General features: G+C 38.6%; 8 protein-coding genes, 3 long non-coding RNA genes and 3 pseudogenes across 12 annotated transcripts; 5 read left to right on the plus strand and 9 right to left on the minus strand.

Moving 5' to 3' along the window:
- Positions 1-717: 717 nt before the first annotated feature.
- On the plus strand, positions 718-4,651 carry LOC110228977 (annotated as a pseudogene).
- A 19,949-nt stretch (positions 4,652-24,600) lies between these two features.
- On the minus strand, positions 24,601-27,615 carry LOC9315000 (F-box/kelch-repeat protein At1g64840). The gene is made up of 4 exons (XM_021028367.1): positions 27,474-27,615; positions 26,533-27,332; positions 26,379-26,447; positions 24,601-26,151 (listed from the first exon to the last, which is right to left on the minus strand). The coding sequence occupies exons 3-4, from the start codon at positions 26,427-26,429 to the stop codon at positions 24,967-24,969; spliced, it is 1,236 nt and encodes a 411-aa protein (XP_020884026.1). The 5' UTR covers positions 26,430-26,447; positions 26,533-27,332; positions 27,474-27,615; the 3' UTR covers positions 24,601-24,966.
- A 2,257-nt stretch (positions 27,616-29,872) lies between these two features.
- On the minus strand, positions 29,873-31,792 carry LOC9316826 (F-box/kelch-repeat protein At1g64840). 2 transcript variants are annotated; one of them, XM_021028369.1, is made up of 3 exons: positions 31,706-31,792; positions 31,488-31,583; positions 29,873-31,264 (listed from the first exon to the last, which is right to left on the minus strand). In XM_021028369.1, the coding sequence occupies exons 2-3, from the start codon at positions 31,521-31,523 to the stop codon at positions 30,083-30,085; spliced, it is 1,218 nt and encodes a 405-aa protein (XP_020884028.1). In that variant the 5' UTR covers positions 31,524-31,583; positions 31,706-31,792; the 3' UTR covers positions 29,873-30,082. The 2 variants fall into 2 exon arrangements, with proteins under 2 accessions (XP_020884028.1, XP_020884027.1); XM_021028368.1 differs by lacking the exon at positions 31,706-31,792 and having other exon boundaries at positions 31,488-31,698.
- Positions 31,793-31,964: 172 nt separating this feature from the next.
- On the minus strand, positions 31,965-34,523 carry LOC9316827 (F-box/kelch-repeat protein At1g64840). The gene is made up of 5 exons (XM_021028366.1): positions 34,454-34,523; positions 34,036-34,127; positions 33,813-33,880; positions 33,580-33,663; positions 31,965-33,354 (listed from the first exon to the last, which is right to left on the minus strand). Exons 3-5 carry the CDS (start codon positions 33,846-33,848, stop codon positions 32,170-32,172), a joined length of 1,305 nt encoding a protein of 434 aa, XP_020884025.1. The 5' UTR covers positions 33,849-33,880; positions 34,036-34,127; positions 34,454-34,523; the 3' UTR covers positions 31,965-32,169.
- LOC9316828 lies at positions 34,357-35,873 on the minus strand (annotated as a pseudogene).
- A 3,063-nt stretch (positions 35,874-38,936) lies between these two features.
- LOC9315001 lies at positions 38,937-40,954 on the plus strand. The gene is made up of 3 exons (XR_002332301.1): positions 38,937-39,797; positions 40,293-40,471; positions 40,599-40,954. It is a non-coding gene; the product is annotated as an uncharacterized LOC9315001 (long non-coding RNA).
- A 525-nt stretch (positions 40,955-41,479) lies between these two features.
- Positions 41,480-42,541, plus strand: LOC9315002 (RING-H2 finger protein ATL78). The gene has a single exon (XM_002878889.2). The coding sequence runs from the start codon at positions 41,577-41,579 to the stop codon at positions 42,192-42,194; it is 618 nt and encodes a 205-aa protein (XP_002878935.1). The 5' UTR covers positions 41,480-41,576; the 3' UTR covers positions 42,195-42,541.
- A 189-nt stretch (positions 42,542-42,730) lies between these two features.
- Positions 42,731-44,803, minus strand: LOC110229092. The gene is made up of 3 exons (XM_021027969.1): positions 44,427-44,803; positions 43,330-44,360; positions 42,731-42,826 (listed from the first exon to the last, which is right to left on the minus strand). The coding sequence occupies exons 1-3, from the start codon at positions 44,698-44,700 to the stop codon at positions 42,731-42,733; spliced, it is 1,401 nt and encodes a 466-aa protein (XP_020883628.1). The 5' UTR covers positions 44,701-44,803.
- Positions 44,804-44,955: 152 nt separating this feature from the next.
- Positions 44,956-45,619, minus strand: LOC110228896. The gene is made up of 4 exons (XR_002332382.1): positions 45,527-45,619; positions 45,395-45,436; positions 45,228-45,305; positions 44,956-45,088 (listed from the first exon to the last, which is right to left on the minus strand). It is a non-coding gene; the product is annotated as an uncharacterized LOC110228896 (long non-coding RNA).
- A 365-nt stretch (positions 45,620-45,984) lies between these two features.
- On the minus strand, positions 45,985-49,731 carry LOC110229093 (annotated as a pseudogene).
- Positions 49,732-50,886: 1,155 nt separating this feature from the next.
- On the minus strand, positions 50,887-51,549 carry LOC110229094 (putative protein TPRXL). The gene has a single exon (XM_021027972.1). It carries the CDS (start codon positions 51,547-51,549, stop codon positions 50,887-50,889), a length of 663 nt encoding a protein of 220 aa, XP_020883631.1.
- A 2,077-nt stretch (positions 51,550-53,626) lies between these two features.
- On the plus strand, positions 53,627-54,368 carry LOC9315003. Its single transcript, XR_002332845.1, has 2 exons — positions 53,627-53,725; positions 53,802-54,368. It is a non-coding gene; the product is annotated as an uncharacterized LOC9315003 (long non-coding RNA).
- Positions 54,369-55,861: 1,493 nt separating this feature from the next.
- On the plus strand, positions 55,862-58,461 carry LOC9315004 (cytochrome P450 711A1). The gene is made up of 5 exons (XM_021029126.1): positions 55,862-56,243; positions 56,803-56,955; positions 57,023-57,770; positions 57,860-57,955; positions 58,053-58,461. The coding sequence occupies exons 1-5, from the start codon at positions 56,002-56,004 to the stop codon at positions 58,380-58,382; spliced, it is 1,569 nt and encodes a 522-aa protein (XP_020884785.1). The 5' UTR covers positions 55,862-56,001; the 3' UTR covers positions 58,383-58,461.
- Positions 58,430-60,359, minus strand: LOC9315005 (protein IQ-DOMAIN 1). Its single transcript, XM_002880716.2, has 5 exons — positions 60,104-60,359; positions 59,792-60,019; positions 59,485-59,712; positions 59,286-59,399; positions 58,430-59,210 (listed from the first exon to the last, which is right to left on the minus strand). The coding sequence occupies exons 1-5, from the start codon at positions 60,167-60,169 to the stop codon at positions 58,593-58,595; spliced, it is 1,254 nt and encodes a 417-aa protein (XP_002880762.1). The 5' UTR covers positions 60,170-60,359; the 3' UTR covers positions 58,430-58,592.
- Positions 60,360-62,987: the final 2,628 nt, after the last annotated feature.

The following is a 62,987-nucleotide window of genomic DNA, read 5'->3' on the forward strand; positions in this document are numbered from 1 at the left end:
GACCTAGCTAGACTGTCACTCGACCAGCTGACCTTCACTCCGTCCAGCTTAGGTGAGCTACCAATCAGCTGGTCCAGCTAGTCGAGCTGGTTAGCTCAACACTTCTAGCTCGTTTCAGCTTGTTAAGCACTTCGGAAGCCATTCTGTCCGCTTCCCTTAGACTTAGCCCGAGGTTTCCACACTTCCCTCGAACCAAGTCTTCCCCGGCAATCCTATTGAGGATCGCGGGTGTTACATCATGTCGAGGTGCAGTCACTTCGAATTCTCCTTATGGTGGTTACCACTTCGATTGTTCTTTTGACTCGTGGGTCCGATGGGCTTTATTCTTTATGGGCCGCTACCCTGACTACGTGGCAATCTTTGGTTGGTCCTGGACCTCTGGTGCGGGATCCGACACCAACAATTAGCCCCCCAAGTTCTTCGAAGTGCCATTTCAATTCGGAGGACTTTAAATGCTTAAATGACCAAAGATTGCGCTCGAAAATCTTTCTGATTTCCCTCCGAAAATCTCATCACTCCTTTAATTTCGGCACTAGCCATTTCTACTTGAGTGACATCTGTCATCATTATGACCGTATCTTAATTATTTACTATTAAAGCGGGAAACCTTTCCACTTCCCCCACGATTCCCAAGGCGGTTTCACCATTATCACTTAACCTCCGTGAGGTAACTTCTTTCATCATTACTTCTTTTACTTTTGCATTTTTAGCCGAAATTTTTCTCTTCTCTTTCTTCGCCGACTCTTTCTTTGCCGGATTTTAAATTCCTCATCTTCTCCGATGACTTCTGACTCCGAAAGACCCGAGTCTCCGTCATTCGACGATAGGCGCCCTAGTAATGACGAGTGCACTCGCCCTAATGATATTGCCGGTCCGCACTATAGATCCACTTGTACTCTTCAATCCCTCGAGCGATTGAGAGAGCTTTGTCGGATTCCGCCGGAAATTATGGCGGAAGCACAAATAGCTGCCCCCACAGAATCCCCAGAGAACCATCGCGATGGTTACTTCTGTGTGTACGAGATTTATTTCAAGGGTTGCGGATTAACCTTCCCGCTTCCCGAAGCCCTAGTTCGGTACTTGGCGGTTCTCGAAATCGCTCTTCCTCAATTGACCCCCAATCTTCTCCGAACCATACTTGGAATTATAACAGTAGCGGCGGAAGCCGGATACATTATAGGGGTCCCCGAGTTGAATGAACTTCTAAGCGTGAGAAGTTCATCGAAGAAGACAGGGTATTTCTCGGCATACCCTAATGCTAACAGGAACGTCATTTCGCATCTTCCAAACAAGGATGAAAATTGGCATCACCCTTGGTTCCTGATTAAGAAAACCCCTGCTTCGATTGGAAGTCTATCATATTTGCTTCCATCGAAGTGGTCCGCGAAACCTGGTAGAAATTAGGTCGCATACATTCCTCCAATTTTATTATTCCTATTGATTAAACTTGTTATTTTCACTTCGCAGCTTTCGTTGCTCCGACCTTACCAACTGAAGAGTTCATTGGCTTCTTCAAAATAATCCTCGAAGGGGAAACCCTTTGGAATTCTTTCACTCTCGATCGGTTCATAGAAGCCAATCGAAAACTCAGGATGAGCCCTCCCAACCATCTTCATCGTCTTCCGCCTCCTCCCTCAACCCAAGGAATGTCAGCTCGGGCTCTCACTGCCCAGCGAAAAGTGATCTCCAAGCCGATGGCTGAGGCTTGCGACGAGAACAAGGCGTTCCTTGCGACCGCCATTGACAAAAAAGACTATAGCAAAACCTTATTGGTTGACGACGGTAGCACCGAAGGAGCCAGATCCGTCGCCGTTTTCAGATTGACACCTCGACGTGAACGTCACGATGACCGTCCTCCCCGGAGGTTTCAATCTCCTAACCGTGATTCTCATCGTTCTTCCCGGGATGACTTTAGCAACAAACCGCTCAAGGATTTAATTCGCAAAAAGAGGGACAGGTCATTCCGCAGTGGTTCTTCTCCGCAAAGAGAGAAGTCAAGGGCCCGGACTGACCGTTCTCCTCGATCGCCCCCTCCTACTGAACCAATGGGTCCTCCCCGTCCTGTTGATATGTCTTCTTCTTTTCAACGTAGTGGTGAGAAGACAATCCTGGGTGCAGCTTCTCAGAAGGATAGTTCTGAGTCTCGAGATGATTCTCCGAAGACAAAGCCTGCTCTTGTTCCTCAGATCAAGTCGCTCTCAGGTATGACGATACACATGTATTCTTTTCATCATGTGGGGATCACATAGCGAACTATTCTTTCGCCTTTTACTTATTTTGAATTTCTAAGACCTTTCCTCTTTCGCTTTCGTAGCCATGGAGAAAGAAGGTAACGTTTTTCGGTGCTTCAAAACCCGGTCAGGTGCGATCCTGCCGGAATTCAACAAGTGGCGCTCTGCAATTCGTGAACGATACCTACTTCATGCTCATCATTTATCTCGGGTTAGTTCCGCTTCAATTTCTAACTTTACCGTCATTTTTCGAACTGATCCGTCATTCCGGGTTTATGTGTAATATCAGGCGAACGGCGAGCTCAATGACATAATTGAACATTACGAAGGGTTGGTCATTGGTCGGGAGAAAGAGATCGACACGTGGAAGGACAAGTTTTCTAATCTCGAGGTTGACCTCCGCTCTTCTACCGACTCCAAGCATGATTTGGAGGAGAAGGTTGATGGTCTTTCGTCCGAGCTTGCGAAGATAAAGGGGGAGCTACAGGACCAGTACAACCAAAATTTCAAACTCCAGGGCGAGCTTTCTGGTGTTCATGGTAGACTTCATGAATCCGAATCAACCGCCGACACCATGAACAACCAGCTTATTGAGCTCAACGCGAAGTACAGGGCGATTGCCAAATTGCGCGACTCCGAGTTAGCGAGGTCGGCATCAAAAGCCAGAAAGGAGGTTAAGGGACGCGGGATGGAGTTGATCCAAGGGGCCATCCGATTCATGCAGACCGAGAAAGCTAGATCAGATTTGGAATCAGACATCAAGGAGCACGAGAGCAACCTGATCTTGTTGGATCAAATCCATGATACAGATTTCTCCGAGGAGCAAGAGAGGACCGAACTATCGGCTAATCTTTCTGAAAAGCGGAGTCGCCTGGCAGCTCTTCCTACTTCGACCTTCAACCCGCAGGACTTCGAGGAATTCTTCACTGAATCGCCTCCTATAAGCGAATCGGGTCTAGACTGGGCAGGTAATGCTTGGCTCCTAACACTTACTACCTTTTTCTCACCTTACGTGTTTTTTTTTTTTAAAAAAGTTGACTGGAACTGTCCTTCCCAGGTTCAAGTGAGGCGGAGGATGTCGTCCCACTCGAAGTACCTGCGGCACCGGCGGTTACTCCGGAGGATGGTTGTAATATAGAGGGCGAACCAAGAGCTCCATCCGACCAAGCACCAGTCAAGGAGGTGAATGAAACTTTGGTTGCTTAGCCGGAGTCCGAGGTGGATATCACTCCGTAGTGGCTGCGTCCACTTTAAATTGGGGATTGTCCCATTTATTTTAAAACTTAATTTCGAACTTGTCTTTGCCTAAGGAGGCTTTATTATTTCTTTCGAACAAGATATTTGCCTGAGGAGGCTTTTAAACCTTTCTAGGTTATGACCCAAGGGGGTTTGGTTAAAATTATATGCGGGTTTGCAAAGTCCGCTTTTAACCTTTTGTGGCCTTGTGGTTATGCTTTTGAGATTTTTAGGCTGATCAGACCTTTCTCTTAAGAATGCGAGAACTGAGCTCGGCTTAAAGCGAGTTCCCCACTTCGGGTTTAGTCAACTCGATAAATTTATTGGGGTTGGGCCTTAGAAACCTTTTGTAGTTAATGCGACGGTTGCTCTTTCCCTTCTTATAAGTAAGGAAAACGGCTCGTCTTTAATGCAATAACTGCCTTTTCTCGATTTTCCAAAAATGGTTTAAACCACTCGGACACACTACCATTATTGGATTTATGGTTCCAAGACAAACCCTAAATCATTATAAATAAAGGCTTACCTACTTCTAAGCTTTATTTAAACACGATTTTAGAATCTTACTTGAGAAATATTTCAAGAATGGAAAGCGAAAAAGTAGCCCCCGTTGATCCCGGCAGCCCACTTTTTTTTCCGGCAATGGCTTTGAACCGGGCGGCGTTCTTTTCCCCCACGCCGTCTTTCACTTTCCTTCAAAGGAGAAGAAAGAGGCTTGCGATTTTATTGACAAGGTAAATATTTAAAGTTTTTGATTTAAAAACTTTTTGTTTCATCTTATTCATTCATCTTTATGCTAGGTTGCCGACAAGCACCGTCGCTTGTGTGAAGAGAGGCAACGGCTGGGCCTTAAAAGGCAAACACTTGAGGCTCGCATTGCTCGGGTGGAGAGGAAGATACGGGCCTTGGAAAGTGATCCCTTTCAATGGGAATGGCGGAACTTTGACTCTGTCGCTGAGATCCCGAAGATGCTTCGGATGTATCTCCGCGCTAAAGGAGTCCCGGGTCCCGTGAACGCCCCCGTCTGCGCCGTTCCATCTGACAGCGAAGAAGAAGACGAAGAGGAGGTCAGCACCTGTCGGAAACGCGTTCGGGATCATCCCGAAGTGGATGCCAAGAACAAGGCGTCCACTTCGAAGACTAAATTGGCGATGAAGGAGCCTATTCCTGAGCCTCTTCCATAAATGTTCTCTAACTTCTTCACTTATTTAAACTCGTAATGGGCTTCGGCCCCTTTTTATTTGTGGAAACATTTACAACTTTCCTTTCTTTTCAAATATTCTCGGAGATGCGTCTTTTAATGCAGGATCTGTTCGAGGTCATAAATATCTCCGCGAATCACTCCATTCCTTGGATAGAATCCGCAGCTTGCTAGGGATATGGGGTTCCTATAAATTATAGTTTCAATTTCCCTTTAATCCTCACCATTTTTTTTTGTAGGTATGGAGTTCAATCTTCGCTGTTCAGAATCTATGCCCGACTTCTCCAGAATCGGAATGATGAGCGAAGATGTTCCAAATGAGCCAAGCAGGCAGCCTCCTCCACCTCGCGGCTTCTTAAGATCTCAGGTCCGACCCCCATGTGCTTTGATCAGGGATCTCCCAATCAGAGACCAAGGGACAGCAATGGCGTTCATAGAGGCACTCGCACTTCAACACCGAAAGTTTATGTTGGAAAAGAGGAGACTCCGGAAAAGGATTAACCGGATGCAACGCAGGCTTACTACGGTGTCAAGAGATCTTCACATCCTTGAATCTCACCCCGGAGAGTGGATTGAGCTTGGAATATCTGACTTTGCTCGAATTTCGGACTGCATGATGCCAATCCTCGATCTTGCTGGTCAAGGAGTTGAAGTGTTCTGCTCATCGACAAGATTTTCATAGTCCGAAGTGTACGATGAGGGATATTTTGCCTTATTTGCTTGAATAAACGCTCTTTTTCCAATTTCTTGTATGTTCGCGTAGCCGAACTTTATTTACTTCGCTTGTTCGCACAGTCGAACCTTTTTCCTTTAATAAAGAAATAAAACAATTTTTTATTAATAGCTGAACTCGTTTCCGAGCTGCCTACGTACCCATCTCGGGATCAAGCCACACCGTAGTTCATGTATATAAACAATGCATGTAGCTTTAAACATAAAACTTCTTTAGGTTGATCACATTCCAAGGTCGCTTGACTGGATTGTCTACTAAGTCTTTCAACCTATAAACACCGTTCCGAACCACTTCGGTAATAATGTAAGGTCCTTCCCAATTAATACCGAGTTTACCGGCACCTTCTTCTTTTTTGTTGTCAAAGACGCGCCTTAATATATAATCTCCCACGAAGAAAGGCCTACTTTTAACCTTAGAATTGTAATACCGGGCTGCTGCCTGCTGGTAATTCTGGATCCGAATTAGAGCTTGATCACGCCTTTCATTTATGGTATCTAGTGAATCATTAAGCATTGCTGAATTTTCTTCCTCATTTAACGGTGCTTCTGTTCGGCGAAGTCCGGGCAAATTGAGTTCAGCTGGTACTACCGCCTCCATGCCATAAACCAAAGAGAATGGAGTTTCTCTTGTAGGTCACCTAGGGGTTGTACGATAGGCCCAAAAGACGGGTTGGAGTTCTTCATACCATCCTCCCTTTAGATGACTTAAGCGTTTCTTGAGATTGCTTAATATTGTCTTGTTCACGGCTTCAGCTTGACCGTTCCCTTGCGGATATCGTGGAGTATAATAACTAACTTTGATTCCCCAGTCCGCACAAAAGGCATCAAACTCGTGTGAAATGAATTATTGTCCATTATCAGTGACTATTTCGTATGGAACTCCATGTCGACATATAATGTTTTTCCAAATAAAGGTCTTCACCGCCGAATCCTTGATACCAACATACGCCTCAGCTTCAATCCATTTCGAAAAGTAGTCCGTAAGGACTAAAAGGTACTGTACACCTCGAGTTGATTTGTGCAATGGTCCAATGATGTCCATCGACCACCTCATAAACGGGTATGGGGCGGAAATGGAGGAGAATAATTCCGACGGTTGATGGATCAATGGTGCATGGAGTTGGCAGCGCTTGCATCTTTGGGCGAACTTAACACAATCTGTGATCATAGTGGGCCAATAATATCCCAATTTTTTAACTTTAAAAGCCATAGCTCTTCCTGATGAATGACTCCCACATAATCCTTCATGCACTTCGCTCATGACGATTTCGACTTCGGGTCCAAAAATGCATAATAGGTAAGGGTCACTGACACCTCGTCTATATAACGCATCCTTTGACAGACAAAATTTCGCACTAACGATTTTCATTTTCCTGGCCTGCCATTTATTCTTTGGGAGCTCACCTGTCATGATGTAGTGCTTTATTGGCTCCCTCCAGTCAGCCCCCCAGTCTTTAGCCGGAATTTGGTCAACTTTGTGAAATACTCGTGGCTCTGGCTCGGGATGTTCGTTTGGTTCAAAAACATCCTCCTCGATTAACGGTTCGGTTTCTAATATTGTTTCTGGAATCACATCTTCAGCTAAGACAACGGGTTCCTTGTTAGATGTATGTGATCCCCATGACTTCCTCCGTTTGTTTGGTGGCGGTTCGACCTCTGGTTCGCCACGGTCGCGTGCTGCTGCTCGAGACCTTGTAACGACGAGGGTTTCTTTGTTGTCTTGAATGCTTCGCTCCGAAATGCATTCCACTGGAATAACTCTTTTCAACTCAGGATCTGATGTTGACGCTAATGCGACAAGTGCATCCGCAGTTGTATTCTCTCCCCGAGGTATGCAGATTAATTCGAATTTCGAGAAATTTTTAGATAGATCCTTCACCACTTCGAGGTACGCTTCCATTCTTGAGTCTTTGGCTTCATAGTCTCCATTAAACTGGTTGACTACTAATTGTGAATCGCAATAAGCCAATATTTCCTTAGCTCCAACTCCTTGTGCTAATCGAAGTCCGGCAATCAGGGCTTCGTATTCTGCCTCGTTGTTGGAGGCATTGAATAACAACCGGAATGATTGTTCTAGAATTTTTGATGTTAGAGATTCCAACTTGATTCCCACTCCGGATCCTTGCTTTGTTGAAGACCCGTCTACGTGTAATTTCCAAGTTTGGTTCTCCGGTTGCTCTATCGTTCCAGGTATTGGTAACTCGGTTAAGAAATCTGCTAAAACCTGAGCTTTCATACTGATCCGGCTTTTGAATTCTATATCGTACTCGCTTAACTCCACCGCCCATTTCGCCAAACGTCCGGATTGACTTGGACTATGAAGTATTGTTCGGAGTGGTTGGTTGGTTAATACTTCAACCGGATGGGATTGAAAATATGGGCGCAGCTTCCGAGCCAAAGTTACCACCGCGAGTGCAAGTTTTTCCATCATTGTGTATCTTGTTTCCGGATCCGTCATTGACTTGCTTACGTAGTAAATTGGTTTCTGCTCCCCACGGTCTTCCCGAACCAAGACTCCACTAACCGCGTGACTTGAAACCGACACGTACAAATAAAGTTTTTCATCCACTTCCGGTTTGGACAGTATAGGTGGAGTGGATAAGTATGCCTTAAGCTGCCCAAAGGCTTCTTCGCACTTCTCATCCCAAAGGAATCCTTTGTTCCCTTTTAGAATTTGGTAGAAAGGTAACGATTTATCTGTTGATCTCGAGATAAAACGATTCAGAGCCGCAATCCGCCCAGTCAACCGTTGTACTTCTTTGAAGTTTCTTGGAGGTGGCATGTTTAGAAAGGCGTTAATTTGATTTGGATTGGCTTCAATCCCTCTTTCTGTCACGATATAGCCAAGAAATTCCCCGGATGGGACTCCAAATGTGCATTTCGCCGGGTTCAGCTTCATTTGATACTTATTGAGAATATCAAAGCATTCCTCTAAATGCTTAACGTGATCCTCTTTCTTTAACGATTTAACCAACATATCATCTATGTAGACTTCCATTGTTTTCCCGAGATGATTATGGAACATCTTGTTAACCAACCGTTGATATGTTGCTCCTGCATTTTTCAAACCAAAAGGCATTACCTTGTAACAATAGATACCTCTATCAGTGATAAACGACGTTTTTTCTTGGTCTTCGGGGTTCATCATTATTTGATTATAACCCGAGAATGCATCCATGAATGTTAACAGCTCGTTCCCAGCGGTGGACTCTACAAGTCGATCTATATGTGGGAGCGGGAAACTATCTTTGGGACATGCTTTATTGAGGTCTGTGAAGTCGATGCAAACCCTATCCTTCCCATTCTTTTTCTTGACAACGACAGTGTTTGCTACCCATTCCGGATATTGCACTTCTCTTATGGACCCTATCTTCAAAAGTTTATCCACTTCGTCATTTACTATTTTCGCTCGCTCCACTCCAAGCTTTCTTCTTTTTTGTTTCACCGGTTTGAAGCTTGGATCCACGTTTAGTTCATGACAAATTATACTTGGATTTATGCCAGGCATGTCCGCTGCTGACCATGCAAACGATGTTTTGTTTTTCCTTAAGAGTTCGATCAAAGCTTCTTTTATTTGGCCAGTCAAAGTTGCCCCAATTCGAATTTTCCAGTCCGGCTTGTCTTCTTCCAACACCACTTCGATTACTACATCATCTTTCTTTTGCCCGCTAGGAAATTTTGTTCTTAGTCCTTCTTTTGCGGGCTTCGTTAATTGCTATTGAATCTTCATACGGTGGCTAGCTAGATAACACGTCCGTGAAGCTTCTTGGTCTCCCCGAATTGTTTCTACTCCTCTTGACGTTGGAAATTTGATACATTGATGATATGTAGAGGGGACTGCTTTCATTTGATAAATCCAGGGAGTACCGAGGATGATGTTGTAAGCTGCGGGCTTATCGAAGACAACGAAGTCCACGATCTTCGATACTTTTTTGGCAAGGACCGGTAGCTTGATTGTCCCGAGAGACATGGCTGGTTCACTTGTGAATGCAACTAATGGAGACGGAGGCCCCACTATATCCGCCCGACTAATTCCCATTCTTTCTAGAGTACTTAAAAATATCAAATCGACCGAACTGCCTGTATCTATAAGGATCCTTGATACTTCGAAGTTGGCAACGTCAAGGGTAATGACTAGAGCATCGTCATGAGGTCTTTCGAGGTACCGTGTTTCTTCTTCATTAAATGATATTGATGCACCTTGAAAATCGACTTCTTCGCTTAAGCTTGCTTTGAGTAGGATATTTTGTCTATGTTTCTTGATGGAACTTATCGAATTTCCGCAAAATTTGGAACCTCCTAGAATAACATTGATCTTACCCTTAGAATTCCTTGGTTCTTCCTCGTTGGTTAACCTTGGTCTTTTAGAATTTTGATCTTTGGAACTTTCCTTTGCTTCGTGGTATTCCTTCACAAAATCTTTTATATCGAATTTGGAAAGATCTCCACTAGCCCAAAGCTCTGCGAGGTGTCTTTTAAGAACGCTGCAATCCTTGGTTAAATGTCCGGTTACTTTATGAATGTCGCAATATAGACTTTCATCACGGACCCAAGTGTTTGATCTTCCTTTCCCTTGGAATTGCTTTCCGACGGTACTGTTGAAGGGTTGCGACCCAAATTTCCTTGGTCCTTTGCTCTCCCTAGGCTCGAACTTCTTGGTAGGGACGGTGATTGCCGGCTTTTCTTGCTTATTTCTTTTGGCAAAATTTTCTTTCTCGTCCTCTACTTCCATCCAATTGTTTGCACGGAAGAGTGCATCTTGAATTGTGTCTGGCTTATGAAGTATTAAGTCTTCTTTAAACCTTGAATCATGTCGCAATCCTTTACGTAGGGCAGATAAAGCTGATTGCTGTGAGATTCTTGGGAGCTTTGACAACACTCCTTTGAACTTGGTGATGAAAACTCGAAGTGACTCATTTGATCCTTGCGATAAGTTCCAAAGATCGGCATCCGAAACGCTTTTATCCATAAGGATGGAATATTTCTTTAAGAAAACGGCTGATAGTTCGTCGAAATTGCTGATCGAACCCGGCTCTAATTGGGTGAACCACATTAGAGCTTGGCCACATAGATTTTCCGAAAAAAGCTTGCAGTAACCTGCGTCCTCATCAGCTTCATCCAATTCGACTCTCCCAGCATCGATCAGAAAAGCTGCGAGATAGCTTTTTGGATCCTCCAATCCGCTGTAAGGGTCCAACTTGAGTTTCCGGGAATCTTTGATCCTCAAACTTGCAATTCGCGAGATGAAAGGTGTTCGCCTAGCTTCTTCAATGACTCGATTGATGTCTGGCTCCGAACTTGTAGCTTGATGAAATTTTGATTTCATTTCTTTTAATTCCTGGCTAACCTTCCTCATAGTCTCGAACTGGTCGAGGTTCTCCTGCTCATATTGAGCTGCAAGTTGTTCTTCATCTCCGAGCTGTGTCTCTTCTTCCAACGTCTGAACTACATTATTAGTAGCACCGGGAGTTGTTTGTCCGCTGGTTTCATTTCGTGCAGCGGAACTTGGCGAGTTGAATATCCCTCTTTGGGTTCCCACAAGGTTTCCTGCACTTAAAGAGCGAACACGAGTTTGTATAGTATTGACGTTTTGACTAAGAGATACCTGGGATGTTTGCAACGTATCGACGGCCTTTTCCACATCCGAGAACTTTTGTGATATGTCCGACATGGTTTGCTGCATAGCTTTGAGGGTTTCGGCCAATGATGCCTCAACGGCGTCTCCTCCGGACATTGTTGCTTATCTCGGAAGTGTAATAAAGAAAAATCTGACCACTCAAGAATCCTATTTCCCCACAGACGGCGCCAAAATGTGGATGTCGGATTCACACACTCAAGTATTTTTATTAGTAGGAATAATTATTCTTGAGGGACAAGAAATAAGAACGTAAAAAGCTTATGAATTGCTAAAAATTGCTATCGTATTTCTTCCTGGAGAAAAAGATCCCCTTTACATGGCCATTGGCCTTTATATTTATACATAGAGAAACGACATTAAAATGAGTAATTAAGTACAATTATTCCTTCTTAAATGTGTCCGTTTTGATTCCTTGATTTTAATGCTCAACGTTTGAATTCGAGTTGACTCTGATCCTTATGGGCCTCGCCTTTCGGCCCAAATGTCCTTGGACTGACTTATTCATGACCTCGTCTCCGGACTCATGTCGAGGTGCAGTCACTTCGAATTCTCCTTATGGTGGTTACCACTTCGATTGTTCTTTTGACTCGTGGGTCCGATGGGCTTTATCCTTTATGGGCCGCTACCCTGACTACGTGGCAATCTTTGGTTGGTCCTGGACCTCTGGTGCGGGATCCGACACCAACACTGTTAAGATTTTATAAATCTTTAACTTGAGATATGTGTTGGAAACTGTAAATATATCAAATCATTGTGATAATTGCTTTTCCAAGTTCAATGCTAATGTCAGTAAATAAGTAATCATCATTTATAGAAGTTTTCGCGCTTTTTAAGACTCAAACGTGACATGGCTGATGTACCACAGATGAATTCGTGGTTTGGCCAAGTTATGACAGTGTCATGGCTGACTTAACGTAGATATAATTCGTGATTTTCACCATAATCATAACTGAGTTAAGGTCATCTTGTCGATAAATAATATAGACATCTCGGCCAAACCACGAATTAATCTGTGTTTCATGATCATTATGATACAGTCATGTAATTTACTCAGATTAATGAGATGTAATTAAATTTTTATATCCACTTTCCAAATAATGATCATGAAATAAGCCCATTGTTAAATTTTATTATAAAACAGCTGTAACTTGACCTTAACTCAGTTATGATTATAGTGAAAATCACGAATTATATCTACGTTAAGTCAGCCATGACACTGTCATAACTCGGCCAAACCACGAATTAATCTGTGTTTCATGATCATTATGAATACTTTCTCAAAAATGTGGTCATTTATGACTGATTCGACGACTTGCCGTCTGCGGGTGAATATGTCAGTAATTATTAATGGCGTCTCCCGAAAAACCACTTTATGTAATCTCGAAAATTAATATGTATAAATTAATGGGATGTTCGTAAGACAGCTGTAACTCAGCCAGTACTTGTATGTCTCGAACGACGTAGTTTTATTAGTATACATGACTATATTGATTTAGTGAGTTTCCAAACATCTAGAGTCATCAATTAGACATTTATCCCAAATAAACAATTAGGGTTCTTCGTCTGTCTCCGAATAACGAGAGAAGATGGAATTAAGCTCTGGATCGACGAGTAGCTTTGGGAGTAATTCTGGAGTTCGGAAACTGTGTGAATGTGGATTGCCGGCAAAGGTCTTCAAATCCAAAACGGATAAAAATCCAAATCGAAGGTTCTATGGGTGTCAGTTGTACAAGGAAGGTGGTAATGCTCACTGCAAATTCTTTAGGTGGCTCGACGAGGAGGTCATAGGGTGGCCGAAAAGGGTGTTGGCAGAAGCTCAATCTGTAATTAAAGAGAAGACTTAGAAGATTGAAGAACTTAATGCGACAATTTTGGAGCTTCGTGGTGATTTGGAGAGGCAAAACTTGGAGATATCATCAATTAATACAGAAGATGAGAAGATTTTGATTGAGCTTGGATTACAGAAAAGGATTGACGAAATGGAAACAATAGTTTATCGTCAACGCATCGTCATCAGGGGATTGACAGGATTGCTTGTATGTGTCGTATCAGCCATTGTCTTTTGTATTGTTAGTGATGTTTGAATTTTATTTGGCTTGTTAGTAATGCTTTTTGTTAGTGTTGTTTGAATTTGCCAAATGACCAATAATAACTCAGCCGAGTAAACGTAAATAACTCAGCCGTACAAAAGTAATTTACTCAGCCGTTAAATGTATAATAACTCAGCCGTGACATCAAAAATTACTCATAACTCAGCCGTGACATCAAAAATTACTCATAATATACAAGGGTTGGTGTTGCCGATTTGCGAAGATGATTACGTGCATTTCGTCGCAACCGATTCATATTCTGATAATGGTGATAGGGAGAACCAAACAGACGACGATGATGCAATGGATGACGATTTGTTTGAACATCTCGATAATGCCGATGAGCGTATTTTGGAACAGGAAGGGTTTGGATCCATACCGATCGTAAATGTGAAACCTGGATTAACAGAAAACGGTACTTACTATGGTTGTTTTTTTATCCTTTTTTTTAGGATACTTGATATTATTGTGTACGTGAGTGCTTCTTGTGTCAGGTTATTTTGATGATGGAGATCCGTTTTATACCTGTCAGAATTGCGGTGCTTATATGTGGTTTGGCGAGCGGATTAACAAGCGTGGAGCCAAAAATAGGCCTATATTTTCTACGTGTTGCATGAAGGGTAAAGTGGAGCTACCTAAACTAAAAAATCCTCCACCTGTGCTTATGTCGATGTTGTATGGCAAGGATGAGACAAGCAAAAATTTATGTGGTTTAATCAGAGCATACAATATGATGTTCTCATTCACGTCGCTTGGTGGTCAAATTGATAATTCCGTGAACTATGGGAATGCACCGTATGTGTTTCGCATGCATGGTCAAAATTATCATCGCATCGGTGAACTTTTGCATGGGCCTTCCAAAGGTCCTGTTTTCTCGCAGCTCTATATTCATGATACCGTAAACGAAGTCTCGAATAGGATGGGTGTTATGGGGTGAGTTGTTTATTGTAATATACTTTTTATATTATGTCTACGAATTAACTTCCGATTTTTGTTGTTTTAAATTGTTTTAGCGAAAAAGGACAGGGCAAGCAAATAAAGAAGAGTATCGTTAAGACCTTGAAGGATATGTTAGATGCCAACAACCCACACGTGATCGCGTTTAGATCAGCTAGAGATAGATTAGCAAAATGTAAAGATACCAGCGGCTTTATGTTGATTTTGAGGAATCATCGAGATAGCGACAGTGGAGTACAAAATATACCTACGACTGACGAGGTTGCTGGGCTTATCGTGGGAGATGTAAACCCTAAACCGCGTGATGTAGTGCTTCAGGCTAATTCTGGAGGGTTTCAGCGTATAAGTGAGTTGCACCCATCCTACCTCCCTCTACAGTATCCTTTGCTTTTTCCTTACGGCGAGGATGGATTTAGGTTAGGTATCGACATTGGGTTCATCGATAAAGGCGGGCTAAAAAGAACAAAGGTGACGATGAGAGAATTCTTTGCGTATCGCATTCAATCGAGGCGAGGTGAATGTCCAGGAGGTTATTTCAGCAGTTTCTTGTAGATGCGTATACGATGATCGAAAGCAACAGGCTTCGTTATCTGTTTTTTAACCAGAAAAATCTCCGCTGTGAAAGTTATTCGCAAATTCTTAAAGTTTCTAAGAAAGGCAAGAAAAATCTTTCCAAAGAAGGCAATAAAATCATAATACCAGCTTCTTTCACCGGAGGGCCTAGGTACAAGACGCAGCATTATCTTGATGCGATGGCTATTTGCAAGTATTATGGCTTTCCTTATCTATTTATTACTATAACTTGTAATCCTGCGTGGCCCGAAGTCACTAGATATCTGGAAAAATACAACTTAAAACCCGAGGATAGGCCCGACATCTGTTGTAGGGTTTTTAAGCTGAAACTCGATAATCTCATTCATGATCGTACCCATAACAAGAAGCTGGGAACTATCTCTTCTGGTAAGATTGACCAAACTTTTATAGCGATATTTGTGTGTCGCATATATTATGTGTTATTATTTTAGATATAGAATTTTAGAATCTTAAATTTTTATCCTCTCATTCTGTAATGTTTTGTATGTTTTACAGTTTTATACACGATTGAGTTCCAGAAAAGGGGTCTACCACACGCACATATGGTCCTCTTCCTAGCTCCAGGATCAAAACTGCCAACTACTGATGATATTGATAAACATATTAGTGCAGAAATTCCTGATCCAGAGTTAGAGCCGTTTTTGTATGAAGTTGTAGCAGATATGATGGTGCATGGTCCATGCGGAGTTGTTAATCCCAGCTGTCCGTGTATGCAAAAAGGCAGATGCACCAAATACTACCCTAGGCCTTACAGTGATCGGACTAAGATTGATGACGACGGGTATCCTATTTATAGACGCCGGGCGGATGGCAAAGTCATCGTGAAGCAAAAATTTAATGTTGATAATAGGTACATCGTTCCATATAACGCTTATTTATCGAAGAGGTATCGTGCTCATATTAATGTCGAGTGGTGCAATCAATTACGATCTATCAAATATCTCTTCAAGTATATCCACAAAGGACCCGATTACATCAGAGCAAAAATACAAAAAGATGGTCAAGAAGAGGAAGTCCATGACAAAATAAAGCAGTATTATACATGCAGGTGCCAAATGATATTAATTATTTATAAAATGTTATGTTATCGTCTTAGACTAAATACTATTGTTGGGAGTTTTGAAATTATTGTCTCCTTCTCATTATTTTCTATGTCGTTTCGTTTATAGATATATATCTGCATGCGAGGCCACTTGGAGAATATTAGCCTTTGCTACACATTATCGGTCCACACCAGTAGAAAAACTTACATTCCATCTTCCTGGTGAAGAGGTTATTGTTTTCGATCCGAATGACTCTGTTGATGAGGTTATAAGTCGCAAATCTATTGGTCGTACAATGTTCTTGGCTTGGATGGAATGTAACAAAGTGTATCCAGAAGCCAGAAAATTGACATATGCGGATTTTCCATCTAAGTTTGTTTGGAAATGCAGAGAGCGTGTCTGGAAACCCCGAGTAAAAGGATTCTCGATAGGGAGGATTATGTATGTATCTCCTTCCCTTGGAAACAAGTATTATCTAAGGCTTCTGTTAAATTCTGTGACATGTCCTACGTCTTACGATGACATCAAAACAGTCAATTATCCTGAGTTTGTTGATGCTTGCAATGCAATGGGGTTGCTCGCAGACGACCGAATGTTTATAGATGCTATAAAAGAAGCGAGTTATTTCGTGAAAGGTTTACACTTGCAAAAATTATTTGTGATGATGATCCTCGCTGGAGATATAGTAAAACCTTTGCGAGTTTGGGAGGAGACTTGTGACCTACTGTCGGAAGGTATCTTATTTGAACGTAGAAAAGTGTCGAGAAATCCGGGTAGGTGGATCATCTCTACTTTTTATGAAATATATATACATCTGTCTTATTAATTGGATAGTAATAATATAATGTTTTTTTTTGGTTTTCAGCTTTGACGCTTTCTGATAAACAAATCAAAAATTACACGTTGGCGTCTATTGAACTCTTGCTGCGGGATTACGGGAAGACTCTGTCTTCTATCGAAGGATTTCCGCAACCTGATGATATATCTCTTGATACGAGCACAAATCGGCTGTTGTTGGATGAGCTTGGTTATAACCACGAAAAAGAAGCGGAAGATCATGTGAGACTTCTAGCGACGATAACAGATGAACAAAAAAAAGTTTACGATGAAGTGATGCATGCAGTTTTGGATAAAATAGGCGGTGTCTTTTTTCTATATGGATACGGGGGCACAGGCAAAACGTACGTCTGGATTATTTTATCGGCTGCTTTAAGGTCTATGGGACTTATTGTTCTTAATGTAGCGTCGAGCGGGATAGCCTCTTTGCTGATGCCTGGAGGTATAACTGCACATTCAAGATTTTCGATACCTCTAACGGCTGACGAATTTAGTATGTGTGCGATGAAACCATCATCCCATCTCGGTGAGTTGGTAAAACAGGCCAGCTTAATTATATGGGATGAGGCTCCTATGATGAGCAGACATTGTTTTGAGACGTTGGATCGTAGTATTCGCGATGTTATGAGTTGTCATACTGATCGGCCGTTCGGGGGTAAAACAATTGTCTTTGGAGGAGATTTTAGACAAATATTGCCAGTAATCAGTGGTGCAGGTAGAGAGGAAACCGTTTTGGCTACTATTAATTCGTCGTATATCTGGGAAAGTTGCAGACTGTTGAGGCTAACCAAGAACATGAGACTTTTAGATGGTAATTCGGATGGTGCTGCACAGGAACTCAGAGATTTTGCAAAATGGATTCTTGACATAGGAGATGGTACAATCAACGAGACAGATGATGGCGATGCTGATGTTGAGATTCCTGATGATTTGCTAATTACTAATTGTGGTGAGCCTGTCAAAGCCATCATACATAGTGTTTATGGGTCAATGTTGGTCAAGGATAAGGAACTTTCTTTTTTCCAGAAAAGGGCTATTCTTACTCCGAGAAATATTGACGTGTGCGTGATCAACGACTATGCGCTATCAAACATGGAAGGTAAAAGTTTAATGTTGTTTATTATTTTAGTTTGGTAGTAGATTTAATGTTGCTTATTAGTTTAATTTTCATTCATGTTGCCGTCCCGGGGTTGTTAGGTGAAGAGAGAGTCTATCTTAGTTGCGATAGTATTGAATTATCTGATGCGACAAAAAAGATAAGATGGTTTATACACCAGAGTTTTTAAACAGCATCAAAGTCTCGGGATTGCCAAATCACAGGCTGGTATTGAAAGTCGGAGCTCCAATCATGGTTCTAAGAAATATTGATCCTAAGAATGGACTTTGTAATGGTACAAGATTACAAGTGACTCAGTTAGCGAATCAGGTTATAGAAGCTAAAATTATTACCGGTACGAGAGTTGGAGACATAGTTGTGATTCCTAAAATGTTCTTGAGTCCCACCGAGACGAAGTTTCCATTTAGAATGAAACGTTGTCAATTCCCGATTGATGTTGCTTTCGCAATGACGATTAATAAAAGTCAGGGTCAGACTTTGACTAATGTAGGTTTGTATCTACCTAGGCCTGTGTTTTCGCACGGACAATTATACGTTGCACTTTCGAGAGTCACATCCAGGAAAGGCCTCAAGATACTGATAACAGATGATAGGGGACAGCTTCAAAAGACTACTAAAAATGTTGTTTATCACGAAGTTTTCCAGAACATTCGTTAGTTTGTATTCTAGGGTTTTTCTCTCCTTTGACTAACTGTTTTGGGCTTTCAGTTGATGACAATTTTTTTGTTTTAAGTTTATTTTCTATTATGCATTCTGGGTATTAAATGGAAAGAAATTTGTTTGCGGATATTGCCATCTTTTAATAAAAATGTCAAATAAATAAAATGGAAAATGTCACGCAAAATGTTATTAATAAAAAAAAGGGTGTTGCGACGGTACGTGTCGTGACAAAGGAAAGAAATCGAACGTAAAAACTAAAGGGTTGTGCCGTTTCCCTGTCTAGGTTAGTTCCCTATATATACCGTAGTTGTTGAACGTTTTTGTGGGCAGAACATTGTTTTACTCCGCATAACGATTCTTTCGCACAGAAGCAGATATGTCTTCTCGGTTCACATCGTCTTCTATTGAACGTTACAACGATTTCTCTCGGTTGGACCCTGCAATAGTTGGATGGCATGTTCACGTTAAAGTTTTGCGCCACTTCCACACCGATGATTATATATCAAAGGGTGCGCTAGGGTTACTTCTGGTTGATGATAAGGTATCGGTTTGAAATAAGATTTGGCTTTCCTTTAGATATGTATTAGACTTTGTTGTTATGGATGCTCGCAGTTTCGCGATTTTTGTGATTTTGGTTTTGGCAATTTAGTTTCTAATTGTTGTTTCCTTGATCCGGTTCGTGTTCCATCAATAATTTATTATTTGGTTTTATGGATGCAGGGTAATCAGATCGAAGCGCTGATTTGTTTCCCGTTGACTGCTCATTATTCAACGTTTATTGAAGAAGATGAATTCTACACTATCATGAATTTTAGAGTTGTGGAGAATTCGGGAGTCACTAAACTAACAAGGAGCGACTTTAAGATAATGATCTATGAATGGTACTATCGTTAAAGAAGCATCTTTGTTTTCTCAAGATGACTATGTTGTCGCTACACCTTTTGGTGCTATTTTCAATGGATATCACGATGCTTCTTATCTCATAAGTAAGCTTAGTTTGTTATGCTTTCCAGAACATTATACGGTTTTAGTTATTTGTTTTGCCAATGTAGAAATAAATATATTTGCTTGTAGCTTTGGTTGGGCGGGTCATCGAGGCGAGTGATCTTACGAACGTGACTGATGAACCGGCTATCATAGGGGGATACAGATACTCATTCACCATTGAAGATCAAGAGTACGATTTATTTCATCCTTGGTTATTTGAAATTATAATGTAATATATTTATTGAAATTATCATATATAATATATTTATTGATTCATATACATTTTTATTTTGATAAATAAATAGGAAGAAGACCCTCAAATGTTTTGCATATGGAGAAGTGGCGATAGAGTGCTTTGATCGGTTTAGAGATGTGATTGGTGCGGATGCTACGTGTGTCCTGCGCTGGTGGAAAGTTTATCAACTCCTTGGTGGATGGAGTCACGTTCGTATCTACAGCCACCCCCCCCTACTCGAAGATTCTGGTCAAGAACAACGCCGATATCGTCGAGGACTATTGATAAATTAGTATTTATCATATTTAATACGTGCTTTATTTGTTTCTTTAAACTATGCAATGATGCGTTTTGGTTTTAAATTATGACATATGACTTATTTTTAATTATTATTAATAGAAACTCTCTTATTATGAAAGATGCACTTTGTTATGAATTGATAGCGTGATATATTTGGAAGATATTCACTTCCTATATTTTATGCAAAAAACCCATAAAAAATGGCAAATATGATAGATTTAACTAAACTTGGAGAATCTACAAAATATTGTCGTATATTCCGGAACTAATGTAAAATAATTGGGAAATTCGGATCTATATATATATATATATATATATATATATATATATCTCTTTTTATGCTTGGGTTCGGTGTTTATAACCACCAGGATCGATGGAATCGTTTAGATGTGATGGGTGGCCTTTTGACGTCATCACCTATAACAGAAATATGTTCACTATATCGTCTCTGAATCCGTTGATCCATGAATGGAGTATTTTTGTTAAGATTTTGCATGTTTGGCACGACCTCGACAATGTTAGTAATTCACTAAATCTTATTTTGGTGGATAATCAGGTTGGTAATTCTTCAAAATAAACGGTAATGTATTTTAACATGTTAAAGAAGTTTTGCATTGAGATGTTTAACTCAGGGTACGAAAATCCGGGCTGCCATTCGCGAAAGTTTGGTAACTAAGTTTTCGCCATTACTGATTGAGGATCTCTGGGTGACATTTCGAAACTTTTTGTTAACCCCTGATGTCGACTTGGTCAGAATAACTCCACATAGATTCAAGATTCAGTTCTCTCCTGATACGTCTGTTGAATATCTTAATTTCCTCGCATGTGATTATGATTGCTTTAGCTTTGGGAGGTTTCGTGATATTCGTACGGGTATAAGTAATCCATATATCTGTGTAGGTGAGATTATATTCGTTTATTTTTTGGTTAGGTTTTTCCTATAATTACACTAATCATTAGGCCCGATTGTTTTCTTTAGATTTGGTCGGGAGGGTCGATAATGTGAATGACATACAACTCGTGCACACCGTGGGCTCTTCGAAAGATATTGCTGTGGTTTATTTTGACCTGATTGATAAAGAGTATTGATTCTTAGTCTTATACAGATATATAATGTTGTTTTCTCTCATCGATATTGTCATAATAATGTCAATTGTGATATAAATTTGTAGGCTTACGCGTTTGAGTTTCAGACTGACCGGTGAATCCGCCGTTGAATTTCATAGACAGTGGAAAGATAACATCGATGATGTCGTCGTTTGTATCATCAGATTTGCTAAAATAGTGGCTACGTCTAATCGTATGTGGCATTGCACAAACGCTGGTTGTTCTAAAATTATGGTAGATCCTCCGCTGCCTGGTGTTGTAGAACTAAAAGAGTGGTTTGCGGACGATTGCAGGAGTCCTAGGACGGTCGCCAAAGAAGCTCGATTGACCTAATTTTGTATCGCTTTTTATTTTTCTTTTGGATGATTTATTTTTAATTTACGGACTACAAAGTCGGTATTTGTGATTGGTTTTAACATGTCGAAAGATTGTTAGACATTTCGCTTTTAGATAGTTTTGGTAATTTAGTCTGAAAGATGTTATATGATATTAATTAAAAACTCTGTTTGAGGTGACATACATAGCTTGTCATTGGTTATTGTTTTTTGTATTACTGATTCAAAAAAGTTGTTCGTGAAAATGCATCGTGTGGTTTCGGTTTCCGTCGTTAGGTAAAATGGAACTGTATTTGCGTGCCTAATAACTTACACCATTTGTATATATTGTTATTATGTTTTTGATAATAGAGTGATATATTTTTACCCCTAAATTTCGTTAGTATATATTTCAGTTTAACTATTGAGATTTAGATTCTTTTTTTCTAGACTTAATTTATTAATCTTATGGATAACTTCTATATCGTTTAGTCAATATTCGTTTTTGTTAATTTTCTGATTTAGTTTTTAATTTATATTTTCCATTTTTATGTTCTTTCCAAATAAGCGTTAGGTCTACATATACTAATCGCGCGTTTATTTCTCATTGGATTGTTTAGCCAAGTAATCGTTTGGTATGGGTTCTACAATGATACCTTTTACCTCTGATTCATGTGATGGTGGTTATTTTGATATTGCGTCTCTTAACCCTAACATGGGTGAGTGGTCTGTTTCGGTGAAGATTTTGAATTGTTGGTCTGTTTCGCGTGGCTCGGGCAGAGAGCTCAATATGATTTTGGGTGATAAGCATGTTAGTTTTTTAATAACTTACCTTCTATACATGTTTTCGATATTAAATTGAATTGATTTTTTCTTTAACATTTAATTTGCAGTTCACACAAATTCAAGCCGTTGTTCGTGATGAATTAATTGATAATTATCTGTCAAGATTGATAGTCGATGAGTGGGTGAGCATTAAAAATTTTGATGTATCACGGGTTAACAGCATCTTGAGACCAGTACCGCATAGATTCAAGATTGTGTTTCGGTCGGACACATTAGTGCAAAGTATTAATATGTGCTCCAGTACAACCTATTTCAATCTAACTGAGTTTGTGAGTATATTGAGTGGTATTGTTAACCCGAACATTTGCGTTGGTAAGCCTAAGTTATGTATTTATTTGCGATCAAGGTTCTGACTGTATTATTCACGTGTGTGTTTCATAGATGTTGTTGGCAAAGTTGTCAACGTGAGAGAGTTGGTTTTTGTTCCTTCCGTGGAACATTCTCAAGGAGGATATTTTGAGATGTACTTTGGTTTACGTGATACTGAGTAAGTCACTATTCTTTTAAAGATCTAAACAAGAATATAAAGTCTTACGACTTCTTCAAATCTTAAAATTAGGTGTATCCATCTAGAGTGTCGTTTGAAATGGTGCTTTGAACATTCATTATTAATTTTTTTTGAATAATTTTGTTAGGATAAATGAAAAAACAAAAATTTAGTACTACGTGATCGAACTGCAGGCATCACTGCTACAAACTCAAGATCAAGAACACTAGACGAAAAGGACTTTTTGGAAAATAAAGGCCAAAAATTGTTTATATTATGTATGTTCGCAAGAAAATGCTTCATGGGCCTGGGTTATGGGCCGATTTTGTTGCCAAGTCATCTCGATTTGCACTTTAAAACTTGGAGTAGATGTTCCACCCAGACCATGTTTGCGGGGGAGTATTAGAATCCACAACAAGCTCAAATATTGTGTCTCATAAGAAGCCCATTAATCCATGTAATTAGGATTCTCTAACAATATAGATTACTATATAATATGTGTAATGAATATCAATGTAGCTAACTTTTGGATCTACAACTTCGAGCATCTCTCTTCTTCCTATTTTATGATATCAATCTAAGAGTCAATTAGTTTGATGTATTAAACTTCAAGCCTAGTCCCTTCGGGGACATCCGATAAAATTGGAACGATACAGAGAAGATTAGCATGGCTCATGCGCAAGGATGACACGAAAAAAAAAAAAAAACTTCAAGCCTATTAAACTATTCTTATATACAAGCCTATTATAAGAAACAAGCCTAGTGAAGCCCACATGTTTAGGATATTAAGCAAGTAGAGTGTATAAATACTCTACCTATGAAAACTTCTATTGTAATTGTAACCTTGAGAGTTGCTTTTCATCTCGATGAAATATCAATTAACCAAGTCGCCTTGGTCCAGTGGTAAAGGAGAGAAAAGTCTCCGCCACCTGGGTTCGAGTAGCATTGGCCACCGGGGTTCGAATTCTAACATGGTTTCCCTGGACTCCAGGATTAGTCTTTGGGCCTACAAAGTCTTTAGGAACACCTGAGTTATCAAAAAAATATATATATATATATATATATATATATCAAGCAACTTCAAGCAACTCTCCTTTATCTTTATGAAATCTCAATCAAAATCCTTTTAGCTCATGGTTCATCATTTAAGCTTTGCTCTCTTTTAGTTAATTTGCACAGAATATGATATAGGAATTAGAGTATGGAGAAATGAAGAAATGATGTAAGAAGACTGGCACGTGTGGCACGTGAGGAGTAGTGAGCTGCAGTACACGTGGAAAGAAAAGATTGGAGCAAGTTGGCTAAAGGCCTTTAAAACAGTCATCGTCTCTCTTCTTCTTCATTATGCAAAATCTGAGAATAGTTTGTTTGTTACCTTTTTCTTCTTGTGTTGTTACAATGGTGGACTCATTGTTGGCTAGAGTTTCTTGTGAACTCAGCAGATGAGATTTGGATCCGCGTTTCATGAACGTTGATTCAATTTGTGTTACTTGTTCGATTGACTTTGAGTGAGATACAGTTTTCCTGCATCAGAATAAATCTCCAATGAACTAATTCAATTTATGTCTTTGTTTTCTATCTGGTTAGGCTCTCTAATAATGAGCATAAATACACTTGCTTTGAAATTACTCATAGTAAACACAACATTTCACCAAGCTCATAGTCATAGAGCTTTTCCGTACTAAGAGACGAATTTGGTGAACACTTGAGAGGTTTTAGGAAATAAAACCATGAGTCAATAAAATTAATATACGTATTTATTGTTAAGCTTTTTTCGCATAATTCAAAGGGATTGGTTTCAGAGGAAGACCGAAGACTTGTGCACTCTACAAGCTTTTTATTTGAACAATTTGTGACCATTAAAGTATTGACTAGTGCTTCTAACCTTTTTAGAATCATGAATTTCTCCACAAAGTGCAATTTCACAGAGACAAGTAGGGCCAAATACATGTGAAAACACGATTAACCATACCTAAACAATGTCCTCCTACTTGTGTTCACCAAAATATACATGAAGCTTATTTCATCTTTTGAGTACAGTTTTTCAAGCTTGTAGCCATCAAGGGTGCTTGGTACACCATTGTGCATTTGCTGCTGATTTTTCAATTGATTTTGGGACAAAAGCAGACATTGTTTGGAGAATTTTGGTTACACACAAGACTGTATCATAGCAAGAACACAACCAGACATGGTTTAAAGAGTTCATAAAACAACCATTTTTACAATTAACAACAAAGATTAAGCCTTGAAATTAAACCGAGTCTTTAATCAAGTCATAGGAAAAGTTTGTCATTTAATCTAATAAAAACAGAACCAACAGAAGTCTCAGGTACCATAAAGTAAGAATTCACGGTTTAGCGCTCAACCCGAAAAGCCACCACGGGAGGAGATTTGTTACGAATCATCACACGATACTCTCTTGAGAATCGCCAAAAGTTGAGGTCGTCTTCCACGTATCCTGTAGGCACACCATATTTACAGAAGTAAATTACATCACCTGGCCAATTAGTAAACAACATTGAGTTCCCACTCACACCACAACCATCGGGAAGCTCCTTAGCCGAGCAAGCGACATTTCCCTGCTCTCCAATAAAAAATACACGGTCTCCTATATCGCTGACCACAACCCATACACCAGCCTCCTCATCTAGCCTACTCACTCTGCATGTTAACCGGCTAAATTCTATTACTTCAGCATCTGGGAGGGTTGCCTCTACAAGAAAAAGTTCATCATTGCCAGATTGGACCAGATAATTTATTGAGCTTAGAGGCTGCAAGGGCATCAGGGGAGTCGCTTCCAGCGAATAAGGATCGATAACAAAAATGTCCCCGTTGAGAAAGAATGCATAAAATCTGCCTCTAAAAGTGACTATACCCGAGCAAGTAGCTATTGAGGTTTTCTCAAGACGCATCCATCTCCTTTCAGCACTTTTTAACACCAACAAATCATGAGAATAGCCGATAAGCACAACAAATCCTCCTCCTCCTTCCTCCTTGTTTAGCGGAAGAACAGCCACGCCTCTGAACCTGGTTGCCAATGAGTGAGGATCCCAACTGATCATTTTGTACTGATGGCCTAGAGATAGGATCTGGCAGTCTAGCATGTTCATTAAGGTTGGATCAGATCCTGGTATCTTCATTCTTACCGAACATTGAAGCGGGGATGGATGCTTCATATGATCCTCTGAGTTATCTCGGCCAATGTCTCCCAGATAATACATAGACGGTGATGTAGCAGGAGTTTTGACTCTAAAGAGGAACAAAGGGATCTTCTCCAGGGTGCACAAGTCTTTGCTTTCTGAAGGGAAATCAGCGAACGAGGGAAGAGAATAACTTGGGCGTAAAAGGCAACAAGGAAAGGGAAATGTGGATCGCCACGAGGTGCAAACAGAGCGAGCATGAACAACATCGAAACAGTAGTCCTCGTCCTCCAGATTCTTGGAGATAAGGTACAATAGTTCCTTCGGTAGAAGAGACCAGTCTGGCATAGACAATGTGTGTTCTTTCGTCACAGATAGAGAAGGCTGCGATTTCGAAACCTAAAACAAAAAAATATCATTCTACGGAAATTGTGTTAAGTATAGGACTGAAACATGAAGTGATAAGCTTTAACATGAACAGAGAAGATGTAATCGCATATCAATTTCATGTATATAAATCTGATAACAAACATTAAATTGGAGAATTGAATAAAAAACTTTGCCAAGTAGATTTTTATCAAACACCAAATTAAGAAAAACAAAACAGAGAGTAAAAGACTTCTTACACAATCTAGCAAAATGGATGATTGCTTCTGTTCCTTTGTAGGTTCTGCCATATTTGCTGATGTCAAAATCTGAAAGAAATAATTAAGCTTCTAGGTATTAGAACAGAGAATATTAATCGAATCATAGCAAAGGGAGAGAAAGAGTCCTCCTTACTCTTAACCCTAGGTCCCTGGATTAGAACCCTAAAGTCACAGAGAAGTTATAAATAAACAACATCAAAAACGTAACTGTCAGTTTCAATATGGGATAGTGGAACTGGGACGGTTCATCAATATGGGAGAGTTGGACGGTTTTATAAGCAGCCAGGTGAAGTGAAGTGAACACCCGTGCAACTCACGTGTTCAAGAGTACCATTGCATATATAGGATATCTATAATTCGTGAGAAAATTGGATATCCTGGTCCGATCCGAATTATAGGATTCAAAATCCAAGTGTAGGTAGAAATACAAACCAAAGAAGTTAAGCACAATCTGTTTAAAGATGTTTGGAAAGACAGAGATTTGATTTCGATCATTTTACATAACATGGAAGATCAACGATTACTTCTTTGCCAAAAACAAAAACAATGACCATAGTCTACTAAAAAAATATTAAAATCATTACACACTCAAAAAACAATGACCATAAGCATTTAGATAAAGCATCCATGGAGCTTTTAACCAGCATTCTTATAATTCAATAACATCAGAAACAGTTTTCATTTGATCTCTTGCATTACCTTGGAGCAGAACTTAAGAACAAAGCTTTTGTCTGCTTCCAAAACTAGCTCCAACATGATCGATTATCCTATCTTCACATCGCAAAACTCTTTCCAGCCTCCAACCAATCTCATTCTCTGACGGTCCTTTTCCAACCTCAGACTCGTAGACCATTTCACGCCATGTTTATCCAAGAAACTCATCTTCTTTGCATTTTGTATGCCATTTACCTTTGTGAAAGGTATTGGAAGAGTCTGAGAAAGATTCAAACAACGGAGACAAGGATTCAGAATTTATAAGGCTGTAAAAAGACAATGGCTCGGAGATGAAACTAAGAACATTTCTTAAATATCAATCATGGACAGAGTTTCAGAAGAGGCAAGAACACAACGTACCATATTGAATCTCACAACAACTAGGTCCCAACATTGTAACGTGGAAACACATATCTCTCTCTTGTCTGAAAACAACAATGTCAGAAGATCATGCGAGAGAGCGAACTCTTTCCAACCGTCAGTGAGTCTCTGTCCATCTATCTTCACTCACTACAAAAAAAGAGGTGTTTTGTGTCATTTATTTTGTATATTTACATTACTTATAAATGATGCAAATAAGTTTTGCATCACTTATAAAAGTGACTCTGAAAGTGGTGATGCAAATATTTTGAATCGGTTGCATCAAATATTTGCATCGATTATTATAATTGATGTTGTTTTGTATCATTTGCAAGAGACGATGTTAAATTTGCATCGGTTAATAAAAATGATGTAATTATTTGTTACGGTTATAGTAAGTGATGTTAAGATTAATATCATTTTTGATAACTGATACAAATAATTGTATCATTTGTAATAATCGATGTTAAATATTTCTATCAATTATAAATAATTGATGTTAAATTTAATATCAGTTTTCATGAACAAATATAGCAATGATATCATTTTCAATAAAATAATAATATATAAAATTAATATTAATAAAATAAAATTAAAAACAAAAACTTAATTTCATGGAAGAAAACACGTTTACACGTTTACAACTTTACATTGTTGAAAATTCAAAAACAAACTCTAAAACCATAAACTACTTTTGTTCCTTAATTAATTCTCAGAAATATCAATCTCGATCACATCCTTGAATTCATGCTGAAAAATCTTTTGGGTCTTTTTCATCAATGGTGCATCCCATGCATCTCTAAATCTTCTTCACGATCCTCACGGTCAGATCCTCATGGGCCTCATAATCCTAGCAACCTCAGTAACATCATCGTCCGTGTGCTTTATTTTCTTAACCGTCTTTCTGTTTCTTTCCGGGTCCTTCAACGCCTTGATGATAAAAGACTGGATCAAAACAGCACAAAATAAGTATGGAGATCAGCCTAAGATCAGCATAAAATCAAAGAGATAACAAAATAGAACTTCTAATTAATCTTTGAAAAGACACATATTTCTAAAGCCACAAACTCTTGTGGTCGTAGATTTATTCTATGAGTAGCTTTTAGCCTTTTACTTTTGTAAATTGAATGACCCAAACAAAATTTAGAACATTAAGTGACCTACAGTTTTGCGAAGAAGACGAGCCACCAAACCTCTGCTTCTTAAAGTAATCATCTTGGCGAGAAGAAGTTATTAACAAAAAAAATATATATCTTAGATATTTGTATTTGGCAAAGAAAGTGTAGATTTTGTAGATTAAAGAAGTTAAGATTCCGGAGAGATTTGTATTTTGATTTACTTAGTTTTGGTGAAAAGGAAAATAGATATTTTATTTCCAACTAAGATTTTAAACTGAGGAAACAAAAAAAGAGGCGGCCAATGAAAAAATTCAAAAAGAAAAGAGAATTTTTTTTTATGATCGTCTAAATTTTGTTTTGTGTAATTAAAGATTTAGTAATAAATAGAGGATGCATGATCAGTGGATGTTAAACCACAAAATTAGTTTTAACGTAATTAGTGTAAACTTATTAAAAATTATATCATTTTTCAAGTGATGTTAATATAAATTAAGAAATACATCGATTGTTTAAATGATGTGAATTTATAAATTTGTATCAATATGTAAAAATGATACAAATTGATCTAGATTTGTATCAATTTTAATGAATTGATGCCACATAAATTAACAATAGCATCAGTTACAACAATTGATGTTAAATTATATTTTTTGTATCAATTATTAATAAGTAACTCAAATTAGTATCGTTTAACTTTTTGATGCAATTTAAGTGATGCAACCTAGCCTTTTTTTTGTAGTGACTTCTCAAGTTATCTTTGACACGTCTGACCTCAGCTCCACCGTCTTCTGCTCATCTCTTCCTTCTCCATTCTTCAAGAAGAAGCCACAGGAATTGTCTGAAGCAACATGCATGCAAATACAAAACCAGAGCTTCTCAGAGAGACAAAGACAGATAAAGAAGAAAGGAGAAAAGAGCAAGGGAAAAAAAAAAAAAAAAAAAAAAAAAAAAAAAAAAAGAAAAGAGCAAGAGAATACCAAGTGACTGTAGAATCCAGGAAGAAGAGGCTTGAAGAAATGTTGCTTGGCCATTCTCAAAATCCCTAAATCTTTCACCTTCTAGTGGAAGAAAGAGTATAGGAAGCACAACATCTCATCAAGTTCAGAGTTATTTGATGAGGAGACTGTTTATATTGGTGAACTCTCCTTGGAACTCGAGAGCTTTGATTGATGATTATACAGTATTTTGTTATAGTCAAATCAGAAATAGATTATATTTACTGTTGTCTTCTTGGTTTCCGTATTTATTAATGGACTTGGTTTCAGAGTAAGACATGTGCACTATGAAATTCCACTTTGTATTAATTTAACAATCTGCTGCCATGAAAGTGGAATTTCACTGAGACGAGAAGGTATCCTGCAAAACAAAACATAGGACTACCTGAACAACTGTATTGACAAGGTGTGAACTAAATTATATTTATACTAGAATATCACTACAACATCAGAGATCACAAAACCAACAGATGTCTCAGTATCCAAAGTAAAGATTTTACGGCTTAGCGGTCTCAACCCGGAGAGCCACCACTGGAGATGTGCTGAGGATCGTCACGCATTTATCTCTTGAGTATCTCCAACAATTGAGGTCATCTTCCTCACGTCCTGTATGCACACCATATTTGTAGGAGTAAGTTACTTTGCGCCCATGGGTGAACACAATTGAGTTCCCAGTCAAACCACAACCATCAGGAAGCTCCTTAGCCGAGCAGCAGACATTTCCTAAATTTCCAATGACCAACAAACGGTCTCCTATTTCGCTAACCTCGACCCATTTACCAGCCTCCTCATCTAGCCTACTCAATCTTAATGTTAACCGATATAAGTATATTACACCAGTACGAGGGATGATTTTCTCCACCAGGAAAAGTTCATCATTGCCAGATGGAACCAGATCATTTACTGAACCACAGTCCAGAAGCGCCTCCGAGGGCATCAGGGGAGTTGCTTCCAGCGAGTAAGGATCGATAGCGAAGATGTCATGATTAGAAAAGGCTGCATAAAATCTGCCTCTAAAAGTGATTAAATCCGAGCATGAACCATATGAGGGTATCTCAAGCAGCATCCATCTCATTTCAATACTTCTTAACACCAACAAAGTCTTAGTGTAGTTGAGGAGCACAACGAATTCTTCTCCTCCTCCAAACTTGTTTAGCGGAAGAAAAGCTACGCCTTTGTAATATTTAGGATTGCAACCAATCATCCTATACTGATGGCCGAGAGAGAGTACCTGGCAGTCAAGCGTGTTAATCAAGGTAGGATCAGAATCTGGGATCTTCACTTTCACTGAACACTGAAGAGGAGATGGAAGCTCTATATGATCATCATCATCACGGCCTATTCCTCCCAGAAAATACTCAGAAGCATCAGCATGAGGAGCTCGGACTCTAAAGAGAAACAAAGGGATCTTCTCGAGGGTGCACAAGTCTTTGCTTTCGTAAGGAAACTTGGTTAACGATGGAAGAGAGTAACTTGGGCGTAATAGGGAAGCAGGAAAGGGAAATATGGATCGCCACAAGGTGCAAACAGAGCGAGCATGGACAACATCAAAACAGTAATCCTCTAGATGCTTGGAGATAAGGTTGAGTAGCTCTTCAGGGAGAAGAGACCAGTCTGGCATGGAAAATGTCTTCTCTTTCCTTACTGATGGAGGTGGAGACAGCTGCAATTTTGAAACCTAAAAAGAAAAATTACAAAATTTCTCTCAATTGATTCAAATCCTCTTTTCACCATACATAGACGAAACTACAAAAACCAGAATCTGCCAACAAACATTGAAAACAGAGAAGCAAATCAAATTTACCAACTTAAATTTAGTTTTTGCCCAAAAATAAAGCAAATTCATGGAGCAGAAAAAAAAAAAAAAAAAAAAAAAAAAAAAAAAAAAAAAGAGTTCTTACAGATGATGTCATCTTCTCTATTTCAGGCTCCGCCATGTTTTGCAGCGATTTCGAAAATGTCAAAGAACAAAATTGAAGCTTCTAGGGTTTAGGAAACTGAAAACAAACATGAACAAAGACTAAATCGGAATTGAAACAGAGAATCAAATCTAAATCCAGAATTCGATGAGAAAGTAGATTTTTTAAAAAATCATAGCAAGTGGAGAAAGATTCTGTACCGATTAGAAGAGAAGATGTAAGTTTGATTTGAGTCTTCTCAACGTTTCAAGCTCGAAGGCACACCTCAAGTAGGGGACACCTTCTGGCTTAAATGGAGGGTTATCAGGCAACAAAAAAACAAGAAAGAAACCCATAATCACATGCCTGAAATTATCCCACATCAGCAACCATAAGATGCATTTTGTTAAAATCATCTCAACAAGCTACTAACCATTAAAGTGGCATGGAACATCTTCTGCAGATTAAGTTTCATATGAGTTTGGGACGAAAGTTGACTTCTTTAGAAAGCCACACACTGACTTTGAGAATTCATGAGACAATCATTTCCATAGAGGCAACAAGTTTTAGAAATTAGAACTAGAATATCACCATAACATCACAGATACACAAGATCTTTACCTGAAGTCATAAGGAAATATATTTCTTTTATCTAATATATGTCTTAGGTATCCAAAGTAAGATTTTACGGCTTTTCGCGCGCAAATCGGAGGGCCACCATTGGAGATGTGTTGAGGATCGTCACACTAGTCTCTCTTGAGGATCTCCAAAAATTGAGGTCGTCTTCTGAGTTTCCTGTATCTACTCCATATTTATAGGAGTAAGTTTCATTGAATATTTCATTGGTGAACAACATTGAGTTCCCACTCACACCACAACCATCAGGAAGCTCCTTAGCTGAGCATGAGCTATTTCCCGGTTGTCCAATTAACAATACACGATCTCCCAAATCGGTGACCACGATCCATTCACCAGCCTCCTCATTTAGCCTACTCACTCTACATGCTAACTTGCAAAATTGTATTACACTACCACGAACGATGATTCTCTCAACCAGGAATAGTTCATCATTGCCAGAAGGAACAAGATAGTTCTGTGAGGTCAGACGCTCCGAGGGCATCAGGGGAGTTGCTTCCAGCGAATAAGGATCGATAACAAAAACATCCCCGTTAATAAAGACTGCATAAAATTTGCCTTTAAAAGTGACTATATGCTTGCAGTCAGCTCTTGAGGTTTTCTCAAGCCGCATCCACCTCATTTCAACACTTCTTAACACCAACAAATCATGAGAGTAGCCGATAAGCACAACAAATTCTTTTCCTCCGTCCTTGTTTAGTGGAAGAAAAGCTACACCTCTGAAACTTGTTGCCAATGAGTCAGGATCCCAACCGATAATTTTGTACTGATAGCCTAGAGGGAGAATCTGAGTATCGAGAATGTTCATCAGGGTCGGATCAGATCCTGTGATCTTAACCTTTACAGAACACTGAAGGGATGATGGAAGTTGCATATGATCATCTGACTTATCTCGGTTTATTCCTCCCACAAAAAACTCAGAAGGCAATCCATCAGCAACAGCAGGAGCACGGACTCTAAAAAAGAACATAGGGAACTTTTCGAGGGTGCAGAAACCTTTGCTTTTGCGAGGGAACTTGGCGAACGAGGGAAGAGAATAACTTGTACGTAATAGGCAAGAAGGAAAGGGAAAGATGGATCGCCACGGGTGGCAGACAGACCGAGCATGGATAACATCGAAACAGTCTTCCAGATTCTCGGAGATAATGTGTAGTAGCTCTTCAGGGAGCTGAGACCAGTCTTGCTTGGACAATGTATGCTCTTTCGTTGCAGGTTGAGGCTGTGATTTTAAAGCCTAAAAGAAAAAGCGTTTACAAAATTGTGTGAGTTCTGACAATGAATTGTATATGTAAAACTACATCTAGATTGATTCAAATCTTTTTTTCACCATAGATACACCAAACTATATCTGCCAACAAACATGAAAACGAAGAATCAAATCAAATTTCTGAACTCAAACTCGTAATTATGCCAAGAAATTAGAAGTAGTAAACTCTTCAAGGAGAAAAAGAGTTGTTACAGAATCGGAACTTTGCAGTAGCTCTTGGGGGAGAGGAGAGCAGTCCAGTAGCGATTTGTTTTCTGGTTGTTGTGATTTCCTGACCTAAATGAGAAAGTAAGCTTTTATGGTTTAGGAAACATGAACAGAGAAGATTAGAACAGAATCTTGCTAATGACACAGTAAATCAAATCCAGTTCAAGAATTCGGTAAAAAATAGAACTATGTAATGAAGGGAGAGAAAGAGTCTGTACCCAAATCATGGTTGATGTCTTCTTTTTCGGTGCCATATTTTGCTAATAAGAGCTGCAATTTCAGTGATCTGTAAGAAAAAGCTTTTAGTGTTTAGCAAACTGTAAACAAACATAAATAGAGAAAAGTAAGTATCAAGAACAAGATTTGCCAACAGATATTGGAATGAGAGAATCAAATCCAATTCCAGAATTCGATAAGCAAATAGATTATTCAATTTCATACCAAAATGTGGATGGAAGAAGATTACAAGTTTAGAACCCTAAAAGTGACATAGACACAGAAGATTGTCTAGTTTGAAGTGAGGTAAGGGAGAGCTTCTGAATGAAAAAGAGGGCCTCATGTGCTTTGTTTTAAAATCAACGGTACAGTTGTAGTAGACTAGTAGTTAACCGAAGTTGGAAAGAAATTGTCAGCGAATAAAGAATTTGTGTTTCTTTCCTTTTCTATTGAGCTTATGGAAGCAACAATAACTGACCATCTTGCAGATTGATAGCCTTCTAAGCGGTATAAGAGTTCAAATTAGGGTCAAAGGCTACTTTCATCTGCTGCAGATCGAGAAAAAGTGAAGAATTTTTGTCAAACACAGTTTGGAGAGTTCATGAGACAACCGTTTCTATGTTTTATAACAAAGATTTAAGACCTGAATCTCGGGTGATCACTCTAAAATCATATAAAACCAACAGATGTCTTAGGTATTCCAAAGTAAGATCTTATGGCTTAGTGTAAAAGATTGTCACACAATTCTCACTTACGCATCTCCATCGATAGCGGTCGTCTTCCTCGTTTCCTGTATGTACTCCATATTTATAGACGTAAGTTACATTGGCCTAAAGGTGGACAAAACTGAGTTCCCACTCACACCACAACCAATAGGAAGCTCCTTAGCTGAGCAAGAGACATTTCCAAAGTGTCCAATAAACAACACACGGTCTCCCAAATCAGTGACCACAACTCATTTACCAGCTTCTTCATCTAGCCTACTCACTCTACATTTGAACCGATTGAAAGGTAATCCCCTAGGAAAGATTACCTCAACAAAAAAAAGTTCATCATTAGCAGATGTAATTGCTTGAGTGCAGAGACTGTGAGGGCATCAGGCTAGTCGCTTTCAGAGAACAAGGATCAATAACGTAAACCCCCCAGTGAAGAAAGGCTGCATAAAATCTGCCTCGAAAAGTGACTAACTCCGAGCATCGTGCATTTGGGAAGTTCCACCTCATTTCAGCACTTGTTAATGCCAGTAAACGCTGGTTGAGAAGCACAACGAATTCTCCATCCTTGCTTAGCGGAAGAAAAACTGTTGTCCGTTCTTCAGGATCCCAACCTATAATTCTGTATTGATAGCCCAGAGGGATGATCTGGCAGTCGAGCATGTTCATCAAGGTTGGAACAGATCCTGGGATTTTCACATTTAGTGAACACTGAAGGGGAGATGGAAGCTCGATACGATCTTCTGAGCTAACTTGGTTTATTCCTCCCAGAAGAAACTCAGAAGGCGACGCAGCAGCAGCAGCGGGAGCTTGGACTCTAAAGAGAAACAAAGGGACCTTCTTGATGGTGCAAAAACCTTTGCTTTTGCGAGGGAACTTGAGAGTAACTTGGGCGTACAGAGAAGAAGGAAAGGGAAACGAGGATCGCCAAGAGCTGCAAACAGAGCGAGCATGAACAACATCGAAACAGTAATCCTCTAGATGCTTGGAGATAAGTTGGAGTAAATCTTCCGGGAGAAGAGACCAGTCTGGCATGGACAATGTGTGCTTTTTCGGTGCAGGTTGTTTCATTTTTGCCGAAGGAGACGGAAACAACTGCAATTTTTGAACAAAAACAAACAAATCTGATTCACAACTGCTTCTCAACAATACACCAAACTACAATAACCAGAATTTGCCAACAAACATTGAAATCGGAGAATCAAATCAAATTTCTGAAATCAAAACTCAGTAATTATGCCCAGAAATTAAGTAGAAGCAAACGTACACAATCCCGGAGGAGAGACGAGTCTAGCATTTTGTATAATGCATCTTGTTCCGTTGCCATTATTGCTTTATTCTGTGATTTTCGAAAATCTGAAAGGAAAAAAAGTGTAGGGTTTAGGAAATTGCAAACAAATATGATCAGAGATGATTCATTGGCCAACAAATATTGCAAACAGAGAATCTAATCCAATTCCAGAATTTAGCAAAGGGGAAGAAGATTAAATCATACCCAAAACCCTTGTTTAGAAGCTTAAGAACACCAAATTCACACACTCTCACAGAGAAGAAGAGCACACTAAAATTCTCATGATGGTTGAGGATTGGTTCAATCTCGTGGTTAGTCTTCGGTTTAAGATTTGAAATTGGGTTAAGTGGCGAGAACTTTTAGGATTACACTTCACTTCTCCAAAGTGTAAAAAGCCCAGGCCCAATTACAGTTGTCCAAAATAGCTAGATGCAGAGGAATTGGAGACTTTATTACAAATTCGGTATAGTGAGCTTAAACCGGGAAATAATAGGAACTGGTATAAGCTCCGGTATAGAGATATGTTACCAACAAGAAAAATGGAAATACAACAATTAGTGAACGTTAATAAATATTTTTGAGATTAAAAAAAAAAAGGAAAATTGGAAAAAAGGAAATTGTAATCAGAGTTTTGCTTATATAAACATAACTTCTCCACAGCTTCATATTTCTCAACGATCTCTCATTCTCTGAATTTGTCGACACAATTCACTCCGATAATGGAAACCAAATCAGTTGATGTTTATGTTTCGACTTGGTCTCATCCCTCGTCAGAGTTCTTAAGCGAGGTACTAATCAGTAAAGACAGAGAATTCGAAGAACTCATCATAGACGAGAACGATGATAGTGTAACGAGTTTCAGATTTTGTGAGAGTTTCTAAATCTAATAAAGAAGTGTTGTTCTTTATATTCTAAGTTCTAACAATCATAACTTTGAAACTTGTCCATACCCAACTCCACGATCATGTCTTGTCCAAACAAATATCTGACCAGATTGTTGTTAAAGCCCAACGGCTAAGAAGAAGTGATCAAAGTTCTGACTTGCCACCACAACAACCGTTATTAATGGTAGTCTCCATCAAATTGACACAGAAGTTATACATCGTCGTGCCTTGTTACTCTGCTCCGTCGACAACATATTTGGACAAAGAGAGCGAAGAAGAAGAAGAAACAGAGACATGTGCGATTTGCTTGGAGTGTATTTTGGATGAGGATAAACGCATCTACCATATGCGTAATTGTTCGCATATGTTTCATGAAGAATGTGTCATCGAGTGGTTGAATCGACAACATAACTCATGCCCTCTCTGTCGCCAACCTGGTTACCAAATAACTAGAGTCTAATTAGGGTTTCAAATTAAAACATGTCTCTTTTGTGTGTTTGTGTGTGTGTGTGTGCAGTGGTTGTAATGATTTAGTTAATCCGTGTGTCGGAAGTCTAATTAGGTTTTCAAATTATGGTTTTGTTTTTGTAGTGATCATTCAGTTAATCTAGGGGTTTCACAATTGTTATATTGTCGTAGACATTAAGATTCCAATTATGGTTTATTCTTTATGTATCACTCTATATACCTACAGTTAGATTTAAAGAAATTCAGATTCTCTCGACTTGAAATTCACACTATTACTTTCATTACAAGTTTGATTCTGGTATGCAACACAAATCTCACACTATTACGATTAAGTTACATTACCTGGCTCATAACACATTACACAATGCTAATTGATGGAGAGAAGAAGAAGTCTCAAACAAAATCGAAGCACATGAGATTAGAAGCTGCGTAGATTTCAATTTCTCACCCTTTTGATCGAAGAGGAGAACAATGTGTGTACCCTGCCCTGTCTTAGCTCGGAAACTGGTAAACAGTTTGACCACCAAACGCATATATATTCACACAGAGTAGGGTAAGTTCAGGAGTTGGTTTCTTTGGCATGAGCCCTCCATACTTGTTCTTTACAAAATGCAATTAAAGAAAGAGTTAGGCCACGGACTCACGGTATCGTATTCATTACTAAATTTGATCAATATCTAGTGTGAGAATGAAAAGGAACCCTCCTGCTGCAATGATGGCATTGACCTTCTCTGCCTCGTCGGTGAGGTTTCCTTGCACTGATTGCTATTTGACATCCTCTGCGCTAGACATGATGATGTCTCAACGCCACCAAAGACAAAAATGCTGCAAGATTAAATAATATACAACATTACTTAGCGAAAATACACACAACTTATGAACAAAAACGAAAGCAGACTTGAACTTGAAAAGAAAACAAAAGTATATTCTTTATGAACAAATGATATGCTTCCTATTTGATACTAGTTCCACAACAATCCTATGAGTCTATGACCAACAAATACTGAAAACAGAGAATCGATTCTAATTTCCAGAGTTTAGCAAAGGGGAAGAAGATTAAATCGTACCCAAAATCCACACAAGTTTAAGAACACCAAATTCACACTCTCAAAGAGAAGAGCACACTAAAATTGTCATATTGGTTTACACATGGTTTACGTTTGGTTCAATCTCTTGGTTAGTCTTCGGTTTATGATTGAAATTGGGTTTAGTGGCGAGAACATGGGCTGTGTTTTCTGTTAAAAGCCCAAGCCCAATTACAGTTTTGTTCAAAAAAGCTTGATGCAGAGGATAAAACTAGGCCTGGGCATTCGGTAATAACCGACTAAACCGAACCGAAAGAACCGACTATTTCGGTTATCGGCACCGATTGTGAGAGGAGGCTTGAACCGATCGGCGAAATTATTTTGAGAATTCGGTTTCCGGTTCGGTTCGGTTCGGCATCACCTAACCGAACGGTTCTTCGGTTGTCTCCCAACCATCACCTGTCTTTGAAGCAGCTTCATGAACTCAAGCTAAGGAATGAGTTGCAGATGTTGAAGATCCGCCATGGAAGCTCGAGGAAAGACGACGGACTGAAAAAAATAATAAACGAAACGCTAGGGTTAGGTGCGTTTAATTATCTGGACTACTTGTGGGCTTACTTAATAGAAAATATGTTAAATGTAACATATGGGTTAAACTGTATCTGCAGGCCCAAATGTTGTTATAGCCCACGATCTATTACATAAAATAGAAAACCCTAAATCTAATTGTGTTTCTTTAATTTTCTTCTCCCAGCCGCTTCTCCTTCTACTCTCTCATTCCCTAGTAAAACCTTATGCATCTTCTTCTGCTTCACATCTCTCATTTTCTTCTCTAAATCCTCACAAAATTAGCAAGGACAAGGAAAACTTCAACGTCGCCGAGCCTTCTGCTTCTGATTACAATTTTATGATTTTGGCTGTTTGGTAACAGATCTCGTCGGACGGGATCGAACGGCCGCACATCACCGTCACCGTCGCCGTCTCGTTCTCACATACCGTCGAGAACCGTATTTTTCATGGGTTTGGGCCAGTTTATTGTAAATTTGATAATGGGTTTGTAATTTGTTATTATGGGCTTAATAATTCTAGTTGTTAAAATGTTTATTGGCTCTTAATTTACTATGGTTAACCGAATGAACCGAAAAAAAAAACAAAATCGGTTCACTTCGGAATTACTTTTTTAGCCTATAACCGAACCGAATAAACCGACTACCGACCGAACCGAACCGAAATTATATTCGGTTCAATTCGACAGGATTTGTAGAAAACCGAAAAACCAGAAAACTGAATAAACCGAACTGTTTAACCCGATTAAACCGAGTGCCCAGGCCTAGATAAAACAGAAGAGATCCACGGACTTGAAGGAAATTAGAGCATGATTAACGGGCAGTATATTAGGGAAATCTTAGGGAAATCTTAGGGATAAAACTGATTAAATTAATTGCATTTACTCTTTTTAAACTAAGGAACGTTCCTTCTGTTTTTTTTTCTCTTTCTCTCTTTCACGAGTGTTGTCGGAGTGTTGTTCTTCTTCCACTGAAATTCACAAGATTTCCGATTATTTTCAACAAATCAGAGTGAAGCTTTCCCCAATCGGTTTGTCATGGTATGAATCTATCTATGATTGTATGAATTGATATGTGATTAGAGTTTTTAGAATTAGGGTTCATGGAATTTGGGATTTTAGGGTTATTAGTTGTTAGTAAAATTAGGGTAATTAGAATCATTAGGTTAACGAGTGTCTGTTTGTGTTGTAATACATGAGTAAAGCCGATTGTTATGATAGTAAAAGAAACTAGGCATGTTTAAAGCCGATTGTTGTCCGAGAATGTTTTTTTCATGAGTGTTGATGATTGTTTCGATTAATACTCTCTGGGATCTTTTTATAATTCATGAATTTGATAAGTTTTTGATGCTATACGCATGATTGTTAGGTTACTCTGAGATGTTTTTGTATGAATAGGCCATGAATGTTGAAAAAGAGAGTTTCTTTGATTTGTTATTGGTTGGTTAAAACTTGGGTATTGTTTCGTTTTATTTGTTCTGTGTTGTGGAATGATTAGTTGATATGTTGAACTGAGTATTGATTTTATTGCATCAGGTAAGGGAAACAGTTTCGTTGCATTGTGGATTTTTTAATGCTAATGGGGGATTTAGGATTTTGGATAAGGATAAGAGGTTTATGCAAACATGTGAAGTTGTAGTCTCGACGTGTGCTTTTGGTGGTGGAGATAAAATCTTTATGAACCTATTGGAATGTCTAAGGCATCAAGTCAAAAGGTTGGTCACTTTGATTTTCTCCTGTCCACTGCTCTTTAACTGTTTCTCTTGCATATCGAGTAAGGGTTTTAAACAAAACCAATTCCAGAGATCATTATCCAATCCTGAATGAGGTTTGTGGATGCAGGTTTGCTATGTTGCGTTTTGGGATGAAGTTACTCTTGCAACACAAGAAGCAGAGGGGTCATAAGATCAATGAGAATGATCACACTGGAAAGTGGCGTATAGTGATTGTAAAGGATATGCCTTTTACAGACCAAAGGCTTACTTTCTTTTTTCAAGTGAGTTATTAGAGTTGTTGAATGTGTAAGAGAGTCGAGCTCTTGTTTGTAAGTTTAGTCTAATCTCTAGAAGTCTAAGTGTGTGTAGTTAGTAGAAGAGTAACTAACTACTATAAGAATGCTATGTGTGTGATGTTGTATAGAGCTCAAATTCCACACACGAAAGATACCATGATACTAACAAGAAGCAACAATTCAAAAATTTTGGTCGATATGGCAAAAAATTTCCGAAAATCAAGTTTAAAACTATTGTGTTTTATGTCATCTATGTTATAAATTGTATCTCATGTATGTTTTAATTTGCAACAATTATTAAATTTTCTATGATTATAAATTTTATTTTTATATTAATATTTTTTTTTCTAAAAACCACATGTTAAGAGCCTACCATTAATCACTCAAAAATTTTAACTCAAAAATACTATCTATTAACAATCACTTTTACAAATAAATTACTTAAATATTGCTAAGATTAATTTCTAAGAGACTACCTATAATCATGCTCTTATTACAGATTCGGTATGGTGAGCTTAAACCGGGAACCAATTTTAAGCTCCGGTAGTGAGTTACATTAAAATTGAAAAATGGAAATACAACAACAATAAAAGAAAAAAAAAGGAAACAAGAGGAAAGTTGAAAAAAAGGGAATTGTATATCCGCATCAAAACAAATTCTAATCAAACTTTTGCTTATAAAAACATAACATTACACTTTGACTTCTCCACAATTTCCTATTTCACAATAATCTCTTCTCTTATTTCCAATCTCTTACGACTGATCATCTCTCTTTCTCTGAATTTGTTGTCTTAATTCACTCTCGGATAATGGAAACCAAATCACTCAACGCTGATGTTAACGTAACAGATTTGTTTCTTACTCCATCTTCAGGCTTCTTAAACGAACTAATAATCATTCGAGAGAGAGAAGTCGAGGAATTTATCATAGACGACAACGATGATAGTGTCACGAGTCTCGGATCTTACCCGGACTCTCCTCCTTCCGACCCACTAATCTATCTCAAATTCCAAAACTTCGAACCAAACTACCTATATCAACTTGTCCATACCCAACTCCACGATCATGTCTTGTCCAAACAAATATCTGACCAGATTGTTATTAAAGCACAAGAGCTAAGAAGTGATCAAAGTTCTGATCACTTTCCACAACAACCCTTATTCATGGGAGTCTCCGTCAGATTTACACACAAGGTATACAAAGTCGTGTCTTGTAACTGTGCTCCGTCGACAACAGATTTGGTGGACCAAGAGACCGAAGAAGAAACAGAGACATGTGCTATTTGTTTGGAGGATATGTTGGAGTCGGGATCTATCTACGGCCATATGCATAATTGTTCGCATCTGTTTCATCAAGGTTGTCTCAACGAGTGGCTGAATCGACAACATAATTCATGCCCTCTTTGTCGCCAGCCTGTTTACCAGTAACAAAAGTGAAACAGTCTAATTAGGGTTTCAAAATTTGTTTTTTTTTTTTTTTTGTGTATGGTTGTGTATCTTAGTTGATCCGTGTGCCGGAAGTATAATTAGGGTTTCAAATTATGTTTTGTTTTTGTTTTTGTTGTGATCATTTAGTTAATCTAGAGGTTTCACAATTTTTATAGTCTCGTAAACTTTAAGATACTAATTAGGATTTATTTCTCTCAAATTTACATTATTACTTTCACTACAAGTTTGATTAATTCTGGTATGCAACACAAATCTCGTTTTGGGTACAAATTTTGACTTTACCGTAGAGAGGAACAATTCATTTTGTCTACCAAATAACAACACTCTATATTGTTAAAGTGATACTCATCGATCGGAGTCACGGCCGGCTCAAACCTCTGTTGGACCTGGTGCAATCATGAGAAGAGGACCCTAAAAATGAAAATAATTTTTAACTTAAAGACAAATTACATTTTTTAGCTGTGGTAAAAAAAACTCCTTGACAACTAGGAAAAACAGAGGACAACAAGAATCTTTCATCCTTCAAACAGAGGACCCTGTGCTTCAGCACCTAGGACACATGTGTTAAGCCGGGCCTGATCGGAGTATATTAGACCATCACCTTCCAAGAACTGAATAACATCCAAAAATAAAGCAAACTCATGAACTCAACAACTTTGCAAGTTTAGAGAGAGAGATATGTGATAAGGAGACAGAACGAAAGAGCGTACTATAGCTTGTTCTTTGAAATCTTCAATTGCTGAGTGATGTTATCGATGTGATTCAGAGTTATGGGAGTACAAGTGTATACACTCAATATAGTGAAAGTGATAAAGGAAACAAAGTACTGAGTTTATTGATAACGATAAATGGATACAACGTTCGCAAGTAACGCAGCACCACTTCTCATCTGCAAGAGTCTCAAAGAGAGATCCAGCAAAACGATGAGGAAAAGCTTGAGAACAAGCAGAGAACAAAATAAAGAAGAAGATTACAATCTCAGATTTAGCATAATAATGAATAAAGCGTCTTCAGCTTCTTATTAACCTCAATCCTCTGCTCTTAATCTTCAGAACATCCTGGCCATTGCTTTTAATCTTCAATTACCACCGTCCACGTGTCATTGATTTATCACCATCCTTTTCTCTTCTTCCTTAGGTGCTGTTAACTTCTCACGGCTACCAACTCTTTTCCAGAACTGGAAAACATCACCAAACTGTAAGCCATCAAAGTCAAATCCACAAAAGAACTGTGATCGATTTTTCTCCAAGATTGCAGACGTGAAATCCTCAAGAATATAACCTGATTCATCGGTACCGAACAAATTTGTCTTTGTCACCATCATCTTGGCTTGAATCAAATCCGGTTTCAAATTGCAACTCTGCGTCTCTAACTTCACTTTATTTACCTTCACAGATTCTGGTTCTTCTTTCATCAGAACCAGCGATTGAAAATGGTCTAAGCAGCCGTTATTCTCTGTAAACAACTCGAAGCTCTCTTGATTCGATGATTCTGATATAAGCAGCTTTGTTGTTGTCGTTGCTTTGAACTTAAACCACCAAGTCTTTGAAAATGTTTCCCTTCTCCTATTTTGCAATAAGTGTGTTCCTAGTGGAATTGAACCAAACACTTGGCGTACACTACTCGAAGCAATTCCAAGATCAAATTGCGATTGCGATAGTTGTATCCTCACAACTGTTGATGTCAAATCATCATAACGTAAAGCCTTTGTCTGATCATAAACATCCATAGATTCTATAGAAGACCTACGGCTAAGTTCCCATTGAGGATTTGATACATGACGTTTGAGAGGCAAACACATACGATGAACCAAGCTAGGTTCTAGAACTGAATCTGTGGAATGATTCTTGGCTTGTTCTTGAATCATTTTTTTATTTTCAGTCAATGAATCTGTGTCACCAGTCTCTAAATCACAACCAATTGCATTCGACAGCCCCATATCACTCGATATCTTAACCGCAATTTCTTCTAATTCAATAGCATTAGAGAGACGATCTTCACTATCTATCATGAGAATACATGCGTTCTTGTGTCTCAGATGGTGATCTGGAGTTTCAGATTCATCACAAAACATACAAAGCCCCTTTGACCTTCTCTCTTCCATTTCTTCCCAAGAGAGGCTTCGACGAATCTTCATTGTGCGATTTGACGGTGGATTACTATTAGTAGCTTTGATCTTATAGTTTGGTTTTGGATCTGGACGATTGAGATCCTGTGAATCTCGAACTTGCGGCGAGGCTGAGAGAGCAACGACTTGCAGATTCACCTCCTCTGCGTTCCTAGATCGTGATGACGGATACATAATTTCTGGAGTCGCTGAAAGCACCGGAGATGATCGTTGCTGTTGTAGATGACCACTCGATGATGAGTGATTCACTTGATCGGAGAAGAGCTGAATTGCTTCCCGCAGTTTAGCCATACGCTTGTCGATCTGAAGATTTTGTGCCGCAATCACTTGTTCAAATCGCGATCTAGTTTCTGCCATTGATTTCGAGGAAGAATGGCTCTGATACCAGTGATAAGGGAAACAAAGTACTGAGTTTATTGATAACGATAAATGGATACAACGTTCGCAAGTAACGCAACACCACTTCTTATCTGCAAGAGTCTCAAAGAGAGATCTAGCAAAACGATGAGGAAAATCTTGAGAACAAGCAGAGAACAAAATAAAGAAGAAGATTACAATCTCAGATTTAGCATAATAATGAATAAAGCGTCTTCAGCTTCTTATTAACCTCAATCCACTGCTCTTAATCTTCAGAACATCCTGGCCATTGCTTTTAATCTTCAATTACCACCGTCCACATGTCATTGATTTATCACCATCCTTTTCCTATAACAGAAAGGTAACCTCATTGAAGTCCATTATAGGCCTGCAAAACAAAACAATATTTAATACTAAAGATGATTTCACATATATCTAACAAATCCTTGTATAGAACATACCAAAATCTATTGCCAATTAATGCTAAAAGAATCAAAGCATTTCAAAACCAAAAATACAAAACATACCTCACAGAGAAAACAAGAAGCTACGTTTTATCCTGAAAAGTCTTCAAATGACCATTGAGACGCTCATAGGTTCCATCTCTGTTTCACAATCTCACCATTAGAAAAAAAATACCTCCAAAAATAAATATGATCACACCACATATCATACAAGAACCAAAGCTACTAACCGCACCGACTCCATTTCTCTAGCGTCGAAAGTTTCATTCACCCTATAAGAAAAGCACAACAACACCAATTACAAACTTCATAAACTAACCATTGTACCTAAAAACAACTCTTGCATTTATCAAAATGTTTACCATCTTTTACAGTCAATTCGTCATGTTCCATCATCAAGAGTGAATCTAACTTCTGTGACTTTAGAGACATCTTTGCCACACACTAAACCAACAAGTGAGTCCTGAATTGTACCAAAAACATCACACAATTGAGTAAAGCTCGTATTCATATTGAAGAATAACGATATACAGAGAAATCTAGAAATGGTATTTATGTTTGTTAGTGAGATTCCATTTATGTTTTTTTTTTTTTTAATTTCAAATTTCCATTAAAAGAAAAAGATTATAAGACCAGGAGGCCCAACAAGCACACAGGCCCAAAAAGAAAAAGATTACAAGCCCGTAGGCCAAAAGGCACGCATGCCACGAAAAAAACACAAATAACAAAAGAACAAAGGCCAGCAGCCCAAAGTGCTACCTGCCCAAAGTGCTACCTGCCCCAAAATAAACAAAACCTGCAGAGAAATAAGGAGGAGGGATTACAAGAGAAGAGACCTAGCCTGGAAAAGACCAAACCAAGTACACAACAAGGATGATCCAGGCTGCACAACAGATTGAGCCCTGGAAAGCGGATCGAGACGAGTACGAATTATGAGTTGAATCTCCTTAATGATGAGATTGGAGGGTCTAGCAACACCGGAGTGAATTCGAAGGTTACGCTCCTTCTAGATAAAGTAAATAGAGGCTTGGAAAATCAGTTTGATGATTACTCGAAGCCGAAAGTAACCAAGTAAGGCAAGCCATGTACTGAGATGGATGATTCAGACGAGCCGCAGCTGTGAAGAACCCCCAAATGTCAGCACTGTAACGATACTCAAAGAAGAGGTGATCACGAGACTCCGAAAGGTCATTGCAGAGAACACAAACTTCCGGAATAAAGAGGCCTCATCTCGTAAGTCTGTCCCTTGTGTGTAACCTATTCCAAGTTACAACCCAGCAAATAAAAGCATGTTTGGGTACCCGGTCTTTAAACCAGACAGCCTTGTGCCAAGGGACCGAGATGGAGGTAAGGTAAAGAGCCACCCACGTGCCAGCCGTCGAGAATTTGTTTGAAGGAGGATGATTCTCAAGCTTCCAACGATAAGAATCATCATGCTGACACTCAAACACATTCATGGCCACAGGGAGAGAATCCTTTAGCATCCTAATAACTGGGTTCCTGCTCCTACTAGAAGTAATCCACCAGTCATTACCCCTGAGAGCATCTCTTACCACATCATTATAAGGAAGACCCAACAATTGCGGCCCATTAATACCAGCCATGTCATAGAGAGGCCCAAGACCCGTCCAATTGTCATACCAAAAACTAGCAGTGACAACCGACCCAACTTCACAGAAAAGGAAGGGCCTGGCCAGCGGTCTAAGCTTGCACAACTGTCTCCAAATCCAACTGTCCGAGATTGAGGGATTAAGGTCCCAAAAGTTTCTTTGACCAATAAGATTCAATCTGACCCAAGAAACCCATAGTGACCCAGCCGCAGTGAAAAGCAACCAAATTAGCTTCAGCGCAAGGACTTTATTCCAAGAGGACAAACGTTTTAGCCCCAATCCTCCAGCCTCCTTAGAAGAACACACAATCTCCCAAGAAATCTTTGCTCCCCTAGCCGAGTTAGGAGCCCCTGTCCACAAAAAAGCATTACACATCTGCTCCAATTTCAGTAAACATTGGTTGGGAAGGATGAAGATAGAGGCCCAGAAATTAATAGTAGAATAGATGACGGATTATAAAAGCTGAAGTCTCCCAGCAAATGAGAGGTGGCGAGCGGTCCAGGCAGTGAACCTCAAGTTGATTCTGTCAAGAAGAGGTTGATAGTCCTGCCTTTTCATTTTTTGAGCCATAAGAGAAACTCCCAAATATCTCACAGGGAGAGATCCATGAGCGACACCAAAACTAGCAGATAATAACCGATTTCTCTCAAAGTCTCCACCATCAAGAAGCAAAGCAGTCTTTTGTCTATTAATACCCAGCCCTGAGCCACTCTTAAACACATCTAAAATATTCAGAATCCCAGCAATGGAAGATTCAGACCCGTCACAGAAAATCAAAACATCGTCTGCAAAGCTCAAATGAGTTACCATTGGCGCCAAGCACTTGGGATGGAGAGTGAAGAGGCCATTCACCGCACCAAGGTCCAAAGATTTGGCGAGAATATCCATGACAAGAACAAAGAGATGAGACGACATTGGATCCCCTTGCCTAATCCCTTTCTTCCCTTGGAAAAAACCAATCACCGTTAAAGGCAATGCTGTAGGAAGGAGTACTAGAAATACAGACCCAAATCCAGTTTATGAACAGAGGAGGGAGATCCATAGCCTTAAGAATATTGATTAGGAAATCCCAGTTAACATTATCATAAGCCTTTGTGAGATCCACCTACAAACAGCCTCTGGAAGTAATACCTTCAACTTGAAAATTATCAACCAATTCTGAAGCCAAGAGCACATTGTCACACAACAACCTCCCTTTAATGAACCCCACCTGATTGTTCTGCACCGCCTGATCAATAAAAAGCCTCAGCCTCTTGGAGATTAAGCGAGTGATGACCTCATAGATTGTTGTACAACAAGCGACGGGTCTGAACTGGGTTAATTGATCAGCCCCTGTCTCTTTGGGAATAAGAGTAATGGCAGTCGCATTAAATCTCTTCAACAGGTGACCTGTTACAAAAAATTCCCTCACAGCCGCCACAGTACAGTCCTTAACAATAGGCCAAGCTTCTACAAAGAACTCCACCGGAAATCCATCAGGACCCGGAGCTTTGTTCCTGGGCATGGTAAATAGAACCTGAGTAATTTTCTCCTCACTAGGGATAACTGAAAGCTTAAGAGCAAGAGAAGGATCACAACGAAAAGGATGGAGCTGACGGATTCTATCCACCGAGAAGGGAGTGACAATATCACTAGGAGTGCTGAGCAGATGCGTGTAAAAGGCCACTACCATACCCTTAATCTGATCCACATTGTCAATTCTTGTGTCATCCGGCCCTCTAAGGAACTTGATAAGATTGTTCGCATGATGAGCCAAAACATCTCTATGGAAAAATCTTGTATTCGCGTCTCCCTCATGAAGCCAGCGAATCCTTGATTTTTATCTGTAAAAAGACTCCAAAGCAGCAGCAAAGAAGTCCCATTTTTTCCTAGCCACGTGTTCTTCCCTGAATAATGAATCAGTAGGGCTAGTGAGTAAGGCAATCTGCAATGACTCTAACTGGGAAAGAGCCAGATCAGTTCTCTGCTGAATGTTGCTGAACCTAAGCCTATTCAAACTCCTGCAAAACAGCTTTGCAGCTTTTAAGTGCTCACCCAATGAGAACATATGCGAGCCAATTGCAATATCTTTCTTCCAAGCCACAGATAAGGATGGAAGGTAAGAAAGATGGGTAGAGAGAAAAGAGAAGTATTTGAATGACTTCTTTGCTCTACCTGGCTGATTATCAATGGAGATGATACACGGCGAATGATCTGAATCCCCTGGAGGATCAAAAACAGCCAAGGCGCTTGGAAAAACCGAAAACCATTCGCTGTTAGCTAAAGCTCTATCCAATTTTCTAATGATAGGATTATCTTGTTCGGAAGATCAGAGAGATTATTATCCCCCTGCTCGGAAGATCAGAGAGATTATTATCCCTTAAGCAGCTCTGGAAATCCTCAATACCTCTCATGGAGAAGGAAAATTGAATGATAGAAAAGTGTTCATTGGTGGCAGCGACTTGGTTGAAATGCCCAACCAGAATCCAAGGAGTCTCTGAAAGAGGAGTAGAAGACGCCAACAAGGAAATATCCTCCCAAAGTAATCTCCTCTCAATTTTCGTATTTCTCCCATAGACAAAAGCAACCGCAAAAAATTGGTTGAGATTTGGCAGCTTGATACTGCAGATGATAAACTGATCCGATTTTTTTAAAACCAAAACTGAAACAGAAGGATCCCAAACAATCCAGATCCTCCCAAGATCAGAGCAACAATAGTTGCTATCCATTCTCCAACCTGGTAGGGTAGAGGCTAAAACAGAGCCGGCATTCTCCTCAGCCACATGAGTTTCCAAAAGACAACCTACCAGGAGATTATTTGAAGCGACCCAGCTTCTGACAAATCTTTGTCGATTACGGCTATTCAAGCCACGAATGTTCCAGCAAAAAACCTTCATATACACACAAAAGGTGAAGGCGAAAGCAAAGCTTTCAATGAGGCAAAGAGCTGTTCGAGAACTCGCCTCGATCAGTTCCATGAGTTCCTGGTGTCGTAGACCGCATGCGGTTGTGCCATTTCTTTAGTTCTTTTTTCTTCACCTTGGTAGACAAAAAGCCCAACCCGGAGGGATAGGGAAATTAGGATCAGGAGAATGGATAGAATCTCTTTTGAGGCGAAGAATACCTGGGGTTGACTGAACACAGACAGCCTCCACATATCCACTTGGTTTGGGCTGACGAGTAGAGGAAGAAGGCTTACCTCCAATCTTCACAACCCATTTCTTACCATCTTCAGGTCTCTTCCCAGAATGGTCCTCTAAAGTCTCAGGAGACTGAGAATCCAAAATTTTCGGAGGAAAACTCAAGGATCGCTTTTTTGATCTAGACCGTTTCCTTCTAGGCTTGGAGGGAGGCGTCAGTCCAGCCCCAGTCTGAGCAGAAATCTCCTCAACCTTGTCATGTCCAGAAGAGGGGATAGAGACTGAAGGAAGAGACACCTCTTTGGATCCAGACGGCTTATCTTTCTTAAAAGGCGACTTCTTCAAAAGAGGTTGGGGGCATCTACTCAACAAATGCCCATATTTCCCACAATTCAAACACTTCAGAGGCGGCCTGGGGTAGTCAACAGCCACCCGGGCAATATTCCCTTGTACATCACGAACAACAACTGTGGAAGGGAGAGCAAAACCCAAATTTATGACCACCTTCACCTTTGTGGTACCAATATTAACCGGATCTAGCCATGACTTCTCTGTATGAAGAGGTTCCCCAATTCCACTTGCAATGACGCTTATACCTTCTAAAGAGTACAGCTGAGGCAGGACATTCTTCAGAATCGCCCAAGTTGGAGCCGTTTGAAGTTCTTCAAGTTTTAATAGACGTTCTGGAGACCAAGGGTAAACTGTACAAGAACAGTTACCAGCTTGCCAGAAGCCTATATCAGTAACCCAGTTACGAGAATTGATCGCCGGAATGAAAATCAGAGTAGCTGTTTCAGAAATAATCCTCACAGTGATGTCTCCAAATTTCCCCCAAATCGGATTCAAATCATTGAAAATTCTTGACGAAGGAGGACACAGTCCATGAAACTGGGCCACAACATGTTCTTTCCACATCTCTGCCGTCTTCAACAACACCGATGGAAGAGCAACCACAACCGGAGTACCGTCTTCCAGGAAAGTCGGCGAACTCATTTACTTCAGGTTACGCAAAGAAGCCTTGAACTTTGATGCCCAGGGAAGGTCCATCTTCGGAGTTTGAGACTCAGATTCACCAATGGGAATTGAGGTAGTCTGTGAAGTAAGAGTAGCACCAGTCAACGGTAAGCTGCCTGGAAGAGTACTCGTGACCGCTGTGGAGGAGATCTCAGACACAGGACCGATAGGTCTCAAGGCACAGACCTCCGAGAAAGAGGGACGAAGAGGAGCAGCAGTCGCAGAAGTGGATGGAAGACAAGTTCCATTCCCCGGAGAGCAAGATGGGATAGAAGACACGGCGCCTATGGAGGAGTTCTCAGACACAGAGCCCTTCAGAAGCAACGACTCAACTGTTGTTGTAGGAGACTGATTAGAGCAACCCTTAGTCTCGACCACCACTGTAGAGTCGGAAGCAATTTGACCAGAACTGGCCGGAGAAGACAACGAAACCACCATTGGAGACAAAGGAAGCGCTCCTTTACTCTCAACAAAGGTACCAGAAGCCACCGTAGAAGCAGCAGCGCTCGACGGAGACAGATCGGGATTCGCAGATCCGGAGGAAATCGGGACATAAGAAGAAGATGTGACGGCCAAAACCCTGGAGAACTTCGAGATACACGGCGCAGCGAACGGAAGAGGGAGCTTTTTCTTCTTAGCCATGGAGGCTTACTCGCCTACCGGCGTGAGGCCAGCCGACGGCGGCGTTAGGTTATCGACCACTAATCGCCTAATTTGTCGAAGAGAGAGAAACGCTTTTCCCGTGTTCTCGTTTTAACATTCGGTGATTGCACCAATAGCTTTGGTTCAAATTAATACCCTTACTACATACATGTCAGCTTAACTCTAAATTTAACAAATTGAACAGAAATTTGGAAGAAAAAAACATAACTAGATGAAAGCAAAAAAAAGGACTATAAATTAGTTTAAGAACGGGAAAAAACCCGAAAAAACTGCCATCTATTTTTTTTTTGGCCGTTTAATACCTGTGTTTTTAAATTTGGAATAAAAATATCTCATTCAATTTTGATTGCCTTTTAAAACTATCGTTGTTTAAAAACTTAGTAATTTCGAACCCGAGACTTAACAGTCGTTATTGGGCGTAAATATGTTACCATATGCTCACAATACATTACAAGTAAATCAATGTCGTCGGGTGGTATCGTGTGTCTTTCTGTATACCACGAGTGCTTGGTTCGAATCTCAATCCTCCGGGTCGCCCAAGGGCTGATTTTTTTTTTTCTTCTCTTTCTTCTTCCTCCTACCTCTTTCGCCTCCTCTGTTGATAACTCTGTTCACCTAAAGGAAAGCTAAATTTATTAGTTTTTTCTTCTCTAACGCCCAACAAATGCAGAGATTAGTAAATTGTTTAGATTCAATGGACCAATCTTGACAACGAAAAAGACCAACCCTAGATTCAAAATTTGAAATTTTGAGGAAGAAGAAAAAGAATGAGGAAGTTTCGGCGGCGACGGCTGATGGTCGCCCTAGGGTTTCATGCAAAAAATAGAAACCACAAAGTTATAGAAATTTAACAAAAAAAAAAAAAAAAAAAAAAACCAAGCCAACATTCACTGGAGTCGAACCCAGCTCCTGAAATTTACAAAACCAACGCGCAACCACCAGGCCACATTGACATTCTCATAATATTTTGTGAGCAGTTGGTATATATTTATATAAACACGTGAGGTTAAAATTTAATGCTGTTAAATAATTCTGTTACGCTCAGTAACAACTGTTAAGTCTCGGGTTTGAAATTACCAAGTTTTAAAGACAATCGAAATTAAATGAGGTATTTTTATTCCAAATTTAAAAACATAGTTATTAAACGGCAAAAAAAAAATAGATGGCGGTTTTTTCGGGTTTTATACAAAAGTTGAACAAAAATTATTAACTCTAAACCAAAAATTAAGACAATGATCTAATATCATGATAGAAAAAGAACAACTAACTCCAAAAAAGATGGCCATGTAATGATCAAATGTCTCCTTTATCAATTATGGTTAATATTCCAGAGTCCAAACTCGAAACCATCTCATCCACATATAGCCATTTCTTTCCCTAACCCATTAAAATACAAAACAAATAACCATCAATAATTTTTTCAACTGAAAAAGGAAGAAAAATTGGTGACCAAAAATAAAAGAGAGAGAAAAAGGTGGAGAAAGGAGACCAAAAGTAGAAGCGTGGCTTACTCCAATTGACGGTAAACCCCTTTGACAAGTACAAGCACTTGACAGTATAACAAAAGTACAACGATGGGTGGAGATTGGCCAAAAATCCATACTCAAAAGATTTTCTATTTCTTTATTAAATCATATTTTTAAAAAATTAACATCCATATTAATTGAATAAAATTATAAAACTAGGAAAATTCTTAAAATTTAATATTAATATTATTAAACTAAATTTCGTAATTATTTTTTAATATATCTAAATATTTTTTCATATATCTAAATATATCTTGGTTTCAAAGCTTTGAACTTTGAATGAATTAGATGTGTCTGTTGAATGGAATTGAGAAGATTAGAGTTTTGTTCGGCTAATTACTTGTTGATTGGCATGTTTAAAAATTTCCTGCTTGGGAACCTTAATCTCTGATTAGTGTTGTTAGTTTCATGATCCAAGTGATTACTTCTCTTGAGATATTGATGTGTTGTTTATATCACTCTTAGGTCTTAGCAACAGCCAGCATCTAGATTTAGACATGCATATACAGATATACTACAGATAGATATCTATAACTGTAAGTATCATTTGTAGGTTGAGAAAATCGCGATATCACTGCCGTTTTCTTGTATTCTTGGTCTTCTTGCATCCATGACCGCATCAACCATGGGTAGGTCTTCTTTTAGAAAATTCTATTTCCAATGTGCCACTCTGATCCGTTTTAGTTCTGGAATATTCCTATGCAGTAATGAGAAGATTTGTCTGGATTTACGCATCTGTCCAGTTTGCGTTGGTTGTTCTCTTCGCCCATATATTTTACTCTGTGGTTAGTGCTCTTCAACACATCTTTTTTTCTTCCCTTGTGAGACATATATTGGTTAAACGTGGTGCAAGGCATATCATTTAAGCTAAAAGGACTTGTGAGCTTTTGGTTTAGCCAATATAGATCAAGACTTTTGAGATCTATACGAACAAAACTCGACATAAATGTGCATCCTTTTAGCCAATATAGAACAAGAATTTTGAGAAGGCTAGAGCAACAGCTGAACCAGGCTCAGACGCCGCCCCAACCGCTGGATCCAACCTCCTCTCTGCATCATTCGAATGCCTTATAGAGCCAAGAAGTGGAAAGAAGATTTTACATTTATACAGTAGTTTGGTTAATGTTGTGTAATATTTTGTATAAAAAGAAAAGAGAAAGTGATCATAGAATGCTTAAAGATTGTTCCTTTTGTTTGTTTTGCTTCTTTACATACACATTTATATTGTTGTAAGTTTGTAACTTTGAGTTGCTCAAATCTCTGCAAATGAAATGTTTGTACTTTGTAGTAGTATTGGTTTTTAAACTCTTTTTTTTTTGTATAATAAAAAGAAAGATTACTCAAAGAAAATATAATCAAATTGAATAAATGAGTAACGAGGTAATCACGTGCCAATTTCCTGAAAGCTCTTCTTCTCTGTTTCTGACTTACGCTTAAGTCTTTGTTCTTCTTCTTCTCAACGACGACGGTGTCGAGATTATTACTTGCGATGAATTTCTCCACGAGGCTCGCTGAGAAACTTCCCGGAATCTTACCGGTGCCGTCTTCTCCTTTCCTTCGTAAAGGTTGGTTCTTTTTAATCTGTTCTGTTTTTGTTTTCTGAGAAAATTGGATTCAATTCAAAGCTTTATGGCTTCGCCTGTGATGCTTGGTAATTGAAAAATCTTGGAATTAATTGCAACCTGAAACCTAGGAAACGAAATATATGAAAATATCTGATATTATGCCTTAACTGTAACGATTCGTTTTTGAAAAATATCCAAGATTTTGCATTTATTTCGGAACCGTTAAAATTGGATACGTTATATATTAACATTGGTAAAATAAATGTTTTTTTACGGGACGGGTTTGGCGGGACAAGTTTTCGAATCAACAATAATTAAAAAAATAAAATATTATTAATCCACCGCTTCAATATGGATTAAATGTTTAATTTTTTTTCTAATACCACAAATATTAGGCATATCAACTCAGTCTCATTTAGAAAAAGTTGTATAAAACCAAAAATTGTCTCGTGGTATAATGTTACTTAATAACAATGGTAAACTATAAAATATACATGTCTTAGAGAATGATACAATTTGTAAACTTTTATATATAATAAATAATCGTTAAATTTTTAAAATTATTACTTTTAGAAAACAAATCACGGGACATGTTAAGTAATTATATTTTGGAACGGAGTTATATTTTGGAACGGAGTTATATGGTGGACGAGTTTGAATCAATATTTAGAAAATTTTAAATAATCATTAACTTGCTGCTTTAATACAGATTAAATTCTTAGTTTATTAAAATATAAATATTTTAGAGAATGATATAATTTGTAAACTTTTATATATAATAAATAATCATTAAATTTTAAAATCACTATTTTTAGAAAACAAATCACGGAACGGGATAAAAAATTAGAGGACGGGTTACCACATTTTCCTTCTATGTGGATCATCCGGACTGTTGGTAGTTACCACGTTTCACTTTTCTTTTTAATGAGATCAAGATCGGTGAACAATTGTTCTATTAAATAACTAATCATTCTTTTCTTTCCAATTAAATATGATTCAATCTTTTTGAATTAAACACTAAATATAATTAAACGTTGACAAGACAAAAAAAAAAAAAAAAAAAAAACTAAAAATTTAATACAAAGTCCGTGCGATAAATCAGAACTTGACAAATAATTTACAAATAGTAGTACTCCTAGTAGAGATCAGAACTTGACAAATAATTTCAACGCAGTTTGTCTTCTTGCAAAATAGTTCCACGCTATTTAAAGGTGGGCTAGTGGAAAGAGTGTAGAACCCACTTTTCAAAAGCGCATCAACTACTATATAAATTAATGAAACACCCAACAAACAAACCCACACATTAAATTAAAGAAGAGAGAACTTTAGAGGTTAGAGAGATGAAGACGCAACATCTATGGTGGGAAGTTCTTGATCCATTATTGATACAACATGAAGCTCTTGTTGCATTCTTGATTTTTGCAGTGGTTGTGATTGTGGTTTACTTGTACCGACCCTCCTGGTCCGTACGCAATGTTCCCGGTCCAACCGCCATGCCTCTAGTTGGTCACTTGCCCTTGATGGCTAAGTACGGTCCTGATGTCTTCTCCGTTCTTGCTAAACAATATGGCCCAATTTTCAGGTACCACTTTCTCTCTTGATTCTGTTTTGAGTGGACAATTGAGTTTTTCGGTTTTCATGAAATCAAAAAAAAAAATTCATTTATAATTTAGTTTGTTCGGTTTACTGTAATTTTTTTGGTTTAGAGTCAGTTTGATTTTAAATAAGGAAAATAACTCTCTGCAAATAGTGTTTAACTTCTGTTTAACACAGCCCTATAGTTAATATTGTATTTTAACATATATAATTAAAAAATATAACTTTTTAATGAATTCGGTTTATTTAGTTTGATTTGATACAAAACACTAAAATTAGTCAGTTTTATTTTTTTGTCATTTTAAAATAATGAAACCAATTTTAACCAAAAAAGAATAATTAATAATGAACCCAAATGGATTATAAACATATTCCTGTTTGATTTTAGTTGAAACATTTTGGTTTGAGACTTGGTTCAATATGGTTTATATGGCCATCTCTTGTGGTTTTTATTGACTGATTGATGAACACAACAAGTGTCTAAAAAATCAAAAATGAAGACAAGTGATCATGTCCAATTTTAAATTAACAACAACAAAAAGCAGATTTCAGATGGGGAGGCAACCACTGATAATAATAGCAGAAGCAGAGCTTTGCAGAGAAGTTGGGATAAAGAAGTTCAAAGATCTTCCAAACAGAAGCATTCCCTCTCCAATCTCAGCTTCTCCTCTTCACAAGAAAGGCCTCTTCTTCACTAGGTACATCTATGCTCTATAAAACTATGTATACTTTTGTTTCTATAACCATTTTATGATTCTTGGACAGGGACAAGAGATGGTCTAAAATGAGAAACACCATCCTATCTCTCTACCAGCCTTCACATTTGACTAGTCTTATCCCTACAATGCACAATTTCATCACTTCTGCTACTCATAATCTTGATTCCAAACCGCGAGATATCGTTTTCTCCAACCTCTTCCTTAAACTAACCACGGATATTATCGGACAAGCGGCTTTTGGAGTCAACTTTGGTCTTTCCGGGAAGAAACCTGTCAAAGATGTAGAGGTGGCTGATTTCATAAACCAGCATGTCTACTCTACAACACAGCTCAAGATGGATTTGTCTGGCTCACTCTCCATCATCTTAGGCTTACTGATTCCGATTCTTCAAGAACCGTTCAGGCAGGTTTTGAAGAGGATACCGGGAACAAAGGACTGGAGAGTTGAGAAGACTAATGCAAGACTGAGTGGACAACTTAATGAGATTGTGTCAAAGCGAGCTAAGGAGGCTGAGACTGACTCAAAAGACTTCTTGTCATTGATTTTGAAAGCTAGAGAGTCCGATCCTTTCGCCAAGAAGATATTTACGCCGGATTATATCAGCGCTGTGACTTATGAGCATCTTCTTGCTGGCTCTGCAACCACTGCTTTTACATTATCCTCTGTTCTCTACTTAGTCTCTGGTCATCTTGAAGTTGAGAAACGTCTTCTTCAAGAGATTGACGGGTTTGGAGGCCGTAATTTGATCCCGACTGCTCATGACTTACAATACAAGTTTCCATACCTCGATCAGGTGCTTCATTTAACAAACAAAATCAAAAAGTTGATTTTCAGTGAGGTATTTGAATCTTTATGGATGTTTTTGATTTTCCTCCTTTGTAGGTCATCAAAGAGGCTATGAGATTCTACATGGTTTCCCCTTTGGTTGCAAGGGAAACTGCAAAAGAAGTGGAGATAGGAGGTTACTTACTCCCTAAGGTATATTCATCAACTCGCTCGCACTATCGGATGCCACCATTCAAATCCATCAAGTGGATTAGTTCACTCTATTACTTACCTTGTTGTTGTTGCTTAGGGTACATGGGTTTGGTTGGCACTAGGAGTTCTAGCAAAGGACCCGAAAAACTTTCCAGAGCCGGAGAAGTTCAGGCCGGAAAGATTTGATCCGAACGGAGAAGAGGAGAAACTTAGGCATCCATACGCTTTCATACCATTCGGTATCGGTCCACGAGCTTGTGTTGGACAGAGATTTGCCTTACAGGAGATCAAGCTCACCTTACTGCATCTCTACAGTAATTACATTTTTAGACATTCCCCAGAAATGGAGAACCCACTACAGCTTGATTATGGTGTAATTCTCAGCTTCAAGAACGGTGTTAAGCTCAGAGCCATCAAAAGATTCTGATTCTTGAAACAAGTGATGATATATAAACTTAGAGTTTCATAATGAAATATAAGCAAAGACTGCAATTTTTATATTTAAATTCAAAACTCCAATGTAGTTCCAAAGGAAAAAGAACAATTAACAACATACACAGATATCTCACAACACAAGACAACAACAAGCTGTTGAAACTTCCCTCAAGGAATTGACATGAATCTAAACAAGGTCACATTACCCTCTCAGCTTCTCGAATCGAGTAGGAACAACGAGTGGTTTAGAGAAACTAACATAGGAAGGATCTGAGGCATGACTAGTCTTCAACTCCCCAGTAAACAATCCAGAGTTCTTCATAAACTGAAATTCATCCATAGATTGCCTGAGACCGCGGTTAGTTCTTCGCTTAGCCTTTGTTGATTCAGTCAAGCTCATGTAACTTGGCTTGTTCTTTTTTGCTTGACTGCTAGAGTTATCTGAAACAAGGCCAGTATTTCCAGAAACAGGTGTAGTTGAAGTACAAATCGAAGATGAACCGGAGCTTTCATTAAACTCATAACCAGGACTTGAAGACAACATATGAGGAGGAGGTTTTGCAGATACCCTAGTGGTCACATTGTTTCTTCTAACTTTAACAACATCCACGGTTTCGGGTGATTTCAAATGCTTAGGAGGCGGAGGAGGAGGCGTGGCAGCGGCATCAACAGTGTCCATAATTCTAGTCTCCCATGGCCTAGCAGCCATCCAACGCTCCAACCAACTCCATCCCCAACTATTCTTATCAAACTCTTGACTTTTAAGATATGAAATCGAACTATTCGTCTTAAGGTTTGAGCTAGTAGTTGACCTCCATTGCTGCACAAAATCGGATTTTCGATTCAGACACGAACTTAAACAAGATGTTAAATGTAGACACATTTAGTTAGTTACCTTTTGAGCTAGAGCATAAGCCAAAGCACGTTCTCTCTTAAAAGCACCTTCTTGTCTCTTCTGCAACTTTGACTTAATATCATCCACAGTACCTTTCCTATCACACCACCCTTCCTGAAAACATAACAAATCTCAAAACAAGAAACAATCTTGACATGAATAATCAATGCCAATAAACACAAAGAAAAAAGACAAGAACCTCGACTTCTTTCAAAAGATCAGATTTGGTTCTGTGTTCATCTAAAAGCTTTTGAACAGCTTGTCCTTCAACAGTCATCCTCACACGACGAGCTCGAACACGAGCTTGTACTCTCACCAAAGCTTGCATGCATCTTAATGTTACAGCTGCTTGTTTCCTCACTTGTCTCCCTCTAACTAAAGCTTGTAACCTCACTATCCCTTTCAATGCCCTCAACGCTCTTCTCGCCTAATTAAGTAACAACAAATTCTCAAATTAGACTAAGATTGGTTGCTCTCAATTCTATATAACCAATTAGAAAACTCACCAAGAATCCACGAAAAGCGGTTTGGATTCTAATAGCAGCCCATTCTTCTCTTACAGCTTTGAAATCTTTAGGAGGAGCTCTAAGCACAGTAGCAACAGCAGCAGAGTAAACAGTTGAAGAATCAAGACCCTCTGATTCAGACCGATGTTTACCTCGAAAACCCTTCCATGAATCCACTGAAGTAGTCCTCCATAGCTTCCATTTCTTGTTTTTCACATTACCCTTTTCCTGAAAACAGAGTATATCTCTAAAGCTTTAACCTTTGAATGAGAGAACAACAAAAAGTTAAGAAATTTGGGTACAAGAACTTACGATTTCATCTTTCTCTAGCTTCTTGTGACCAATAATGGACTTGACCCATTTCCCTGAAGCACCCATAGATGAAAAAGATTCGATCTTTATGGCTCGTTTTACTTCAGGTATGTAGAAAGTTTGAGAGTGAGAGATTGAAAGAGAGAGAAAGAGAGAGAATATCGGAGAATGTGAAATTGTGGTGGTAATGGAGGGAGTGGTGGGTTAAAGAGAAGTTTTTGAAATTTGAACAAATCAAAGCAAAGCAACAAAAAAGAATATTAATTTAAAAAAAAAAAAAAGTTTGCTCGAGTCTTTAGGCTTTTGTCTCTGATTGTGTTTCCACACTTATTTATTACTTACACAAACAAATGTGTCTGTGTCCTTCTCAGAGTTACAGGCATGAAAAAGAAAACCATGAAAAGGTACAATTAATTAATAAATATATATAGAGATTAGGCTTTTTGTTGTTTTCTACTTTTTACAGGAGGACTCACTCATGTTCATGTAATGCCTTGTTTTGTTTTATTATTCTTATATCATTGGATTCGAAATTTAAACTTCCCAAAATGTTGCAAATCAGAATTACGAAACACATTCTCTTTCAAAAGCAATGTTAGCTTTTGGATTTTGTGATTTGGACTAATTAGACCTATGACTTGTCTAATTAACCTCTCTAACAGAACTTATTATTATAATAGAAAAATTTGCTTTTACATTCTCTACTTCTTTAGTGACAAAAAATAGTATTGAAACAATTTCCTATAACTGTAGGAAAATATTAGAATCATTATTACAATTGGTTTAGAAAACATTCCTCGTAACAAATTATGCCCATTACATCCACTCCCGTCCATAATATTTTAAATGATGTTTTAGAAAGAAAACAAAATACTTCAGAGTAAATGATATTTTCATTATTCTATGTAAAATGTTTATTTTTTAATTATTTTTTGTGACCAAATATGCAGAATTTGTTTTTGGTTGAATAGTCTTTGTTTCTTTTATCAACCATAAATTAATTAAAAGGTAACTCTATGGTTGAATAGTCTTTGTTTAGATAACAAATAATGTAAAAAATGATTTGTTTATTTATTTTATGATTTATGTCATTTTCATATCTATTTACAAAAACATTAAACTTCATCTAAATTAAAACAAATGATGTATTAAACAGTTTTAAATTATGCAAAACATACCGTCTTTGTTTTAGTATAACTATTTAAGTGATGTATAATGTTTTTACACAGATAAAATTCTAACATGTTACTATTGATAAAACTCAAAATTTATGACACATTCAATAGAAAAATAGGAAAGAATATGTATTTTTTTTTTTCAAAATTTGCGAAAATATTTCAACAACAAAACTAAATAACGCGCCAAAATAACATGATAGCAAAAATAAATGACGCGCCAAAAAATTAAACTTGACTAAGATTATTCATTGAACAATTTATTACCTAAGAACACATAATTCATTTTTTAATGTTTTCTTTAAGTCTTGTGGATAAAAATACATCTATTTCTAGAAGAAAAAAATCACTGAATGAAAAAATAGGAAATGTGAATGTTTAAATATATGTTTTAATATATACTTTTCATAGCCATATTATGGCATGGGCATAAAAACCGAAACTGAAGAACCGAACCGAACCAAACCGAAAAAGAAGGTTCCGGTTCGGTTATGGATACTGCTAAATACCCGAATGGAACTCAGTCACAATATCCACTGGATATGGATAATAATCGAACCGAACCGAATATCCATGGGTACCCGAATGGAACCGAAAATGAACCCTCTACAAACATACATCTAAGACCAATACATTTTGTCCCAACCTCTAACCCAATAGGTTTTTGTTAATTTTTCGATATTTTAGCCTAATATATTTTATTCTATTACAATTTTGTCAATAAAAAATTAATATATTGGGGTGTTTCGGTTTTTTTTTGAGTATTTCGGTTTTTTTTTTGGGTATTTTAGGGTAAAATAACCGGAACCGAACCGAATCGATATCCATTGGACTTTGGTTATTTATCGGTTATTTTTCTAAGTATCCAAACCGAATCGAACCGACAAGTAACTAAACCGAACCGAAACTCTTTCGGCTCTCTTATGGATCCTACGGAGTTGGAACTGAAGAACCAACAACCGAAAGAACCGAAGAACCGAAGAACCGAACGCCCATGCCTAGCCATATACGTCTCTGGAGTAGACGTTGTTTGAGACATAACTTCACGTTTGGCTCATATTTTAAGTTTACATTAGACTTCACGGTAATGTATGGAGATTCAAACATATCTTTAGAGAAAAAATGTAACGCCCTGACCGCCATCTCTCTTAGTGGATCCCACGTCCTCTCTCAACCCGTGGGCCCACCATCTTCCGAAGGCCGGTTTGCTACGTCCGGGAGGCTTTAAAGACTTCTTTACCGACCCTATAAATCACCACATGATCTTTCCCTGTGTTTTGTCCTCACTCACACAGTTCCGACAATCACTTTCCGGAAGGTCACCCATCCTAAAACTACTTTAGCCTAAGCATGCTTAACTGTGGAGTTCTCTCAGGACGTTTGACCGAAAAGATAAGTGCACTTTGGTGACATAGGTGGCCAAATCAATTCTTTTAAACCTCTCCGCATGCACCACCATATTCCTGAAACTAGGATGTTACAAAAAAAAAAACATATATTTAGCGGTAATAAATGTTTTGTTTCTCTCTAAGAGCTAATATATATCTAGACTATATGGAAAATATGTACCTAAAGAATATAATTGCATATGTAGCAACCAATTTGTTTGCATTTACGAATGCACTTCAAGTAGTTGTGAAAAATGCCTTGAAAGCCTCTCCTCCCCTTCAACTTAACGTCAGAAGGTTTGGTCTCTATTACCCTCTTGT

The sequence above is a fragment of the Arabidopsis lyrata genome (genome assembly GCF_000004255.2).
Source record: "Arabidopsis lyrata subsp. lyrata unplaced genomic scaffold ARALYscaffold_4, whole genome shotgun sequence".
In the NCBI taxonomy this organism is placed as follows: Eukaryota; Viridiplantae; Streptophyta; class Magnoliopsida; order Brassicales; family Brassicaceae; genus Arabidopsis; species Arabidopsis lyrata.

What these genes read in the sequence shown, in the direction of transcription:
- LOC9315004 (XM_021029126.1), top strand. Translation starts at nt 56,002, where the DNA reads ATGAAGACGCAACATCTATGGTGGGAAGTTCTTGATCCATTATTGATA. An exon ending in AGTTTCCATACCTCGATCAG is followed by an intron (nt 57,771 to 57,859) that starts GTGCTTCATTTA and finishes CCTCCTTTGTAG; the next exon opens with GTCATCAAAGAGGCTATGAG. An exon ending in GAGGTTACTTACTCCCTAAG is followed by an intron (nt 57,956 to 58,052) that starts GTATATTCATCA and finishes GTTGTTGCTTAG; the next exon opens with GGTACATGGGTTTGGTTGGC.
- LOC9316827 (XM_021028366.1), bottom strand. Translation starts at nt 33,848, where the DNA reads ATGGCACCGAAAAAGAAGACATCAACCATGATTTGG. An exon ending in AGACATCAACCATGATTTGG is followed by an intron (nt 33,664 to 33,812) that starts GTACAGACTCTT and finishes TTTCTCATTTAG; the next exon opens with GTCAGGAAATCACAACAACC. An exon ending in TACTGCAAAGTTCCGATTCT is followed by an intron (nt 33,355 to 33,579) that starts GTAACAACTCTT and finishes TTTTTCTTTTAG; the next exon opens with GCTTTAAAATCACAGCCTCA.
- LOC9315005 (XM_002880716.2), bottom strand. Translation starts at nt 60,169, where the DNA reads ATGGGTGCTTCAGGGAAATGGGTCAAGTCCATTATTGGTCACAAGAAG. An exon ending in AGCTAGAGAAAGATGAAATC is followed by an intron (nt 60,020 to 60,103) that starts GTAAGTTCTTGT and finishes CTCTGTTTTCAG; the next exon opens with GAAAAGGGTAATGTGAAAAA. An exon ending in CTTATGCTCTAGCTCAAAAG is followed by an intron (nt 59,211 to 59,285) that starts GTAACTAACTAA and finishes GATTTTGTGCAG; the next exon opens with CAATGGAGGTCAACTACTAG.
- LOC9315002 (XM_002878889.2), top strand. Translation starts at nt 41,577, where the DNA reads ATGGAAACCAAATCACTCAACGCTGATGTTAACGTAACAGATTTGTTT.
- LOC110229092 (XM_021027969.1), bottom strand. Translation starts at nt 44,700, where the DNA reads ATGGCAGAAACTAGATCGCGATTTGAACAAGTGATTGCGGCACAAAAT. An exon ending in GCAAGTTCGAGATTCACAGG is followed by an intron (nt 44,361 to 44,426) that starts ATCTCAATCGTC and finishes ATCCACCGTCAA; the next exon opens with ATCGCACAATGAAGATTCGT. An exon ending in AGGAAGAAGAGAAAAGGATG is followed by an intron (nt 42,827 to 43,329) that starts GTGATAAATCAA and finishes GATGTTATTCAG; the next exon opens with TTCTTGGAAGGTGATGGTCT.
- LOC9315000 (XM_021028367.1), bottom strand. Translation starts at nt 26,429, where the DNA reads ATGGCAGAACCTACAAAGGAACAGAAGCAATCATCCATTTTGCTAGAT. An exon ending in CATCCATTTTGCTAGATTGT is followed by an intron (nt 26,152 to 26,378) that starts GTAAGAAGTCTT and finishes TTTTTGTTTTAG; the next exon opens with GTTTCGAAATCGCAGCCTTC.
- LOC9316826 (XM_021028369.1), bottom strand. Translation starts at nt 31,523, where the DNA reads ATGGCGGAGCCTGAAATAGAGAAGATGACATCATCT. An exon ending in TAGAGAAGATGACATCATCT is followed by an intron (nt 31,265 to 31,487) that starts GTAAGAACTCTT and finishes TTTTCTTTTTAG; the next exon opens with GTTTCAAAATTGCAGCTGTC.
- LOC110229094 (XM_021027972.1), bottom strand. Translation starts at nt 51,549, where the DNA reads ATGGCTAAGAAGAAAAAGCTCCCTCTTCCGTTCGCTGCGCCGTGTATC.